The sequence below is a fragment of the Lactuca virosa genome, chromosome 7 (genome assembly GCF_052849685.1).
Source record: "Lactuca virosa cultivar CGN04683 chromosome 7, Lactuca_virosa_CGN04683_v6, whole genome shotgun sequence".
Classification (NCBI taxonomy): Eukaryota; Viridiplantae; Streptophyta; class Magnoliopsida; order Asterales; family Asteraceae; genus Lactuca; species Lactuca virosa.
The window spans coordinates 121523639-121595727 of NC_136432.1; the positions used below are offsets into that span (position 1 = coordinate 121523639).

The window sequence follows — 72089 nt, forward strand, 5'->3', positions numbered from 1 at the left end:
GAACCATATCCTTGTGATAAGTCCAAATCCGAGTATGACCCCATTTTGCACCAAAATAGCCATTTACTTCTAAGAAAAGGGATCTAAGCAACTAGAGATCAAGGTAACGACTTTATACCTCAAGATGGTGGCCAATACAAAATAGATGTCAGGTCTATTTCTTCTCTCCTTGATCCTTCTTCTTCAAGCTCCAAAATCCTTCACAACCACACCAAAATTGCTCACAAAAGATCTCCCTCTCACTCAAGAAGGTGCAAGGTCCAACTAGGGTTTTCTCTGGCGAATAAGGTGGTAAGGGAGGCCACAAGAAGCGGATTATGTTCTTTAAATAGGGTGAAAACCCTAAAAATTAGGGTTTTCCTTTACAGCGCCTACTCGTTGAGTCGGGGTCTTCTGACTCGTCGAGTAGGATTTAAAATCCACGTCTTCATAATAACTTCTACTCGACGAGTTAGAGCTCCCCAACTCACCGAGTCAATGCACAAAACCCTAAAAAAAATTAGATAAATTAAATAATACCCGGAACAGGTGTTACACACACATCGATTTTTATTCAAGAACACACATCGATTTCTTTTCAAGAACTCAAACATGCTTTCAAAATCGAAATTTGGGATGAAGATGTTTAAGAACATATACATCAATTTATGGGAAGAAGATGTTCAATTTAGGGTTTGTTTATTCTTCCTGTTTATGTAATATATAGCGAGAGCAAGGGAAAAAAAACAGGTTTGATTTTCTTTTTCAAATTTGTTCCAGATTCGGACACATATGAGTTTTTTTTTCCAGATGAACACCCAAGAACGATGAAACACAAGAACAAACCCAGATTAGTGGGTTCTTGAATGGCTTCTTCCATTTGTTACAGATTCAAATGTTTGTGTATGTGTGTTCTTCTTCAGTTTGTGTTCTTCATCAGTCCAAGTTCTTTGATTTTGTCACATACTGAAACAATTTATGTGTTTATGCTCTTGAGTTCATCATATTTGTTCTATATTTATTGATTGGAGCATCATGAGTGTGTGTATGTTCTTAAATAGATTAAGTTGAAGAATGGATATGTGTCCGTTCTTGATCTAAAAAATAAAAAATCAAATTGTTTTAGATTTTTGGCCTGAGACTTACCGGAGAACATGTTCGGAGTCTCATTGGAGAAGAAAAGACTGCCAGAAACCGGCTAAACCCACACTAACCGGTCATAAGGGTAAGATATGGATAGAGAAACAAGTTTAACGGGCAAATGTAGATAAAAAAAAACTTCCAGTGACTAAAAATGTACAAACCAAAAAAATATGTTACTCTTTTAGGTCATTATCCCAAATAATTATAAGACAAAGAAATGTCATACGTTTATACAAGAAAAATATCTCAAACTCAAAGTCGGTGTGTCAAAAGGCCATTTCATTGTTCTCGAATGATATCCGTTATCCATTTTCCCCTCACTATGTCTTGGCTTCTGCCGGTCCTATACTTTTCTAAACATGCATTTTCCAGCTGAAGAAAGTGGAGAGTAAAGTAATCCGATAAACCCTTAACGCCAAACACAAAACGAATAACCCCACTAAGCTACACACATCAAAATCCACATTACAATTCTGAATTCTCTTCTACAACACATTCATTTCACCCATTTTAGTTTTCAACCCACCATTTCTTCTGGGCATTTAGGGTTTTATCCGCATCGGTAACTTCTCAAGGAATTATCGTCCCTTCAGTTTACGAATAACAAATAGATGCAAATTTGAGCATTAATAAGAATTTCATTTATGGGTTTTGAAATGTTTCTCTTAATTTTGTGTATAGAGTCAAAAAATAGCTTACTTCGCCATTATATGAGTTTGAAAGATGTGGGGTTATGGTATACATCTCCTTAATGAGCACTTTAATGGTCTTCTGTCATAAAAACTTGTTGTTTTCCAATCAAAGATCCACCAGTCTTAAACCATTATATTTTGATAGTCCTGTTCACGTAATTGGTGTCGGAAGGAGGAGAATCAGAAGGTTAGATTTTATCATAGCCACTTGTGAGATGGTGTCATCATAGTCAATCCCTGGGGTTTGAGTAATTCCCTTTGCTACCAGTCATGCCTTAAATGTGTGCACATTTCCATCCATGTCGGTCTTCTTCTTGAAGATCCATTTATAACCGACTGTCTTTCGACCAGGTTCTTGATCAACAAACTTCCAAACTCTGTTGTCACACATGGACTTGATCTCGTTGTCTATCACCTCTTTCCATTTGATAGTCTCAGGGCCTGCCTTTGCTTCCTTGTAGTTAGCTGACTCATACAAATTTATCAGTGTTTGATCATTGAAAAAAGTATCACCATATGACGTTATATGGAAACCATAGAACGTTGGTGACATGCTAACTCTACTAGAATGATGAAGAGGTAATGAATTGTCAACTGACTCAACCTGAATTTCTTCCTATGGTTGGGTGCTAGTGTCTTCTAAGGCTCCTTTATTGGTTGACTTTTGAATCTCTTCAAGCTCAATTGTGTTCACACTGTCCTCTTTACATATGAGCTCTCTCTTGCGAAAGACTCCTCTTCATGCTATAAAGACCACGGTTTCACTATTTTTGTCGAACAAATATCCAAAAGACTTTTGTGGGTAGCCAATGAAAATACATCTCTCACTTCTGGCTTGTAGTTTGTCATGAGTCTCTCGTATAGTGAAAGCTTCACAACCCCAGACCTTGATATGTGCTAACGAGGGAACTTTTGTTGTCCACATCTCGTGAGGTGTTTTGGCAACCTTTTTAGTAGGGACAAGATTGAGGATATGCCGGCTGTCTCTAAGGCATACCCCCAGAAGGAAATAGGAAGAGTGGCTCGACTCATCATGGAACGAACCATGTATAACAAGGTCCGATTGCACCTCTCAGCCACACCATTAAGTTGTGGTATTCTAGGAGGAGTTAATTGTGAAACTATTCCACATTCCTTGAGTTAGTCGTGGAACTTGATACTAAGATACTCTCCTCCTCTATCAAATCAGATCATCTTTATCTTCATATCCAATTGATTCTCGACTTCATGTTTAAACTCTTTGAACTTTTCAAAGGTTTATGATTTATGTTTGATTAAGTAAATATAGTCATATCTACTACAATCATCTGTAAATGTAACATAAAATCGATTAGCATCTCTAGTGTTAGATCTGAAGGGTCTACACACATCTGTGTGTATGAGGTCCAACAAACCTTCACCTCTTTCACAAGATCCACTGAAAGGTGATTTTGTCATCTTGCCCAAAAGACAAGACTCACATTTATAATTTGGTCTTAGGTCAAATTATTCCAACACTCCATCCTTTTGGAGTTGGGCGATGCGTTTGTTGTTAATGTGCCCAAGACGACGATGCCACAAACATGCCTTGTCTAAACCGTTAGACGGATCAATATGAAATACACTATTGCCTAAGCTATCAACACAAGTCACAGTTTCATACACACCATTACAAGGTAAGGCTTCAAATATAAAAATGCCATTTTTATAAACTAGAATTGAACCATTCAAATCATTAAAAGAGTAACGAAAACCTTGTCCGAAAAATGCATGAAATGAAATAGTGTTTCGTATCATTTTTGACGAATAACAACAATTAATCAAATCTAAACTAACTTCACTACTAAGCACAAGATAATAAGTCCCAATCTTGGTAATAGGAGAAGATCGCCTATTTCCCATGACCAGATTCATCCTCCAATGCTCCACCTCTTCACTTTCTTTTAGTCCTTGCAAATTAGAAAAAATGTGAAAACCATACCCTGTATCAAGGACCCAAGAACGAGTAGATTGTGAGTTATTAGTTTAAATAGTGCATATACATGATGACGATGGCTTCACCTTTCCATCCTTGAGGTCTTGTAGGTACTTGGGGCAACTCCTCTTCCAATGGCTCTTGTCATTACAATAGTAACAAGTGACCTCTTTGGGGTCACTAACAACTAGAATGTCTGAGTTGGGCCTTGTCTTTGATCCATTGCTAGATAACCCAGCCTGGGCCTTATTCTTATAGATAGCTTTGGGATTAGCCTTCCTCTTCTTCCCTTTGCCTTTACCAATGGCGAGAACAAAAGCATTAACATAAGGGGCTGCATTCTTTCCCTTCATTCCTGACTCAACAGTCTGTAGCAAGTTGTAGAGTTAGGCCAATGTGGTTTCTGTGTTGTTCAAATGATAAGCCAATATGAACTTTTCATAACAACTTAGCAAGGAGTTCAAGACCATGTCAATGGCCAACTCCTCATCAAATTTTACATTGAGCCTAACAAGGCATTCAACGTATCTTTTCATTCTCTGCACGTGGTTGCACATAGACTCTCCTTCTTTCATCTTGCAAGCCATGAGGGACTTGACCACTTCATGTTTCTCTTGATGAGCTCTCTTGTGGTACTTTTCCACAAGGTCATTGTTCATCTCATATAGCTAGTAGTTCTCATAGAACCTTTGAAACTAAGGAGAAATTGTAGCGACCATGATGTAAGCAACTTTTTTTTGCATCATCGTAGTGTTTCTTGTAAGAGGCTAGTTGTTCTAGAGTAGCAGTGGCTTCATCGATCTCAACAAGTGTTTCTTCAAGAACATATTTTTTGTCCTCAAATCGAAGAGCCATCTTGATGTTGTGTATCCAATCATTGTAGCTGGTGCCATCAAAGGTCACCTTGGACATGATAGAGAGTAGGGAGAAACCAGAATGGTGGGTAGACGATGAAGGAGCAGAAGCATTAGGAGTAGACATTTATAAAGAAAAAGAAATAGTTTTAGTTAGATGACAATAATCCTTAATATTTTAACCCATAATAAATGATTAAGGCTAGGATCCAAAATAACAATTCACAACTAAGAAGAGGGATATCGTAATTTTATCGCGAATTTATAAAGGTAGGTAAAATCAATTTACCAATTTCGAACTATGGAATTCCTAGATCTTTTGATATTCATTGAATCTATCAATAACATGTTTAATCTCATATTATGCTCTACTATTTGTGACTGGAAAACCGAGGATCACAAACAAGATGTGAATAACCATACAAATATGCTTGGCACTCTTGATGTCATTTATCATCTCATTTTAATGTGTCGGTTAACCACACGCTCCATTAATCAATGATAATTTTCGAGATGCCCATTATTGTTCTTTATAGTCACTATTAGTGTGTCGGTTAACCACACACGCTCCACTAACTACTATAAAGTATAATGTGCAATTTTTTTGGATTAGCATACTTTTCACATTTTTCCTAAAGTAACTAAAAGTGACATTTTTAATAAAAAGGTTTAGTTACTTTTATATCATTATATTTATTAATGAATTTATTTTGCCCTATCAGATCCGTTCTACTAACGACCCTCCACCAAACAAGGAAGTGATAGGTAAGAGTGGACATCCATTCAACCGCCATTTTATAGGAAATTTCCTTATACCCCCCTTATAGTTCAGCTTCGTGAATGAGACATACTAGCGATCCGACTGACTTAATCTTATACATATAGTAATTAACTTTTAATATATTATATATAACGTGTATTTTAAAAACTTTTCAAAATGCTAGGTTTAAATTAATTTTTCGAAATTTAGGAATTAATTTAACATAAACCAATTATATTTTTAATCTTTATCTTTTAATTAATCAAATAATTAAATGTAATTAAAAACATAAGGATAATTCACAATTCAAGATGAGGATATCTAATTACTAAGATAGTTATTCAGTTTTATATACAATTAAAAAACATTATCTAAAGTAGTTATCCTAATAAATTTATGAATTAAGCAAAGCAAAAAGTTTCGCTAATAAGAGGGTCCACCACGTCGTGGCGGACAATCGCCATGTAGCGGCGGAACGGAAAAATATGCGGATTCGAAGATCACCACGTCGTGGCGGAAGAACATCACGTCATGGTGTCGCAACAGAATGTCGATTCTGTTTCCTCCATTCGAGTTTTTATTTAAGTTCAAGCAATGTACATTCAATTGTTAGACAACCATACGCTCTGATATCACTGATGGGTCTTACATGTATTAACGCGAATAAATCCTTAACACTTAAGGGTACATGCAACCTAAAGATCTAAGTTATAACACTATTGATGTAACATTCGATTGAAGAAAAAAGCCCTAAAACCCTAGGTAAATTTCGAAAATCAAAATAGAGTTTAGGGTTTACATACCTTGTTGATTATTGTAGTACACAATCAAGAATCCTTTCTTCTTTGATTTGGAAGCTAGCACCACAAGTGTCGTGCCTCTGATGGTTCACACCCAACCCTAGTAACAAGGAGGCTTTAAGAGAGAGGAGAGGGGAGCTCAAAATTTCAGCCTTGGCTTCTTGGAAAGGAGAGTGGACGAAATTATGAGGCCAAGGAGGTGTTTATATAGCTGAAGGGAACTTGGGGCCAAAGCTAGAGTTTTTGGATAATGGCTAGATTAATTAATATAATAATCAAGTTGCCTTATTTCCTCATCCTTATCCCATGGACTAAAATTCTAGGCTTACCCTAGCCAATTTCCGTCCTCCCCATCCCATGGGGTTCTAGAGCATTCCTGCTTTAACTTTCAATAAATAACCAAACAGTCCCTACACTTTTAATTAATCCCAAAATTAATTCTACTTAATTTTTGATTAATTATTAATTAAATAATACTATTTCTAATTAATATATTATTTTCATGTCATATTAATAAATTCATTTATTGCCATTTATTAATCATATAATAAATCAATAAATCATTCTCTCTCTAAAAGTCATCCTATTCAATTACTAGGTTTGATGGCAACCCAAAAGGACTTTGCTAATAATTCAAGATTATACTAATTTAGTTATTGGCTTAGACACCTAATCCAACAATATATATCCGAACATGTATGTCATGTGCAAGGAGAAGGTGTTATTGATTAACAATTCTTTGTTGTGTTCCTCCTCGCATAATGCTTGTAAAGTCAAACAGTTAGTTTAGGCTCCAAAGTATGCTTAGGGCATATGGTTTTGCAGACAAAAGATTACTTTTAAAATATTAACTTTGAAAAGGATGCATGTGCAACTTCGGAACTTACAGTTCGGATACATTTCTTCTGGATTAAGGTCCCCAGAGTAGAAGACATCTTTGTTTTCCACTATGATTTCCTTACATTCTTCGAATTCTTCGGGGAGGACTTTTCTTCTACTTGGGATTTGGCTTAGCAAGGTAGATGCAAAAGGTAAGCGATGATTCACCGACCTATCAACTATATGAAATATTCTTAACTACTTTATGATAGGTTTTCTTAGCAATGGATTGTGTTGGCTTCTGTTTCTACGTTGGTTTTGTGGTCGGTTCTTTGGGGGTTGCTCTAGCTCATGTGTCCGTCGGGTGTGCGTCGTGGTTGGATTCCGACTATAAAACTTGGGTAACAACAAGAAACAAGATCGTTAAACTTTCCCTAGGGACTGTGCCCTGGGAGCAAGCTCCGACGATCAAGTAAGATCGTTGGTATAAAGAGAGTCGACTTCAGCTAGCGGGATGGAGTCGACTATGCAGAGACCAAGATGTCTCCATGAAAGAGTGAGGTTGAAATGAGCGAGGAACACTTACCTAGAGTGTTTGTGCGGAGCTTCTATTTATATGCAAGGAAGGGAAGACTTCATCTAATATTATATTAAATAGTGTATCAGACTATTAATATAATATTAATATATTATGTTCTTTGCCACAGCTTCTTAGCTGTACAAGATTCTTGAGAATAGTTTTACTTTTCTATCATGTCCTTTCTATCCTTCTCTTCTACTCTTCCATTTGGAATGGCTTTGGCAGGCCGAGTAAATAATTATTTTTATGCCGGACTGCTATTGTGTGTGGGCTAACCCCACACACCATTAGTTTCTCTTAGAGGTCTCTTTAAAAACAACAAGATTTTGATCTGCATACTTGAATTTGTGGACTCCATACAATGTTTACCATTCTCAACCATTTTTGGTTTGTTCTTAATGGTATGAGAAGTGATGGAATTTGATCCATAAGCGTGAGGAGTGTAGTCTTGGAGACAATGATCTTGGAAATGACAACTGTTGGGGCAATGGTTTTTGGGACTACAACTTTGACTATTGGATTAAAAATAACTTGTTGCTTTCTAGGGCTACTTGAGCAGTTCTCAATTCCTATCCTAGGACTCACTGGACTATTCCTAATCATTGGTTTCTTATGAGGATTTTCCTAAATGTCCTTTGTCTTAATGAAAGGACTACAACCTTTGCTTCTGTTTTTGGTGATAAATCATCTAAGCAACTTAATCTAGGTATATTTTCTTTCTACATTTCCTATTTGAAGATTTCTTTTCAAGTGATTATTGTTTAGAGGAAGGAAAACCATCTTTAAATTTTCCTTGAAGACATTTAGTGAAATTCGTTTGATTGAAACTTCATTTTTATGAATGTTTAGTTCAAGGTTCTTCGTGATAGCCTTTGCATACGATATAGGCTTTGAAGGAGGACATGACACAACAATTATATTGAAGGTCAATTTCTCAGGAGAATAAGAAAGAATAATCATTTCTGACTCTTTTTCTGCATCATTAGGAAAGTCTTTAGATTGTATTTCATCAAGATTGGCTCATCCATTTAACCCATAATATTCTTACAATTTCATCTGACATTATGCTATCAGCCACTATATGCATATTTATACAACCTTTCTTTATAGAGTTTGGTCGCTAAAACTGCATTATCTTCTTTATTCTTTATACTTTGTTTTTCTTTACAACAACATGAGTCCATGTACTTTGTGTTTGTAATCTTTAATTTCATGTATGTTTTATTAAATGTTAGCATATAAAAAGATTTTATTTTCAGTTTGTTTCTGTTTTATTTATTTTCATTTTCATTAATAGTTTACTCAAAACACAAATGTATAAAATACTCTTAATAAAAGCAAATAAAACGATAATGAAACAAAATCAACTTACTACAAATAATAATTATTAATATTGATAAATTCAAGTGATAATGTCTTAAAAGGGTAATATATTTTTTGATTTGTACACATTTGGTCATTAAGTTTTTTTTTTTCGTCCATATTTACCCCTTCAACTTGTTTAACTATACACATTTAGTCCTTATGACCGGCTACTTCAGGTAAGCCGGAAAAAATGACTTAAAAGAGTAATATATTTCTCACTTTGTATAGATTTAGTCATTAATATTTTTGCACATTTAGTCCTTAATATTTTTTTTGTTGCAAAATAAGTCATTATTGTTTCTGTACACATTCAGTACTAATGACCGGTTTTTTTAGGGTTTTCTTACGTCATCCTATGCGACACAATCATTAATAAGGTGTTTGGAGCTGTTCATGGTTATTGTCATCGCGACCTCACTTGTTTGGTTGCTTAGTTGTGGTTTGGCTAAAGTATTGTGTTCTAAACGTCGTAACTTCTTCATACGATCACATATTTTAACTATCTTTATATTCATGCGTTTGTATTTGAGTCAACTACAATTTTCGTTTAGATTACTCCGATTAAAAAGTAATATATTTTTACTTAGTATCTTTATATCCACGCGCTCTTTATGAATGTATGTATGAACGTTTTTTTTAATAAAATCATAATTAAAAATATATTGTTTTTTAACGGGAGCAATCTAAAGGAAAATTGTAGCAGACTCAAATACGAACGTATGGATATAAAAATCATTAAAATTTGTGATCGTATAAAGAAGACACGACGTCCAGAACACAAGACCTAAGCAAACCACAAGAACTAAGCAACCAAACAGCCGAAGTCGCGGTGACGGTGACCATAAGCATGAATAATCCCACACACCTTATTAATGATTATCTCGCGTAGGATATCGTGAGAAAAATCTAAAAAAATGATCATAAGTACTGAATGTGTACAAAAACAACAAAGACTTATTTTACAAAAAAAAAAATTAAAAACTAAATGTGTATAGTTAAAAAAGTTGAAGGGTAAATGCGAACGAAAAAGAAAACTTAGTCAACAAATATATACAAATCAAAAAAATACTCGTTATCCCTAAATTCAAATCTACGAATATACAAAAATAATAATAACTAGAAAAGATTTCCCGGTGTTGTCGGGGTCGGAAGGTATTGCTTTGTAAAGTAAAGTAGCATGTTGGTTGCTTTTTGTCCGTTAATGTGAGGGTAATTTGGTCTTTTCAGGTAGTAGGGACTGAATTTGTCACCATGGGTAAACCATATGGACCATTTATGTAATTTTGGCGGTGGTGGTGGTGGTGATGATGGCAGATGGTGGGTGGACCAATCCTGTAATTTTGTCTAACAATAATAATAATAATGATGAGGGACTATTTCTGCCAAAAAACTAAATACTAATAATATGTAATAAAAGGCGAGGGTTATGAAAAATTCAAACCAAAGTGAAAGGGTTGTTTGTGAACAAAAGCATAAAGATGAAGGGTTAATGTTGTAACTTGGAGGACCAAAATTGACAAAAAAATACGACTTTACTGTTAAAAATTTTGACAACTTTAATATATAATAATAATAATAATAATAATTATAAGGCAAAGAAATGTCATACGTTTACACAGGAAAAATATCACAAACTCAAAGCTGGCGTGTCAAAAAGGCCATTTCATTGTTCTCGAATGATATCCGTTATCCGTTCTCCCCCTCACTCTGTCTTGGCTTCTGCTGGTCCTATACTTTTCTAAACAGGCATTTTCGAGCTGAAGAAAGTGGAGAGGAAAGTAATCCGATAAACCCTTAACGCCAAACACAAAACGAATAACCCCAATAAGCTACACCCATCAAAATTCACATTACAATTCTGAATTCTCTTCTACAACACATTTCTTTCACCCATTTCAGTTTTTGACCCACCATTTCTTCTGGGCATTTAGGGTTTTATCCGCAGTGGTAACTTCTCAAGGAGTTATCGTCCATTCAGTTTACGAATAACAAATAGATGCAAAATTGAGCATTAACAGGAATTTCGTTTGTGGGTTTTGAATGGTTTCTCTTAATTTCGTGTATAGAGTCAGAAAATAGCTTACTTCGCCATTATATGAGTTTGAAAGATGTGGGGTTATGGTATACATCTCCTTAATGAGCACTTCAATGGTCTTCTGTCATAACAACTTGTTGTTTTCCAATCAAAGATCCACCAGTCTTAAACCATTATATTTTGATAGTCCTGTTCACGTAATTGGTGTCGGAAGGAGGAGAATCAGAAGGTTAATCCCCAACGCAAAGAAAAAACACAACCGAAATCGCAGTTGGTGGCAGAAATTCTTTTTCGATGAAGATGGCAATTGGTTCGGCTTAAAAGACGATGAAATGCTCGAAGCCGAAGAGGAATTCGGAAAGGATTCTAGCGACGATGAAGAGGTATCCGAGGGTGAGAAATTTGAAGCATGGAAAAGGAGAGCTGAAGCGATAGTGGAATTGAGGGAAGCGCAAGAAGGTGTGCAAAATGAAGAGCAAAAGAGGTGGGAAGATTGGCTTCTTGATGGGACAAATGGTGGAAGTAATGGTTCTTCATGGGTCCAAGAACCTCGTGTTGAAGATGATCAAGAAGATTTAAGCGATATTATCCCTGGAAGAGGTTTGGCTGAATCTGTTAGGGATTTGGTTTTTGGAAGAGAAGATGATGATATATTGTATCAAGATCGTGTTTTTCGCTATGCTTCTGTTAATTCAGTAAGTTTATTCATCTTATCATAATTGTGAATTTGTGATAACATTAAAGGGACAATCTTGTCATTTCCCTCAAAAACTTGTATTCTATATACTATTTACCTCTAAATCCATAACATAACGATCTTCTTTCAGGCTAAGTTTTTGGCAGTGTTGATTATTATACCATGGGCATTGGATTTTCTGGTTCATGATTATGTTCTTATGCCTTTTCTTGATAGGTAACTATTGCTACACAATAACCTCCTATTTTATGTATTTTCTACAACTAAAAAGCAAATTAATTATAGTAGTCAAAATTTACAAAATTTCTTGATTAAAATTATTAAGTGGATATGTTAAACAGGTATGTGAAAACAGTACCACTTGCAGCAGAGATTCTTGATGTAAGAAAGCATCAAAAGCTTGAAATGGTTAAAGAGTTAAAAGTTGAAAAAGAGAGATACAAATTTGAGGTAGAAATTGGGAAATCTCCACCAATTTCTGAAGAAGAGCTTTATTTAGAGTTAAGGCACAAAGCGTAAGTTAAATGATTCTACATTTTTCCATTCATTTGTTTATATATCATCCTACTTTAGTTTCTTTTTATGTTGGAAAATCTCATTATAGCAATATTATCCAAATACAAACAAATTTTCATTGCTATATTTGGATGAATTTTTCAATTTATAATGTGTTAATAAGAAAAAAGTTGAAAGCACAATGCTATAATTTGGTAGATTTTTCAAACTTTGAAAGTACTATGCCTTAAAGAATCTATTCACTTGTATCTATGTCTCCAATTGCTAAGCAATTTTCACTTTATAACTTGGATATATATATATATATATATATATATATATTTGAAAGTAAAATGTCCTAATAACAAAAAAGATTGAAAGTATTCAATGCTATAAGTTATATTGTAATAGAAAGAAATGAAAGTAGGATGCTATAATCTTGCATTTAGCCCTTTCAATAATCAACTTTAATTTAACACAATGATGTTTGTTTTGTTTGTTATTGTCACAGATTAGAATTGAGAGATGAATGGAGATTAATAAACCGTAGTGCATTTGCTAATATATGGTCGGATATGGTATTTGGAATATCATTATTTCTTCTTTTGTATTTCAATCAAAATCAGGTGTCTTCTCTTTTCCTTTTTCCTTTAAAAGAAATCACATTATTGTAATATAATCATGTTTTTCCTTTTTCCTAATATGAGCAATGCACTTCATTTACTACATAAGCAAGTAAGTTGCTATTATCATGATAAAATATATGTATGTTGCTATTATAGGTAAAGAAATGCAAGTACATTGCTATAATGAAAATTGAAAAGAGTAAAATATGTATCTATTTTCTGCAATTGACCCTCATTTCAATTGTTTACAACTTTACATGCATATGAATGGTCTTATTATGATAGCCTACTATTATGTGTACAATGAATCATTAGGAGATGTGTACATGGTGATGTTTATAAATTATAACCAATGAATTTGACTTTCAAAAGTCAAATGTAGACTTAGTTTACTTTGAGGGTTAAAAATGTATTTATGCAACAATGTTTCACATTTTTCTCAGATGATACAACAAAGGTTATGTTTGACGTACTAGCTGAAAAACTAGCTGTTGGCTGAAAAGCTAGTTGTTGGCTAAAAAACTAGCTGATAAAAAATAACGTTTGGTAAAACTAGCTGACAAGCTAGCTGAAAGATATAAAATGACATAAAAGGACATTTAGAAGAATATGTTTTTTGTAATTAATTAAGGAGTATATTTGGAAACTTAAAAAAAAAGCTCCTGAAAAGCTAGTCTAAGTAGCTTTTTAAAAAGCTAGCTTATAAGCTACCTTTTGGTTTGCCAAACATAACAACTTAAAAAAACTCGAAAAATAAACTAGCTTATCAGCAGACTGTGTCGCGCCAAACACAGCCAAAGTGGTTTTTGAACAAAAAAATTCAACCAAATTACATTTTTTGTACAAAATATGCAATAATGTAACTCTTAATCAGTTACCTCATTATATGCCACATGTTAAATGCTTATTTTTGCAACAATGTTTTCACTTTTTTGCCAATTCATGCAATTGAAATGACCAATGCAACCACAACATGTTAAAATATAAAATCTTTTTAGTTCGGAAATAAATTGTTGTATATTTTATATGAAAAGGTGTTGCATTAATGTGTATTTAACCCTTTATTGTAAAAGAAAATGCTTTAAGATTGTGTATTTTTAAAATGTTTGCTTAAAAAAAGTAACGATTTTTTTCTTTTATTTGTAGGTAGCTTTGCTGAAATTTACAGGGTATAAGATAATAAACAACGTGTCAGACACTGGGAAGGCATTCTTAATTATACTTATTACCGATATTTTTCTCGGGTAAAAAAGTCAACATTTTGACCTTTGAAAGTCAAAATTCATTTCTTTAACCTTAAAGATTAATATATATTTTTTTTTGGAAAATTTCAGGTATCATTCAGAATCTGGTTGGCAGACTTTACTAGAAATAATTGTGGAACATTATGGTTTTGATGTTGATCAATCTGCCATTGTTATATTTGTTTGCTTGATTCCTGTCATCCTTGATGCATGTGTGAAGCTTTGGGTATGTTTTTCACTCAAAAAATAGCAATGTACTTTCATTTATTTGTTTTTTCATATTATAGTCTTATAATTTTAAAACTTTTACCTAATTGTATCAATGTTTTCCATATACAAAAAATGGGTTTTATGCACAAAAGTTGTTTTATTTTCGAAAAAAAATGTAAAATGTGAGGGTTTTTTTGAGAAAAACTAAAGAAGTTGAGGGTTTATTTGGAAGCATTTAGAAGGTTGAGGGTATTTTTTCGGAAAAAAAATACAAAGGTGAGGGTTTTTTTCGGAAAAAATGACAAAAAAAAAAATACAAGGTCTTTTTCATTCAAAAAATAAATATGAGGTTTAATCCGAAAAAACACAAAATATAAGGTTTTTTATAGCATCCAAATGTCAATATTGTACTTTGAAAAACCTAGCAATTATAGCAGAGTATTATCCATATAGAAAGATAATTTTAATGTTATAATTGGGTAGATTTTTCAAAGTATTATTTCTTTATAACAAAATAAATTTATTAAGAAAAGAATAGGATGCTATAATACTAAAAAAAAAAAATAGAAGTACATTGCTATTTTTTTCATTTAGTCTTGATTTTATTAAGTCAATGTTTGTGGAGGGTAAAATTGTCAAAAAATATTTATGTTAGCATCTTGTGTTTATGGTTTTTAGATGTTCAAATTTCTTCCAAGATTATCGCCAAAGGTGACAAATATTTTCCAAGAAATGAAGAGGCATTAGAGAGAGAATATTCCATGAGGAGCAATTTGAGCTTCAAGAAATCAAGATATGGCCTTAAAAAGATGCCTGTTTTGATTTCCTTTTTTTTATATATAAAAAAACATACGACATGAATCATATATGTCACATTTGAGATCTTCATTTATCATTTGGTTTTTTATTGATTTGAACTTTATGATCATTTAATCTGGATGTAAAAAAAATGAATATTTGAAATTCATGATGTTTACAATTCATGATGTTTACATCAATAAATGGAATATGAGACTTGAGAAGTGTTTTAATATCGTAGGGTTTTCTTGACCTGATTTTGCATCATTTACTCCTGACTGAAAAATATTGTTACGATGGTTAAAAAGAAAAAAAAAAAAAGAAGGTACAATGGTTTTTATGGAATTTTCTCTTTAATTAATTTCAAATTTTGTTAATTGTTACTTAAATAATTATACTATTTAATTCGTTTAATGTTTTCTTTTCAATTAAAAGTGTTTGATAAAAACTAATTGATAAATGATAAGCTACATAACAACTGTAAAACAAAATAAAAATATATTTACATGTATAATTAAAAACTAACGTTGTATTATATAAAATATCATTAAAATAAATTACAAACTATCAATTAAAATAAATTACAAACTATGAATAGCTTATAAGACGAAAAGTTAATTATTCAGCAAATGTCGAAAACATCTTTAGAATTTGAGATTTACTGTTTCATATTTTATTGGTTTTGTTTAATATGACTATTCTCCCTAGTTTTGAACAAAACAACCACATGGAGCTATAGCATTATCACAACGGGTGTGATCCATATAAATTAAATGAATTTTGGTGTAATATTTTAGGGTGTATCTAGAATTGTTACACAAGAGGGAAAGGCATTGTTACACAAGAGGGAAAGGAAAGAGGTTGACATTTGAATGATTCATATCATAATGATTTAAATGCTCTAAATAAAAACATGCTCCTTGTTTAGATTTACAAATGGTTGTGCTAACGATTAGAATTATCATTTTAACTTTGGAGAAATGATATATTAGCCCAACAAAGTATTTTGAATTTACCTATTCAGTCCCAAATTTTTTTGTGCTGCTTTATGGGAGCATAAAGTAGATGTCCACTTGCTTTTTTGGTCTATGCTACCTGATATAGCAGGTTTTATAAGCCACGTCAGCAAACAAGTTTGCTATTGAACATCCTTCTTGTTCGCTTGTTTCTGCATTTCAGTTAAATCTCTCTCTCTCTCTCTCTCTCTCTCTCTCTCTCTCCGGTAGAGAAAAAAACCCACACACATCTTCTTCTTCCATCGAAGCTCAAATACTATGGTTGCCCCACTGTCTCGATTTTTGTAAGTTTACGGGTATCATCTTCAAGATTTTGGGATTGATCTATTCTCCCTAGTTTTGAACAAAACAACCACATGGAGCTATAGCATTATCACAACGGGTGTGATCCATATAAATTAAATGAATTTTGGTGTAATATTTTAGGGTGTATCTAGAATTGTTACACAAGAGGGAAAGGCATTGTTACACAAGAGGGAAAGGAAAGAGGTTGACATTTGAATGATTCATATCATAATGATTTAATGCTCTAAATAAAAACATGCTCCTTGTTTAGATTTACAAATGGTTGTGCTAACGATTAGAATTATCATTTTAACTTTGGAGAAATGATATATTAGCCCAACAAAGTATTTTGAATTTACCTATTCAGTCCCAAATTTTTTTGTGCTGCTTTATGGGAGCATAAAGTAGATGTCCACTTGCTTTTTTGGTCTATGCTACCTGATATAGCAGGTTTTATAAGCCACGTCAGCAAACAAGTTTGCTATTGAACATCCTTCTTGTTCGCTTGTTTCTGCATTTCAGTTAAATCTCTCTCTCTCTCTCTCTCTCTCTCTCTCTCTCCGGTAGAGAAAAAAACCCACACACATCTTCTTCTTCCATCGAAGCTCAAATACTATGGTTGCCCCACTGTCTCGATTTTTGTAAGTTTACGGGTATCATCTTCAAGATTTTGGGATTGATCTAATCTCCTTCGAAGTCATAAACCAGTCCAGATCTTCAACCACGACAATTGACTTTCTTGTAGTTTGTAATAAAAGAATTTTCAAAAACGCAACCGTCTACTACTTTTGAGAGGTCGACATCATAAACATCATAAGCAAGAATTTGGCCATAGCGGTGATGAAACAGGACTTTCCGGTACCAGATGGTCGTAGAGGAGATAGCCCCGCTTCAAAACACGTCTTGGTCGGTGATAATACTGTTTGGATTTGAGAAAAGCCTCGAAATCGGATTTTACCTTCTTTTTTAGATCTGAATCCATCATTATTGTGTCGAGGGTAGTCGGGATGAGATAATCAAACGGACCTCCACCATGATAGCGTCTTTGAGTTCATGTACAACTTTAGTTCCTTACATCTCAACTCAATATCTTCCGAAGCTCTGTAAAGATGTTGGATATAAGATTGCAAAATCTTTCGCTTATTTTTCTTCTTTAACATGAGCATAAAGGTTTTTTGCGAAGGTTTTTTCTTCAATTTTGTTGAATTTGTTTGTCCAGGAAACCTAGCACTAAGAAAGGTGTATTGAATGGTCTGATTGTCATTGAGACATAGGAGGATGCCGTTTGGTTTCTTCCCTGAGACGAGGTTTGTGAAGTCGGATTATTTAAAGTGGGTTGTGTTACATGAAATCTTAATTTTGACTTTTAAGTTTGATTATTTGGTTGAAACCTGCTGATATAGCAGCACTGGTAGGGACCAAAAAAGCAGGTAGACATCTACTTTATGCCCCCATAAAATCCTAAAAAGCATTTTGGGATTGAATGGGTAAGTTCGAAATAGTTTGTTGGGCTAATGTGTCCCGGTTTGATATAATATCTGAATCAACTTGTTGAATAATTAAAAAAAAATTACAAAGCACCAAAAAAATTCCAAACAATAAACATAAATCCTTTCACATAGAACATTATACTTTGCATACAAGCTTGACTCCAATAAAAAAAAAGTATTAAAGTTGGGGAGTAATCGAGCGGATTCGAGTCGTTTACAGTGTAAAGCTCAAGCTCGACTTGAATAAAAAAAATTGAAGCTTGAAACTCGACTTGGTCAATCTTTAAATTCCAAGGTTAAGCTTAACTCGATTGATCCTTAAATTTCAAGTTCAAACCCAAGCTCAAGAAAGAAACAAATCATTTTACATTTATATTTATATTCCAACATACAAAGTTTCACAGCCCCTTATTTATGATTTTTTTATTACTAATTGGTGATATTCTTTATATTGAAAATACATAGGTATTTACTATTTATATTGACATTGACATGACAAATAAGAATAGTTTTGTATTGAATCAATGGAGGTGACCTAATAAGATGCAAAGTAGAATGGTTCAAACTGTATAAATATCATAACTACGATTACACAATTTATGTTTTGGAAAAAAGATATATACATCAAAAGATTAGATCATAAAAATAAGTTAATTTATTTTCTTAATTTTTGTCACACACCCGGACCAGACGGCGGAAACGTCCGGAGGCAGGTGACTTCATTGTGCAGTATCATAACAATTGAATATAAATGAAACAGAGCAATCCAAACATCATACATTGAGATAACAAACTTACATTGTTTACATATTGTATTTGTTCTTCGAGTTACACAAAAAAGACATAAGCAGAAAAATCCAAGCTACAGCTAAAAGTCTTGCATCCGCGTCCCTTGTTACCTGCTTACTAGATCCCTGAGAATACAAGTCGTTTTGAAAAGCGTCAACTAAAAAGTTGGTGAGTTCATAAGCATTTTTGTATAAAATCGTTTACACTTGTTTAGAATCGTTCGTATTGTACTTTCAGAAAATCCGATATTTTCTATGAAATCGTTTGAAGTCTTGCCTTGAAAATCATGAATATATGTGTGCATGTCATTACTTTTATTCTTCCTTATAAGGAGTGATTTTGAAAAGTAGTGTGATTTGTAAAAGCGAGCTGTGTACGAGAATAGTTCTTTTCAATAGTAATAGTCAACCGTTTCCAGAAAAATCCCTTATTTTCAAAAAGAGAATATGGTTGAAAATCTTGTTCCTCTTATCGAGTAAAATTGAGTGTGCGTTCTAGTTTATCGTTATCGAAATCGTAGAAAATCGTTTTCTCCAGAAAATCCTATGTTTTCTGTTATAAAATATTCGTAAGTTCTAGTTCCAACTATGTACATGTGTGGGTTAGATTATCGTTTTCAAAATCGTATACAAACGTTTTCCATAGAGTCCTACGCTTTTTATTTTGTAAAATAGCAGTATTACGACTCTATACTTGTTAGGAGAAAGAATCAACATGGCAATTGTGGACATTCTACGCTATGAAAAAGGACAGTCAACGCAATAAATGCGGACCATCACTTATCACGTGTAGGACAGTCGACACAACGTGCCAAAATTTATTTATGAGGTTTTCCTTACATAAATTTCTAGTTAATATAACATATTCTAGTGAACCGTTATAACCATACTAATCTGACGGAGTGCCTGTTTTGGCGTTTCTCAGGCGCCCTCGGTTTGGAAAAGACATTTGTCACCCTAGACTGGCCTGTCTAGCTGTAGCGAACAGCGAAGGTGCGGGGGTGTCAACCCCGTATAGATCTATACACAAATTCTCGCTCTCTCCCTTTAGGATACTCTGGCTATAACTCCTTATAGGATTTAGACGTACACTAATATTTTTATATTTAGGTACTTTTGAGATTTGTCTGACTAGAATATTAACAACCTTTTGAGCAATCGTTAGAGATCCATTATTTGTTAGATAAATAATGAAATTCGTACTTATTGAATAAAAATATCGTTCTCGTTCCATATCGTTGATTGTGCTCGTTAACTAGGTGCTCGTGTTCGTTCCTTTTCGTTTATTGAAAAATAAGTCATTTTAGTCAAGAGAAAAAGTGTCAAGTTATAATTTGTATAAATTTATAACTGCCGGTTATGACACGCATTTTCTGTTTTATGACATATAGAACATTACTTATGTTGTTGGAGGTTTTACGACAGCAGTTTATGACATGCAAATATTTCTGTCATAAAGGCTCCATTTGTGTATTTTCTTGACGCAAACTTTTATATTGAATATTTATAAAATACTCCCTGACAGTTTGCAAAATAGTCACAAAGTTCCCATTTTTGAAAATCACTAGAAATAGTGTCAACTTATCAAGGTTACTTTTTATAAGTTTTATTTCTAGACATGAAAGCATAGATAAAGGGCTTAAGTTGGACACATCCAATAGTTGGGAGGCTCTTTTGTACACAAAGTATCTTCTGTTTCTTATGAAGTTGTGAAATCTTACGTTCATGAGGATATTACTAAAATATTAATTTAATAATATTTCACACACACATACAAACATACGTACACATGCAATTATTCAAGTATTTAGGCAAGATTTGACTTGTACTCTCCCCCAAAAACATTAAAACATTGAAAAGGTGGGGTATGAAGCTCACCTTGAGTTAGTTGAGGAGTTGTTTGGAGTGATGGAGTGGAGATTACAAGTCTAAACTTTGGCTGAGATGAGGAACTTCCCTGGGAGGGATGTTTTCCTAAGGATGATCATCACATATTATTATGAATAAAATAATATGGATTCATCTTGAAATATTATAAAATATTAGATGGGTGGAGGAATTTACCTTACAACTCCAGGGAGAAATCGAGAATTTTGTTTTCAGCAAGATCTTGTTCTTGCTCTTGAAGTGAATTTTTTAGAGAAAATGAGAGGAGTGAGAGAAAATGTGAAGTCTGAACTCCTTACTGACGTTGCTTTGAGGATGAAAAAGGGAGGGAATCTTTGGTGCATGGGGATCTGGTGGTCCATGTATGGATATTTGGTGGGTAAAGCATGGAATACTGTGATTTACATGGGAAATGAGAACTTCATCAAATCACAAAGTCAAACTTCCTTGTCCTTTTCTTGATTTAGGATAAGGTTTTCCTACATCCTAAACCTTTTATTCTTATGTAAATATAATTTAAATAATTAAATTTGGTATAAAATAGAGGTTTTAGGGGTCTTAGTTAAGAAAACACGAGTTTGGTGGGATTCCCGACCCCAAAATACCCCAAAATGGAGAAAAGGTCCGAAATAGTCCAAAATCCGGAGCTAAAGGATGAATTCCGGAGGCATTATGTGAATTCCGAAGCTGTATTACAATTTCCGGAGGTGCTGGGCGAGTTCCGAAGCTCTTCTCCAAATTCCGGAGTCACAGCCAAGTTCCGAAGCCCATGCGAAGTCTGGTGTCCGGACCGAAGATGCGAAGGTTGGCTAAGGATTCCGAAGGAGTCTTAGGCGAGGTCATCCGAAGCTTGCACCTTCCAGAGCAATAAGGAGGTCCGAAGCAGGGGTGTTCCGAAGGTGAGAACCTTCTCGGTTCCTTAGAAGGTGTCCGGACTAAGAGGGTTCCGGACTATGAGAGTTCCGGAGCAAGAGGGTTCAGGAGCAAGAGGGTTTAGGAGCAAGAGGATTCCGGACGAGAGGTTCAGGTCCAAGAGGATTCCGGACGAGAGGTTCAGGTCCAAGAGGATTCCGGACGAGAGGTTCAGGTCCAAGAGGGTTCCGGCCAAGAGGTTCAGGACCAAGAGGGTTCCGGACGAAGAGGGTCCTTTTGGGTTTCCTCTTCCGGTTTTGAGCTGATTTCGACTAAGGAAGGTGCTTGATGAGATTTGGGTGAGATTCCACATAGTTGGAGAGATTTGGGAGAGATTTCACATACTTGGAGAGACTTCACATATGGGAGAGATTTGGGAGAGATTTCACATACTTGGAGAGACTTCACATATGGGAGAGATTTGGGAGAGATTTCACATACTTGGAGAGATTTGGGAGAGATTTCACATACTTGGAGAGATTTCACATATTTTGAGAGATTTCACATATGGGTGAGATTTGGGAGAGATTTCACATACTTGGAGAGAATTGGGAGAGATTTCACATACTTGGAGAGATTTGGGAGAGATTTCACATACTTGGAGAGAATTCATTCTAACACTTCATGGCTCATTAGGAACTCATATTGTACACTTAGAAGTGTTAGCCAAGTCTCACAATAGTCCTTGCTTACTTGAGGACGGAATTTCCTAGCCAAAAAGGCTAGTTGTGACAATTTTGCAAAACCATATTTAAAGAACTACAATAAATCGTAATTGTAGACCAATAATAAACATTGACTTATATAAAATATGACTTATACAAACCTATAGTATATCATAATTGTAGACCATTTTTGTAGATCAAGTGATTCATGAAATAAGAATCACAAATTAGTAATTACAAAATGTATAAAAAGGAATTACAAAATGTTATAAAAGAGTACAAAAGTCCTGTTACTATAACATTTCTTGGTTGCCTGTTGCCAATTTGATATATAAATTCTAAATTAAAAGAGAGCCTTAATTTTTTAATTTTGGATTGTCATAGGATGCATGGTATAATATTGTTAAAGGTCTCAAGGGTTTATGTGACACACTTTGTGATTTGATAAAGAATGTCATTTTTCTCCGACACTTTTATCCCAACAAAAATGGTAAATTTATGGGTTATACTAATATTTAATATGCCCAAAATGCCCTTCATCTAATAAACTCCCACAATTACAGCAAAGCTTTCTAGAAGAGTTGGAGAGAGCTTGCCTTGCTGGCATTTGAAGATGTGAAGAATAGCCATGTTGTAGATCTTTTAGACATGTATCAAAGTCTAAAAACTGCAATCCTTACAAGTCAAAGCAGTTATGACTTAAAATGAAAGTAGATCACAAAGTTTATGTTTAATGGAAGTGGGATGCTATTCAAGTAACATACACACATCAATATTGTCCCACATATCCAAAATGACCATATTGCCCCTGACTACTATCATATTAGCAGTTTTAAATGACTATTCTGCCCTTTTAACAAAAAAAGAATGCAGTGAACAACATTTTAAAAACTCAGATCTTGTTATTACATTGAGTTGCATTAAAACCTATAGTATAGTAGTGAAAATAACAGGATTAAACCATTTACAATGCATAGTATAAAGATTTATATTTGGTAATCGCTTGATTAGTCGGGAATGGATAATATAATAAATATTAATTGTATTATTATATTTATTGATCATATATTTTAATATATTATTTAATATATTAAATATTAATTATATTATTATTTAATCAGGTAAAACAAAATTCTTTAGACTAAAAAAAGCTTTATAGATCGTATATTTATATGATCCGATTTAATAACGATTCCTCGTCTTCTTCTTGGACCTCTGTAGGCTCACCGTGTTTTCGTCGTCATCGTCGTCCCCAAAAAGAAAAAGTTCACTCACAAACATCGTTAACTCCATCGATTCTGCAAAATCATCCATTCACAGCTCTTGATCATCTTTCAATCTCCGAATGAAGAAAGGAGAAAAGTCTTGCTGATAACGTGGAACTTCCTCAATCAGACAATCCTTCACCTGCGCTTTTGGTAATACATGCTTCGTATGATTGTATATCTTCATGAATCATCGTTCAATTTGAAACTTTTTCTTGTATTTTTCCTAAACTTTCATTACGTTGACTGTAAAATGGAGGATTTTGATCGATTTTTCATCTGTTTAAAAGTCTTCGTTTTGTCTTTCCGTACGACTGGTGTGTGAAACCAAGATTTTTATATTTTTCCTTTCCTTTTCTGAACCGATGATTTGTTCCTTTCACTAAATTTCACACGAAATTGATTGATTTTAGGTCTGATTGATCCAAAAGAAGCTGATAATGAAGGAGGATAAAAAAATTACAGGCTTCATCGGCCTAAACAACAATTTCCAAGACATGACACAAGAATTCCACCTCAAGCTCAATGAAAACATGTCAATGGAAAGCTTCATTAGCTTGAACATGAGCAACAATGGAGGTTCAATAGCATTTTCCATCGACAACAGCAGTGTGGGATCAAATAACTCCTCTAATGGTTCCAACACTCGAATGTTCCTTTTACCTAACCATGGTTCAAATCCATATACTAATAGCGTTGGCCATAGTGTTGTTAACAACAGAGGAAGAACAAGAATCCCAAATGGGTCAACCTCAACCCCTGATGCATTGGCTCAAGCCTTACTAGATCCTCGTTTCCCTACAAAAGGTCTACAAAACTATGAAAAATGGACCATTGAGCTTAAGAAACTCAACATGGGTCCCGCTTTTGCTCAAGGTGCTTTCGGGAAGCTTTATAAAGGGATCTACAATGGCGAAGATGTTGCGATAAAGCTTTTGGAAAAACCAGAAGAGAATTTAGATGTAACAAATGCAAGCCTCATGGAGAAACAATTGGCAAATGCAAACGTCATGGAGAAACAATTTCAACAGGAAGTGAAGATGCTTGCAGGATTAAACCATCCGAATATTGTTAGATTCATCGGAGGGTGTCATAAACCGATGGTGTGGTGTATTGTGACGGAGTATGCGAGGGGTGGTTCGGTTCGGCAGTTTTTGAACAGGCGGCAGAATAGGGCGGTGCCGCTCAGATTGGCGGTGAAACAGGCGGCGGATGTGGCTAAAGGGATGGAGTATGTTCATGGGGTTGGAGTGATTCATCGGGATTTGAAATCGGATAATCTTTTGATTTCAAAAGATCAATCGATTAAGATTGCGGATTTTGGTATTGCGAGGATTGAGGTGAGGACCGAAGGTATGACACCCGAAATGGGGACATATCGGTGGATGGCTCCGTAAGTTTACTTAAACTTTCAATTTTAAAATTAAAAAAAAAAAAATGTATTTTTTTAGTAATGATAATTTCTAGAAATGGTATTGCTTTAATTTGGTAATTATTTTATGTAGGGAGATGATTCAGCATAGGCCTTATACCCAAAAAGTGGATGTGTATAGCTTTGCGATTGTGTTATGGGAACTTATAACAGGGAAGGTACCATATCATAATCTTACAGATATACAAGCTGCATTTGCTGTTGTGAATAAAGGTATTCGTCCGGCTATTCCGGATGATTGTCTTCCGGTTCTTTGTGAAATAATGACACGTTGTTGGGATGTGGACCCACGTGTGAGGCCAGATTTCAGTGAAGTTGTTAAAATGTTGGAAAAGGCTGAAATTGAGGTTGTGACATCTGTTAGGAAGGCTCGGTTTAGAAGCTGTTGTGTACCCATGACAATTGATTGATATGTAATGTAAGACTTTTTAAAGATAAAGAAGATAGAAGTGGTTTTATTTTATATATTGTATTTAAAGGATGATTTCTTTCTATATATACGTTGATAAAAAGAAAGGAAATTGTGATATGAAGCATGATGATCTTCTTGTTTTGTGGGAGCTATGTTTACATTTCAAAGTAATAGTTTCAACAAGTTTATTGAATTTTTTTAAAATTCTCTTAACTATATTTTTTTATTAATTATAAAAAACTCAATCTTCTGTATCCCTTTTTATATGATTTTATATATTTCATTCTTTTTATCAAACGTCATTTTTTATTAATAAAAAGTTAGTTTTCATCTATAGTTATTTTATCGATTAGTCTTTCAAACATTGGCCAAATGACATGCTTAAAAATAGCCTTAAGGCTTTTGTTTCAAAATACCCAATCAAGATATTAGTTTTTTTGTTCATTTGTTTTGGAGTTTTGAAATTTAGAAAGGTGTAAATTGAATCTCTAATGGAGGGTTGGTTTGAGAGTTTTAGTCCATATGATTTAAAATATATAGTGAATTCTTCTCCTAAGAAATCTGTGATTTTTTTCTTTGGTTTTGGAGTTTTCTATGTACATTCGTGTTCTAATTTTTCTATTATTTTGTATCGAACAAGTTGTTAAAAAACTTTAATACCATTTTGTTAATGAAGACAACTTACACCAGACTCATCATAGATTAAACAGATAAGAAAACTGTTAGATAACCATTTTGATCGTTTCCTTTAACCGATAATGTTACACTTGTTTGGGTAGCAACTCAACAACCACCCTGTCATAACTACTCAAATTACAATGGAATTGGCTTCAACCACCTCTAATCACAACCACCACCACCTCCTACCGCTAGAAATATAACAAAGGGTTGAAGAACCAAAAGGTTTTGACAAAAGTCAAAATAAAAGTAGGAAAGGCCTTCAAACTAGTGAAAAGGGTTAGTTTAAGATTTAGTAACCTCATTGTGCTTTTCTAATTGGAGAGAGTTAGCAACTCTATCAGAAAGGTGATTTATTGAAGCATCATCAATGGTGTTTTTGGTAGAAAAAACTTGTTCCTTAGTTCTCTTTTCTTGCAAAGACTTCTCACGTTCATCGTAAAAATTAAAATCATCCAAGATTGATGTATCCGCATCATGTTCTTTAAAGATTTTCAACATTGTGTTACCCTCTTCAAGATTCACCTACACAAAGTGATCAAAAAACTTTAAAACCTTCCAAGATCAAACATTGATTATAATAAAGTCTTATACTGTGTTTAACATGCATTAAACTGTGAACTATCAATAAGAAAAAAAAATGTCCCACAAAAAAAGTGCGACAATAACTCGACTCTTGATCTCATCTGTGCAAAAGACGTAAATGTCCTCACCATTGGACCGATGTCAATGGGACAAAAATTAAAATCTCTTGTCTGACTCAAAACAATGAACAAGATGGGATTGTGACCCGACTCTCAATATCTCGTTTGTGCAAAAGACAAAAATGCCCTTCTCGTCCCAAAAAAGGAGGACACAGACTCATTGTCTAAAGGACAAAAATTGCAAACTTTGTCCCACCCAAAAAGTTGGAACAAGATGGGAGGACAAAGACATGACCCCTTTTCGATCTTTTGTTTGTGCAAAAGACATAAATGCCCTTCATCATCAAAATCAAAATACCTCTTGTGAGTCTCGGCTATGAGTGACAGGCTTATTATCATTATTTTCAAGAAGAATATGTCTAAATCGACTATTTGGGACATCTTTAATAATATGCCATTTAACCCGAAACTGCCCACTCCATCTATCCTGCTGCCAATAATCCGCATCTTTCTCAAAATCCACACCTCCAATCATCTCAGCAACCCCACAAAACTGTCCACTCGCATTCACCTACAACAATTTCAATCATAAAATAATCTACAAAAACAAATTATCCAAGAATTAACACAAAAACTAAAAACCCACCGAAAAAAAGAGAAAAACCCCAGAAGCGTACTCCTTTGCTTCTTTAAATGCAGCATCTAGCTTTCGATTCCCAAGTGGGGTACTTGCCCAAACACCATACTTTATACTTCTATGAACATTATCTTCACTAAAAGATTTAATCACAAAAAATTTCGCCTTTTCATAAGTTGTAACAAAATCTTCATTTGACATATGCTCACCCGTTGTTCTTCCCTTCGGTTTCAATGCCCTTGGTCCTCGGTTCCTATCACTTGTAGTCGCGCTCAAGCTAACCGAGTTAACCGAGTCGACTCGGTCCCTATTTTTGTCGACCCGGCTCGCTTCATAAGAACCATGATATGGGCCAAGTATGCCCACTGGGGTCGACTGGGTTGATACGGGTTCACATTGGGTGATTTCGTTAGGGAATTTGTAGAATCCAAGATTGTTATTTCCGGGGTATTGTAGATAATAATCGGTTGGTGAAATTGGTTGCGAGTAGTATGATGGAGAAATTGGGAGTTGATGTGGTGAATAGAGTTGACCATCGATCATTATTGGTGATAGTTGACTTGCGATTTGTGGGAATTGAGCGTATGCGATTTGGGTGTCGCATGTGAAAGCGGGATGATATAGAAGAGAGGAATTATCGTTGTAGATTGCCTGAATTAGGTCAACAAAAAGGTGGAGAAAATACGGTTAGTTTTATGAATCGAAAAGAAAAGGGTTAAATGTGTAATTATGCAATAAAGTGGTTTTTAATATGAAATATGGTTGTATAATTCGTGTCACTTGCATAAAATAGTAAGAGATTGAAACATTATAGCATAAATCACTAAAAAGTGAAATATTGTCGCATAAATAAGTTTTTTGTGGAGTGAAAAGTGGTTACATATTTAGGACAGAAAATACACAATATTTCACTCATAACTTGTTAACTAGTTATGGTTGCATAATTCATGTTAGTGGCATAAATTGGTAAAACATTGAAACATTATTGCATAAATCGGTAAAAAAAAAAAGTGAAACATTATTGCATAAATGTGTCCTAGTTACAATGTTGCATATTTTGATCTGAAAATGAAACATGGATGCATATTTTGTTTAAAGAACCATTTTGTTGCATAAATTTATAAAAAGACATGTGAAACATTTTCTTCATATGTGCATTTAACTTTAACCTAAAGAAAAATGTAAATGCTTTATAATGACAAATGGACTCTTACCGGGGACATAATTTGCAAATTGTTAGTATGAACATAATTCGAACCTTCTCCCCAATTAATCAATCCATCATCATAACCTGATTAAATTTACAAGATAATTAAGTCAAAATTTTAAAATCCCCAAAGTAAAACTGATTTTTTTTTTCTTTTTTTTTTTTTGTAAACTGACCTCCATAATAGTATGTTTGTTCTGGAGCAATGTAAGTGTTTGATGAGATCACAGGGGTATGAGCTCGACTCATATTCCAGGCTTCTGATTGGTTGGCTGCATCAACAGAAGGATTCAAAGAAACAGTTGTTTCATTTTTCCGCTGAAAATAAAAATAATGTATTAATATAACATGTTATTTAAGCTAAGAAAAAAAAAGAAATTTTAAAAAGATCATGAATAAAAGCTTTAAAGTTGAAAAAAAAAAAAACCTTATTTAGTCGGTTATCAGCCGAAGGACCATCACCTGTTTCAAGTGTCAGAATTTGTCAGAGAGTTAGCAGTTCAGAGATAGAACATGTTGTAATGTGTTAGATGTAATGGACAAGAGAGTTAGCAGTTCAGAGATAGAACTTGTAATGTGTTAGATGTAATGTCAAGAACAGATGTCAATGAAACAAAAACTGCAGCTGTTAGTCTCATCCAAAAAGGTAGAACAATGATTATCAGAGTCTGTGATTTCTGACACTTAAACAAAAAGACTCTTTCTTTGAATGGTCTGAATGAAAATAAATGACCATTTTACCCTTGTGTTTAGATATGTTCTTGAATGAAAATAAATGACCATTTTACCCTTGTGTTTAGATATGTTCTTGTACCGTACTGTTTATTTAAGAACAGTTATATTTTGAACTTAGAAATCACTATTTATTTGTTATTAGAGTAAATGACTATTTTACCCTTGTGTTTGGATATAATTTTAATTATATTTAATCACATCACGAGTTAGCAACTTAAATTGATCACCGAGTGAAAAAGGAATACCACTTAAGAAACTTTACATGAAAACACACCACTATAATCTTGAATTCTTGAGTAAAGACATAAAGCATCCATTCCCCATGATTGCAGTATTTCTAATTGATGATATCACTTAATGAAGTTTAAAAATCTAATTCAGGGTTTACACAGAAACTTATAACTTAAAATCAACCATCTTCAGAAAAGAAAAAAAAATATAGATACATATAAATGTAACTTAGGGTGAATTCTAGGGTTTGCACTAAAACAGACATAAGATCCGAACCCAAAACAAAAGTCAATTCAAAACCCACATTTTAACTACAATTGAAAATGCGAACCCAGATCAATCTCAACCCCAATTCACAAAAAAGAAAACCTTAAATCATGCTAAATTTGTAAGTGATAACACCAGATTCCCAAATCGTACAACCGCAATAACGAACAAGAGGAATTGACATAAACTAAGTTAAATTCGTGAGAAAAAAGAACAAATCAAATCAACTTATCATCCCTGTGTCAAAATCGACATTAAAAATTCAAATTTCAAATTACCAACAACTAAAAGATCGAGAATTCAGTAATGAGAAAGAAAAACATACCACCATGTAAGGGGAGAGTTGGAATTGAAGCAGAAGAACTTCGATCTTGTCCCTGTTGACTTGATTCGTCCATGATTTCCCCAATTGGTTGAGATTAAATCAAACCAGAAACCTTTTTCTCTTGTAAAAGAATTCAGAGAACATAAAAGAATCTCAAGATTGAAGCATCGAACTCAAATCGTCATCATCACTAGGAGAATAAATTAATCAGAAGAAAGAAAGCAAGAAATTTTTAAAAAGGGTTTTAGGTCATACATATATATACATATATAGATACAAAATTTATGTATATAACATACAAATTTACAGATGCATCGGTAAAAGCGTGATATAGTCAAGCAAGAAAGAAAGGGTATCGTCTTTTTCCAGAACTTAAATAGAAATTCCTAAATAATGTACAAGCTTCAATGAAGCTTGTACAATCCACCGATGCGTATTTGATCTGGATTTAATTATTACCTTTTTAATTTAGTTTTTACCATGAATATAGGCGGTTCGATTTCCTTTTAAATTCAGAGGATCTCGTGTGAATGGACATTGGGCTTTTGGCTTTTGTAGAATCTGGCAGTTTAAGCTCTCTTGATTTGATGGCGAGTGAGCGACACGCAATTCGTTTTGTGTGTTCTTTTTGATGAGCGTGGGATTCACGCGATGGGGATAGCGTCGGTAGATAAATATATGCGTCAGCGCTTTTGGAGTAAAAAATCGATAAAAGATATTACTGTCTGGCATGTAAAACTTACATAGCAAAATGTAAATTTAGATTTTTTTTTTTTTTTTTTACGAGAAACATTCAAACCGAATTGAAACCTGAACTGAACCCAATGAGCAATTCGGTTCGGTTCTTAGGTATTTATATAGGTTTATTCGGTTTTCGGGTTATTCGATTCGAGTTACCCAAATAACGGTTTATTCGGTTCTAAATATCCGGCCCGAATTTGAAAAGTCATTTTTTTAATCGTATCTTTATTGCTACACCAAATAGGGGTGGCAAAAGTCGACACGACACGACAAAAATACACGACACGAAACGAAATTTGGACGAAATCGAAATTCGAATTCGTGTTCGTGTCGTGTTCGTGTTGTTTAAAAAAAACGACGTCGTGGCGTGTCGTATTCGTGTTTGAAATTAGAAACGATAACAACACGACTAAAACACGATATATACACGACAATAACACGGTATTAAAACGAAATGAAACACGACTATAAAACGATACTAAAACGATAATAGCACGATAATTTCATTTTACACTATTGAATAATAGGTATTTAATAAAAAAATAATAATAGGTATTTAAATTTATGCATTAAACTAATTAAACAATAAAGGATTAAAGACCTAGGCTAGGCCTTTCCATCGGCTTCTTTGAAAACCCAACAGACTCTTAGAAGTTTTAATCGGCGTTTTCCATTTCCCAATTCTCAATACTCAGTAGAACCATAAACCATTGATGGCGGTGTTATTTGCAAACCATACTCAATTGATTCGATTAAAGGATTCTCCAGTTCATTATTGGTTTTTAAACTACCATCTCTCAACCACAAGTCAACAATCGGCAATCGCAAAACCCAAATGCTCTAGCCGTTTCCTGTTCTTGCTTCTCAAACACAACCGCTTACTAAACAAATTTCGCTTCTGGTTCAGCCGTTCAGACAATCGCAATCGACTCATATACTTGCTTTATTGGTTCTCAAATCTCAACCACAATCTACGCAAGAAAGGTAATTTTTTTTCATGTGGCGTTAATTTCTTGATTGTTGGATTGATAATTCTTGATTGATTTTGCGATAAGGAGAAACTGTATACATCTTTTCTCTTGATTACTTCTTATGTTACTCCATATTTGCTTATGAGATACCTGATTTTACTTATACTTCTAGTCTTCTTGATAAGAAATTGACATGAAGAGGGCAAAGCTTGATAAAACACATAATAAGACAAAGGCAAAGCTTGATAAAACAGATACACATTCTGCTGTTGTAGCTCCTCAGGTATTTCATTATTTTTTTTAACTTTTCCCCATCTTAATTATATAATTTCTGAAAACAAACCCTCCTTTTTTATTTCAGGATGTTGAACTTGAAGAAGAAGCTGATGACATTGATGTTGTGGAGGTAGATGTTAAAGTAGAGGGTGAAGAAGATCATGTAAAAATGGAAAGGGAAAGGTGGTCTGAGGTATGGAAGTATTATACCAGACTTCCAATTGGTACAGATGGTAGGGAAAGGGCTGAATGTGATAGGTGCAAAAAAAGATACATTTGTGAAACAATAAATGGGACAGGTAGCTTGAGAAATCACATTCCAAAGTGTCCAAGAATGGACAATAGTGACATAACACAATTCATTTTTGCAAAATCAGGTGGTTCCATTTCAATAAATTCCACAGTTTTTAAACCCGAAAGATTTCGTGAACTTATTAGTGAAGCTATTGTCAAGCACGACCTTCCCTTTAAGTTTGTAGAGTATGAGGGAATTAGAGAAATCTTTAGTTACTTAAATGAAAAAGTTACCACAATTACTAGAAACACTGCTAAAGAAGATGTGTTGAATTTGTTTAAAAGAGAAAAAGGAAAACTCAAGAAATTGTTTGAGTTACTTCCTGGTCGGATTTCATTAACTGCTGATTTGTGGTCTTCTATTAACACATACGGTTTCTTGTGTGTTACTTCTCACTTTATTGATGAGGAGTGGAAGTTGCAAAAAAGAATTTTGAACTTTCAATATATGCCACCTCCACATAATGGCGTATGTTTAACTGAAACAATATCTACTTTATTGACCAATTGGGGATTGATAAAAAGTTGTTTACAATCACGTTAGATAATGCTGCAAGTAATGATACTTTTGTCAATCTCCTAAAAGGTCAATTATGTAATGAAGGTGCACTTCATAGTAACGGGGATTATTTTCATGTCCGATGTTGTGCTCACGTGTTGAATTTAGTTGTGCAAGATGGCTTGAAGGCTATTGATGAAGGGATTGTCAAAATTAGAGAATTTATCAAGTACGTGAAGGGATCCTCAATAAGGAAAAGAAACTTTCTGAATTGTGTGAAACAGGTTAATTTGAATCCAAAAAAAGGCTTACGACAAGATGTTCCAACTAGATGGAATGCTACTTTTCTTATGATTGAAAGTGCTCTTTTTTATCGTCGTGCTTTTTTCCGTTTAGCACTAAGTGATTCTAATTACTTAGATTGTCCAAGTAATGAAGAATGGGGTAAATTAGAAAAGATTTTCAAATTTTTGGAAGTATTTTATGAAGTCACATGCATTTTTTCTGGAAATAAGTATTGCACAGCAAACTTATATTTTCCTTCGGTTTCCACGGTTGAAAGAACTTTAAAAGAAGAAATAGAAAGTTCGGATACGTTTATGAAGATAATGGCTTGCAAAATGTATGAGAAGTTCTCTAAATATTGGTCCGAGTATAGTCCAATTTTGGCCATGGCTGCAGTTTTGGATCCACGTTATAAAATGCAATATGTTGAGTTTACTTACAAAAAACTCTATGGAAGCAGTTTTCGTGAGCATAGTGATTGTATTCGGGAGAAGTTACATTATCTATTTGGTGAATACGTTATTGAATCACCCATGTCTTATAGAGCATCAACCGTTTCAACAAGTGATTCAAGTAACAGTGTTTACAAAAAGAAAGATGACACGACACTTAGTAAAAGCACGAGAGAAATGCTACAAGTAAGAAGTTGTTTTTAGTAATTAATTGTTTTTTATAATTAGTTTATTTCATAAGTTTTTTAATTTATACTAATTAATTTTCTGTTTTTATAGGAGTTCACAGTGTATGAAACTAAGGAGTTTGCTTTGTCTCAAAAATCGCAATTAGAGATGTATCTGGATGAACCAAGAAGTGACATAACTGAAGATATAAATGTACTTTCTTTTTGGAAAGCTCATCAATATCGTTATCCGGAACTTGCTTCCATGGCTCGAGATATTTTGAGCATCCCCGTCTCCACGGTTGCATCCGAATCAGCATTTAGTAATGGTGGTTGTGTTCTTGATCAATATCGGAGTTCGTTGAAACATGAAAATGTTGAAACTCTAATTTGTGCAAAAGATTGGTTGTTTGGGATTAAAGGTAATTTGTATTCTTCTTGAAACATTTGTATAAAGTATTTAATATTTTTTAATATGTTTTTAATATTGTTTGTAGGTGATGAAGAGTTATGTTTACAAGATCTTACAGAAGATGTTATGAAGTTGGATAGCAATGCCAATGATACACATGAAGAAATGGAGTCACAAGCTTGAAGACATTTAGCAATATTTTATGACGTTTTATGTTATTTTCTGTCACTAAATGCGTATTTATTATGTTTAATTTAACTTTTTTGCAAGAACTATGAATGACATTATGGAATTGTTTTTTTTTTGGTAAATTATTTCGTGTTATCGGTTTTTTCGTGTTCGTGTTTTTTATTTTTTTCGTGTTCGTGTTAACGAAAACAAACACGACATCGTTTCGTGTCGTGTTCGGGTTGAGGGAAAACAATTCGTGTCGTGTCGTGTTAGATAAAAACACGGAACGACTGCCCGATTTGCCACCCCTAACACCAAATGACCTACATTCAATCGATTCGATCATGTTTTTCCTTGTCCCTCCTTATGTGATCGAGTCGTACGTTCAAAACAGAAAAAAAAAACCTATTGCATCATATCACCGAAGTCGCCTTCCTACTCAATCCTACTACACAAATCTAACATTTTTTTGCACCATTGAAACAATTATGTATACTTTACATCATTTTTTAATAACAAATTTGTTTCTTTAAAAGATTTCTTATGGAATCATAAGCTACAAAAGTCATAAAATACAATGTTTATAATCATATTGTAAATGTTATTCGAGCTATTCGGGTTATAGAATCCTAATACAGTTTTTTCGATTCTTTTCGACTATATTAGGTCATTAGTCATCTTCTACATGTTACTCGGGTAATAACCAAACCAGACTGATTAATACCCGAACCGAGCCAAACCCGTATTGGTTATTTGGTCCGGTTTTCGGTTCATGCAATTACCCTTATTCGGATTTCGGGTTATTCGGGTTCGAGTCGGTTCGATCCAGTTCCGACCCGAATAACATCCATATATAGGTCTACCCACCTTTTATTGTATTGTCGTTCGAAAACTTCTGATAAAATTTGTACTATACCTTTGAACTTCATTTCGAAGATTCGACATACATGTTTTTTTCTTTCGAAAGATATACTTATAAAGGTTAAGGGATGAATTTGGTTTTGGAACCGAAACCGAAAAACGGGACATGATACAAACAATAACTAAACTGAATAAGAGGGGTACAGTTCTGGTTCCGACACTAAGTTTTAAGTTCCAAAACCGAACGGAACCAAATTTGAAAGTATATTCCCTTTTTTCACACATTTCCTTTATTGTTGCTTGGAATGGTTTTTAAAGGAACAAAAAAACGGATTTGTATGGATGTTGATGAGAATGACTTTATTTTTTGTCATCTAAACGTGGTTTTTGTTAATATTTAGGGGCCAATTCCTATGTAACTGATGAGTTTTGAGCATATCTACATTCCTATGTGATAATGCAACCCTAATTGCTTTGGATCTTAGTTTTTCTCTATTGAACATACAAATATGAACACCAAAGCAATAACCCTATATACTAGCATACAATTTCGAAATTCACATATGAAATAGGATTAGAAGATTACCTCACTTGTTATACTGTAATAACAAGAACAATCCTTGCTTGATCTTGACTTCTGAAAGCGTAGTGCCCCAAGTGTTGCACCTCTAATGGAGTCACAAACACTCAATGCAAAGGATGAGAAGGAGACACACTAGAAATCGGCCAGCGTTTCTTTATTTCAAGCATAGGCCGATTTCCTCATGTATTCGGGGGTTTATAAAGCTGTGGTTGCTAGGGTTTTCAGGTGGAAACCCTAATACCTTGCTTAGGCACCAAGCAGCCCATGGACTCCTCCTTATGAGCCTTGGACGAAATTTATAGGGCCTCCCTATAGGATTTCGTCCACTCCTAATTAAGGAGTCCAATAACCCAGTTCTGCAACTATCAATGATTTGCAAAACAGCCCCTCCATTATTAGTCAGTTCCTTTAATCCCAAAATTAATCCTAGATTAATTTCTGATTAATTAATAATTAATAATATGATTTCCAAATAATATATTAATCTTATAATATATTAATAAAATCATTCTGAGTACCAATTTATTATTCATATAATAAATCCTACTCTCTCTCTACTAGTCATCCTATCAAGTTGCATGAGTGAAGGCAACCCAAAAGGATCATGCTCATAATCAAATCAAGTACATACCAATTATAGTTATGGGCTTAGACACCTAATCCAACAGTCTCCCATTTGGATAAGTCTAATAACTATTATTGCAAGTATGACTTCAGAATCTGATAAGCAATCATAGCTTTCAAAAGTCGCTGTCGAACTCTGATCTTATCAGTAACGCGTCCTTTAGATAAGTGATCAAATATTCCTCCATTCTACAAGATATCCTATGGACATGAGACACGGATTATAATCATTCTCTCTGTCCAAGTTCTGTTTCCCGATTTCCGATTTATGACGACTGACTAATTGAACAAATCAAATCAGTCCAGGCTTGGCCAAGCGCTTAGGGTGTCATCACTAAATCATCGAGGGGCCCACATATATCGCTTTTATCCCCTTTTAGGGTAAAAGAAACGGATAAACTTTGACTCATATGCTTGTACTATTTACTCATCAAATCACATACAACAATACGTTTTATAACATCAAGTTACTGGCGCGTTCACGTATTATCAATGCGCAACCGACTTGTAAAAAACAACTATATGTCTCCGTTTCAATAATATAAGATATTATCGTCTCACAATCACTCGTGATAAAATCCATGAAGTGATTCAAATGAGTGTGGGTTTAATCCAATACTCAAGTTCGTATTTCAGGAGTACTCACGAACACTACGGCAAACATTTGCTATGTCTAAGCACTTAGACAATTTACAATCGGATTCATGACAGTCTTACCTCATTACTTACTTCCAAAGTATGATCGACTGTGGATGCTCGAACAATCTTATTATTCGGGAAGTAAAACATGCGAAGTGAAACACAAGAGTAACCTAATCCAATATGGTCTCAAAACTTTTGAATATAAATAAAAGCAATTTTATTTAATCACCATATTAATTAGAGTTTACTCATTGTATAATGTTTCGACTAATCAAATATACACTTGAATTAAAACATTAGTCATTCCATGCTCCAAGCACACATACTATGTTTATCTATGGTCCTTTCTTTGTGAAATAGATCAACTAGACAAATTTCCAATGATGCTCTTTTCACAATCCCAAATCCTTATCACAAGTGTAAGAATACCAAATTCTTACCACTTACTAGAATGTGTTAGAGTCTAAACTTACATGCAATGATCCTTTTGTACTGTCAAGGCACCAAAGTCACAGAGACTTGGCCAATGATATTACAAAGCATTCCATTGGAGATTTGTTACCAAACAGTTCCATGGAAATGAAGTCTTACATTCAAGGTACATTCCTTGAACATCCTTCTTGCATAAAAATTACTAACTCACACATATATTCTTAACATCCAACTCCCATTATGGAAACATTTCCATAATTGTCATATGACAATCCATTCTTAATAGAATCCTATCTATTCTGAATTATATTAGTATGGTCCATCCATTACTACACTTCCAACTGTCCATAAGCAACCAATCTTCGGTAAACCTTAGATTGTCCTTGACAGTTGTTTAACAACCTTAGTCATATCTGGTTCCAGTCCTTTTTCCCTCTTAATGCGCTAGGCATTTGGAAAAATCAGAACAGGCGAATATGATAGCATATGCAATCGATCCTATACCCGAAGCATATGAGATTCGATTCATAATGTCTTACATAAAGACATGATACTTGGCCAGTCTCTTGCTATAATATTTCCATATATAGAATTTCCTATGTTGAATTACTTCAACACAATATTCATATATGTTCATGACTAAGTTCTATTAAAATTTCAATCTAAGCTTTTAGATTCGAAATGAAGTATAAATTCCTTCTCCCTTAAGCCTTACCATAGCGAAACAATTTTCAAATTCTGCAACTTTGCAAATTTATAACTTTGTTTCCTATAAATAGCATTGCTAACTTGCAACACCTTACATAATAATCATGATCCCACTAGCACAACAATTATGTTCTTACCAGCATAACAATTATGCTCCCACTAGCTTTGACATGTACTCAGAAATCAGCTGGACTTGTAGAAATCAATACCTATTGACTTTCTTACCACAGTTTAGATTTCTGATACGTGGTGCTTCGACAAGTCTTTATCTAGACTTCTCAAGCCTATACACCTTTCATTAGATAGCTTATGTGTGTGTCTAAACTTTTTCAGAACTTATAGCATTAAGTCCCGAATTTTCAAACTAATTTCCATTTCTCACAATTCGAACTATGAAGAGGGATGTCATAATCATACTCGAATTTGAGAATGCAAATATCACAACTGCTAACTTTAATCCTTTAAAATCTACTAGTGAAAACGTTTCCTCACAATCATTTTCATGAAGTAGAGAGAAACCTCTTGCCACTTAGATTTTATAGTGTATCTGTTCCTATCCATGTGAACTTGTCATTTCGAACCACTATCATAAGACAAGGTTTATGACAAATTCAAACTCATATGGACTGAACCTGCTTATTCTTAATTTCTTGCCATCCGGCAGCACAAAGGCCTACAAGTGCTTCCAAGTTATTGAGCAACTCACCCATACAAATCAATGTACTTTCATTGATCAAGGTGCTTTACCTTATACAGTCAAATGAGAACTCATAGAACTCACATGCATAGTCAACTCAACTGGAATAGGCACAAAAACAAGAATATGTCAACACGGTAGGTTGTTAACTTCAGGTCGTGTGCTAGTGATTACCAAAAGGTTTATTCTTGATTAGTTCTTGAAACTATTCAAGACCATTTAGACTCCCACTAACCTCTTGACATATAAGATTCTCTGTCAAGGAACATCTCTCGAAAAACAAATATTCAAGAGTTAGTACGGATTATTTTCAATAAAACACTTCATATAATTGGTCTTAGTTGGTCTTTGTTTTAACCAAAACATCACAACTACCAATTTCAAATGTGCAAGAGTAAGAAAACATTTATGCTCCACATTTTATGAGGTGTTATAAACCTACTTAGAACATGTTACTCAATGTAGAACTTGGAGTAACTAGATCATATCTTTAAAAATCGATTTTGGAACGAAGTACGATTCATCCTTTTGATTTAACCATTTAAACAATTCCTGACTCCTCTTCTTAGTCGTATAAATGCACTAAGGTGTCCTTAGAGGATCAATTGTGACATGGTTCCACAATCATTAGGATGATCATAAAACATGATACTAAAGTACTCTCCTTTCCTTTCAGATTGGAGAAACATTTATCTTTCTGCCTAATTGATTCTTCTTGTTCGTTATGCTATACTTTGAAACTTTTCAAGGTATTAGAATTACACTTAATCTTGTAAGCATAACCATATTTGCTGAACCATCAATAAATCGTGACTAATAGACTTATCATCCTTTGTGGTGGATCTGACTAGTCCACATTAATGTGCACTAGATCCTTCAGTCTTTCACTTGACTCACATACATATGTGAACAAGGAATCAGTCCCAATTTCCCAAGGATCAAACTTCTCATACATCACACAATTCAAATTGCATGATTCCAAGTTTCTGTCCAATTGAAACTTGGGTGATGAGAATCCTTCCTCACTTGGTAAATTATGACACTACTACAAGTGATATTATTAAGAATCAAAACCATTTTCAACATTTCTAACAATAGAAATATAAACACCAATTTTCATAAAAGTCATTGCAAGGAAACGTAAAATAAGATAAAATCAAATTTTATTTTATTGATAAAATGCGGAAAACTTGTCCTTACAACGCAAGTACAAATGAAAACTATGTTACTAAATATTTCTAAGCAATCTATCATAACTCCTAAGTAGCTGCTCAAAAATATGATCATCGAACCATGCGACCGAAATCCACTTCTTCATGATCAGACTCAACTTACTTTTCTTTTAAGCTTCCTTCTTTCTGAAACATCCCAAAAATAAAGTCCAAAAATTTCGTTTTTAAATCATTAGTAAAACCATAAATATCCTCATCGTATAAAAGTCATAAGTCATGTATCATAATCACATGTCAAATATATCAGAGTATAAACATCCCAGGCTAAACAAATGGTGTGTGCACTGTAATCATCCTGAGCTCCTCTTTTGAAACCGAAGTACCTGAAACCAAAACTGAAAACTGTAAGCACGAAGCTTAGTAAGTCTCCCCAAACTACCACATACCATACACTCAATCACATAACTTGGGCCTAGCCCACTCCATCGGGCCCCGCCCGACATCGGACTGAGATCCGGTATACATATAAACATATCAACAATGCTCATAACATAAACACATAAAATAAACATAACTTGGGACTCCGCCCAGCTGCATCGGGACGAATCCCGACATCAGCTTACCTAGCATCGGGCCCCGCCCGACATCAGACCACGTCCGGCATCGGGCTTCCCCAACATACAACATCTCATATACATAGCATATAACATAAGCATGTGAGCATAAGCATATAAACATAAGCACATAAACATAAGCATAAAAACATTCATCGGGTTTGCCCCGACATCGGACCGGAGTCCGGAACATATAACACATAACATATAAGCTAAACATGCATCGGGCTTGCCCCGACATCAGACCGAAGCCCGGGACACATAACACATATAATACAAGCTATACATGCATCGGCCTTGCCCTGGCATCAGACTGAAGCCCAGAACACATAACACATAACATGCATGAATCACAAAGACATCAAGCATACATAAACGTCCCTCGGGACGCCCCGACATCGGATCGTAATCTGGAAAGCATATAACCTATATCGGGCCCTGCCCAGCATCGGACCATAGCCCAGAACTACTAACATCTAAACGGGTCGGCATTGTGGCCGTAGACCCGTTCCTACTGGAGAAAACTCACCTCGTACTGCTGAAGTCCCGCAGACAAAACCCCAGCTGTTGGATGAAAGATTCCCGAATCTATTAACATCAAAATAACACCCAATTAATAATTGGGTCCCCCAATACATATCCATAAGTCCATGCTTGGGGTAAAAGACTACTTTACCCCTAACTTAGCTTGACTCAAGCCCAAGGCCCAATCCAAAGGCCCAAAAGTCTAATAATGAACCAAGGCCCAACTATGGCCCAATTTTCCAAATTGGGCCCAAACCTCTACATGGTCTTGCCTTAAGGCCCAACCATTTATTCTTGGTCCAACACTTGACATTCTGATGGTCCACTATCTCATAATCACCAAGGCCCAAAATATGGCCCATGTATGGCCTAATTTTCCAAATTGGGCCCAAACCTTTCCAATGAGCCTTATCCTTAAGCCCAATCCAAGCGTTCTAGTCCATTTACTTGTTAATAGTTAGCCCATCAAGAGTCCAGACATCTAGGCCCAACCGAAAGGCCCAAATCTAAACCCAACACAATTAGGGTTTTCACATGAAATGACGATTAGGGTTAAGTGTTTCCCACTTAACCCATTAAGGACTTACTCCATTAAGTCCATCAATCTGTTGGGTCAATCATGTAGTGTGGTCGGCTTAATCCATAATCCCAATCCGGTCATCTAAAAATGCGGGTCCCGACAACCCATAATCCATATATCTAAAATTAGGGTTTTCTAAACCCTAATTAGGGTTTCTAACCCCTCACAACCCAATTAGGCCCAAAATCTAGGTCCTTAGGCCCATTAAGGTTTCATTAGGACAATTAAGGTTTTCCTAAGTCGGCCACCACCCACTACCACCTCGGGTAGTGGTGGTCAACGGCGGCTCTCGGCGGCGGCCACCACCTCACGGTGGTGGTTATGGTTCTAGTCCCATTATGTCTAAGCATCACAAAAACAAACTAACACAAGCTAAAGCACACTGACACCCAACACGTTGACTGGTGGCGGCAGCCACCACCTCACGGTGGTGGTTATGAGTTTTCTTTATTATACTAGCCACTAATTACAATTACATAATACAATAACTCGAAATAATCCACACACAATAAGATAAACACACCCAAACAGCCACCCTTGTGGTGGCCGACGATGGTAGATGGCGGCGTGAGGTGGCAGCCACCACCTCACGGTGGTGGTAGCGGGGGTTTTCTTCGAATCTACGGCCAAGAAACACTCCTACGTCCCTTATAAGTAAAACACACGCACACAAACCCTATATCGCACCCATAGCCACCTATACACGGCGGTTGAGGGTGGCTGAAAAGAAACAAGCGGCGGTATCCACCATGGTTGGCAGCCATGGTGGTTTCCTCGGGTTTTCCGACCAACTAGCACACACCAATAGTACTGAAACACGTACCCACCCACAGACAGAACACCCACCGTGCAGAAGTACATCGAACATGGAGGAGGAAGACGACGATGGAGGAACTCGCTACAGCGGCGCCGTGGATGACGGCGAAACTGAAGGAGGAGGAGGAACGTTCGAGATCGATAGAAACATTGCCCAGACGTCGGTCTTCATCATGTCCTAGTTTCGTCGGCAATTATCGAGTAGACGTCGCTGGTGGCTCACGACTTCGATGACGGAGGTGTGGCGGCGCCTGCTGGAGGGGTCATAAGGGTGGCGGCTGGTGAAGAGCTAGGGTTAGGGTTTGGGGGTAACGTCCTTAAGACGGGAATGATAGGTCACCGAGTTCAAATCCCGTGTTAATGCAAACTTTCACCCATTTATTCATTATTAGTCCCTCCCCACAATATCTTCTTCAACTTAAATCCAACATTTACCCTTAAGTCCATGATCCCATAAATTCCTTTCATAATAGGTCCCTAAATTACCAATCAACCCCCTAAGCCTTCACATCTTTTCAATTTAAATCCATTAATTACCAAACGCACCCTGACTTCTGAAATCCTTTTCAAATTAAATCCAGAACTTACACTTTTAACCCCCAACTTCTAAAATTGTAACAATTAACCCTTGAGACCAACACCTTGCTATATTATTAATGATTTTAGGGCTACTATTATTCATGAATTTGTCTATTTATTTATTTAATAAAAGGGGCGTTACAACTCTCCCCCAATTAAATTAGATTCTGTCCTTGAAATCATTCCTTAACATTCCTTACATGCCAAACCACTCAAGTAACATGGCCATAATCCTAGGCACACCCTAGCCTTCCCCAGGGTAACAGTGACCATCCTTCGCAAGGCCCTAAAATCCGCAGATGAGTGAGTTCCTTGCAACAAGATCACATCTACTCCGTCTGAAATCTGCAGTCTCGAGGTTCCCACTAGAAAATAGAATCACTGACCCAATTATCCCTGCAGATCACTTATACTTGGCCAAGGCTCAGATAATCCCGCTGTGAGTGACTTAGCATAACCCATGCTATCTGTGACTCTAACCATACATGAAATCCTAAAATACCATATTATTGCTTGAGACACTGACATTGTCGGAAGCACTGAACTGCTTGAACCACTGAACTGTCTGAAACAGTATGTTGCGCCCTGGCTGTTTGCTAAAATCCACTGAGACCTCCCTGGTCTCCATTTGTTTGTCAGTCATCTGAAATACTGGGTTCCGGCCCGGTTGCGGAGCCAAAGGACTCCCATGTGGTCGTTCCATATGATTTCCGAACGAAACCCTTGTCTGTCAATAGTTGCCATTAGTTATCTTGCCACTATGGCTCTAACACCCTCCTGATCCAACCGATCGGGTCCATACGTCGATTCCCGATGTTACCAAATCCAAGGCTAAAAGTGATTGCTACATGGCCAAGGGTAGCCTTATATCACAAACGACCTTGAACGGTCCATCGCTTCCTTGATCCCCTGACTACAGTGATGTTCCTATGGTCTTATCACTGGCTCAAACAGGTCCAAGTCATCTAGGGAAATCCATAAGCCAATCCGTGGATTTTCCATGCCCTCACTGCTACACCCGAAATGGGGGTACTAATATTCCTTCCGCGTTCCAACACACTCCCATGCTATCTACTAACCTAGTGAATGCTACAGCTACACCCGCAGGCTTACAACACTCTAGCACTATCTGCTAACCTTGTGAACGCTACGGCTACACCCGCAGACTTACAACACTTCTAACACTATCTGCTAACCTTCTGATTGCTATGGCTACACCCGCAAACTTACAACACTTCCCATACTATCTGCTAACCTTGTGAATGCTACGGCTACACCCGCAGACTTACAACACTTCCCACACTATCTGCTAACCTTGTGAATGCTACGGCTACAACCGCAGACTTACAACACTTCCCACACTATCTGCTAACCTTGTGAATGCTATGGCTATAACCGCAGACTTACAACACTTCCCACACTATCTGCTAACCTTGTGAATGCTACAATGTGACAATCCGAAATTTCTAGCTTGTACAACATTTCAACTCAATAAAAGTCAGACTCGTTTCTGCTATCTTCTAGCATTGTTTAGAGTCAAATTGACTGTTCTAATCATAGTACATTCAAGGATCGGGTATTAGGAAGTATCTGCTTAAGTCCATTGTGCACTAGTCAAGCCTTAAAACTTCATCATGTAGAGTTTACGTCCACATCACATGAGTTTACGGCCGTAAACTCAAGGTGGCCGTGAACTCATGGGCATATACATGATATTCCCTCACTTTTTCTCATTATTCACCATTTCAAGTCAAGAACTCATTCTCTCTCAACTATCATCCGATTTTTCTTCTTAGATCTTCAAGATTGTAAGTATTTCTTCCCTTGATTTGTTGGTTCCTTTCACTATCTTGTAAAGATCATTGATTTCATCCATGAAATCACGTCATTTTGATAGATCTTCAAGTGTTCTTCATTTTTACCAAGAACACCAAGAACACCTACTAGTTCTTGGACCGTGAACCCCCTCCCAAGCTTCAAAAACATGAGTACACCTCCTATATCTTAGTTAGGCTTGTTAAACTCTTAATTTCCTAGCCTTGAATCATCATAATGCATAAACTCCAAGAGTTTACGGCCATGACCATCTCCCTTGGCCGTAAACCCTTGTTAAGGCTACTAGTTTGGCCATAAACCCTTCTTAAGGCTAGGAATGGGTCTAGAACACTTCCTTGATGCTTGAAAGCCCTTTTAAACACTCTTTGGCACAAGACTTCATGAGTTTACGACCGCAAACACCTATGGCCATAAACCCTATGGTCGTAAACACTATGGCCGTAAACACTTAGGGCCGTGAACACAGTGGCTGTGAACACAATGGCCGTGAACACAAGGGCCGTGAACACCTTGGCCGTAAACACACTTGTGTGGCAGTACACCCATTATATGCAACCCTTTGTACTTCTAGCACTTCAATCTAAGTGTTTCCTAAGTCCTAGGGTGTTTTCCTTACATGATTAGTTGTATAAACACTAATTGTATACATATATGTATCATTATATGCTTATTAGGATCCGTTGTGCTCAAGTCTTCACTTGACACCTAGCATCCTACAAACCGATCTTCCATTCGTATCACTCACTACAGGTGAGTTCATACCTCTTAATTTATCTTTTAAATTATTTTAAATGCTTTTATGGGGGGGGGGGGATACAAGTACAAACATAATAGTTATTATATCAATCACATGTGATTAATAACTATCAAACAAATGGATTTCTTATACTTCAAACTGTGCTTTCAAACAAATTGCTTCAAATCGTTTTACAAACCCTTTTATATGTAAAACTCTTTATCAAACTCTTTTAAACTTAGATTTAGTCAAAAGCATATCTATATAGATATAGTTATATAAGTAGGATTGAGAGGACTTAGGACTGATAGCTCGCCTTACTTCATGTTCCTTGTTTGGTTGTGGACTTAGGGTATTGGTTGTCTGTCCGAAGGTCGTTTGAATCTTAGTTATATATTATGTGTATGTATATAGATATAAAAGTTCTTCCTTTAGTTCAATACCTTTGGGTAGCAAAGGTGTACAAACATGTTCATTTATACAAACAATATTTCTAGTAAACTATAATAGGTATAGTTTAGGAAGTCACTAATACTATTACTAGAACAATGAAACACACAAAGAGTCAGTTCATACGTGAGTCAGTACATACTATAAAGAGAAACAGATAGAGAATACTATAACGAGAGACAATACTCACTATAAAGAGAAACATATAGAGAATACTATAACGAGAGACAATACTCACTATAAAGAGAAACAGTACATACTATAACGAGAAACAATACATACTACACACTATACACTAGAGAACATACTACATACCAGACAGAGAGAACATACACAACACTAGTACATACTATACAAATACAAGAATACTATAACATTAATGTGAGATACTACTTCATGGTTCGGCAAGATACTGATGCGTCACGTTTTGTACCCAGAGTCTCCTGGAGGGAGAGCGTAAATTTGTGTATAGATCTATACGGGACTGACCCTCCTACACATTGTTGCTAGCTACAGTGGGACCTGTAGGTCTACGGGTGACGAATGTCATATCATTTCGACGTCTCGAACGTTGTGTTATACTAGTCAATCAAGTATGGTTACAATCATATCACATTTTACCTTAATTAACTAACAAGTTTAAAGGTAGTTAGTACATTAGTAGTTACCTAGATAAACTACGATACATCTTTATTTTTCCCATTTCATTCACATTGTGATCTTCTCACATAAACGGTAATGAGAAACTATATTTTGGTAATGATAGTCATACTTTGGGAAAACGCACACTTTTACAAAAGAACAAACATAGAGAACAGTTGAGTCTTGGTAGGAGACTACTTTAGTAGAAAATATAGGATATTCTAGGAAGTTTACAAACATTTACATCAATCACTGACAAACTTTTACATCAAACATTTACAACTACTATCTTCAAACTTATACAAACATTGACACTAAAATACTTATGAACTCACCAGCTTTAATGTTGATCTACGCTTTCAAAATAACTTGTATTCTCAGGTCATCAGTAGACAGGTACCGATGATCAGGTTTTGAGAAGATGGAGCATATTCAAGACTCATCTCTTCTTTTGATTATTCATTTTTGGTGTCTTATAAACTTCAGAACACACTTGTATTAAAATATTACTATTAATGCAATGGATGATGTTTTTGCTTGTTTACTATTATGCATTGTTGTGATAGTGTACATGACGTCCTCCGCCCCCGAACATTTCTGCCGTTCAGGTTTTGGGGTGTGACAGATTGGTATCAGAGCATTGTTTATAGAGAATTTAGTATATCAACCCATAAAAGATATACAACTATAAACACAACGGGATTAAAATATTCTGACCAAGAGTTTATACATTTAAATAATAAAATATTTAACCAAAGTATACATACCTGCATTCATACTAAAATCAATGTCACTAGGACAGAACAAAAGTATTACGATTGTTGAAAAACAGAATTAGGCTTGGGAACATATAATCAGATCTGGGAGTGATATAGCCTGATCAACTATATCTATCCGAGAAGTTATTAGCATGTGCCCATGAATGGTTGTGGTGTTGCAGCAAGTCTAAAAACTTACCAACACTACTACAATGAAAACATTAGAACATAACATAAACTTAAAATACTATAGGAGTATTTTGTGTTACTATAATTACTGATGTGCAAACTAAAAGGTCTTTATTATTATGTCAATAGTTGCTGAGTGGATACGCTAAGGTTATATGTGACTAGGGTGTCATAGACTTAGAATCTGTGATATTTGCTTTACTTCCTATTCCTTGTTTGGTTGTGGACTTAGAGTTAGGGTCACTTATTCGAAGGTCTATCCTATTTTTGGTTACATATGACTAGTATGCACTACGCAAATGTTGGAGTAACTAGTAAGGATCATCTTATAATTATCTTAATTAGTACGTCTATTAATTATTTCTTTTACCCCATTTATCGCGTAGATAACATGGTTGGATTCCATCCCCATGGCGACCCATACTTCCCCAACCACGACAATGATGGATGGCTCGGTGATGAGCCAGAGGAGAATCACGCGATTCCGTTAGACGATGAATTTGCAGAGAACTTCTCGGAGGATTCTGACTCTGAGCCCGAAGTCAACAATCAACCACTGGTAGCTCCAAACCCAAATCCTAACCCTCGTTCAGCTTTTCAAGGCCCGACGCCTCTGTGGGTGGAAAGTTTGGAGACATGGAGTCAAGAACAGGGTCAACCCATTCCATACAACGGAGACCGAAGCTTCTACAATGTGAGCGAAGGAGGCTCAACGGAAAGAGTCCTGCCTATTCTGGTCCGCAGGATTGCTCGTAACGAAATTCGGGGTAGGACAGCCCTCAACCGAATTACAGAACTTGATGCCAATGCTAGGATCAATAATATCTGCATTCGTCGTCTGGAGGATGCTCGCGATAGAACTGCGAGAGACCATGAGTCTCTTTTGCAAGAGCTAGCTGTGACTCGAGCTGAAGTCATAGAACATCGCGTGCGCCAGCGAGTGTACGAGCGACGCCTGCTTGACATGGAGCGTCAGCTAGCCGACTTAAGGGTTCACCCCAGGGGTTCCCGTCGCCTGTAGGGAATGCTCTGCTCAAATTTCCTTCTTATCTAAGGATTAGCCTTCTTATCTATGCTCTAAGTAGCACTTTTCCCTGTAATTTCCTGTTATCTTAAGACTTTGAACTTTCGGTCAATAGGTCTTTATTCTGTCAAAATTTTCTTATCTTGGTGTGATGTAAGACCTACTTCTAGGTCATTTTCCCGAACTTATTACATATTTAATACTAGTATTATTGACAAATATCTAATCTAATGGAAATTAATATCCAAATTCTTTCATCTTTCCAGTATTAGATTTCTATTCAATCAGACTTTCATCTGTGTTGTTGGGCTATGGAGAGTTAGTCCATGAGTCACTCTCATCATACTCTCTATTAAATTCTTACCAATATCTTCATCTTCGTGATATTATAGCTTCAAGATGCCTCCGCGTAGATCGAACAGGCGCGCTACTCCGAGAACTTCGAATCAAACTCCACCTCCTCCTCCTCCTCAATATAACCCAACAATTATCCAAGCTGCTGTGAATGCAACTGTTACGACAGCCCTAGCACAATTCAACTCAACCGGTACCAGTGGGAGTGGAACTAATGGGCCTCCCCCTATTCTCGAAACCCCAGTGTGCTCTAGGGAGTGCTCGTACAAGGACTTCACCAGCTGTAAACCCAGGGCCTTCAACGGTACTGGCGGAATCATTTCCCTCTCGTAATGGTTCGAGAAGACGGAGTCGATCTTTGAGATCTGCTCCTGTCCGGAAGGGAGCAAGGTAAAATTTGCCGCCTGCACCTTTGCGGACCGAGCACTGACGTGGTGGAACAGCCATGTCAAGTCACTATCTCTAATAGTGGCAAATGCTATTGGCTGGGAAGCTCTAAAGGAGCTCATGATCGAGGAATACTGCCCGAGGGGCGAAGTTCAGAAGTTGGAGCAGGAGCTCTGGAGCCTAACCATGAAGGGCTCAGACATAGTCTCCTACACTGCCAGATTCAGCGATCTGGTAGCACTATGTCCGGGAATGATCTCTTCTGAAGCAAAGAAGGTGGAAAGGTACATTTGGGGGCTGGTGCCTCCATTTCAGTGGAATGTCCTAGCTTCAAACCCCGCTACCTTCGATAGTGCCAAGCGATTGGCACAAAGGCTCATTGACCATGGGGTCCGAACCCTGTCAACAACAACAACCCCAGCCATCTCAGAACCCTCCAAAGCTGCTGACAACAAGCGGAAGTTCTGGGATGACAAGAAGAAGAAAGCTGCAAAAAACCAGCAGGTCGTAGCTGTTCATGCTGCGATAGCACCTACCGTTGTTGCACCGGTAAAGCGGTATGCTGGAAGCTTGCCGAAGTGCAACAAATGCAGCTTCCACCACAATGGACCCTGCCAGGAAATTCAGTTCTCTAACTGTAACAGGAAGGGGCACACTGCCCGTTTCTGCAAAGCTCCGGCAAAGCCAATTACCCAAGTCCCCGGCGCTGGCGTGGGCCAGGCTTGCTACGGTAGTGGTGAGGTAGGCCACTACAAGAGGAACTGCCCTAAGGCAGGGAATGCCGACATAGTGGGAAGAGTTTTGGCTATAGGCCACGAGGAAGCAATTGCCGACCCCACAGTGGTCACTGGTACGTTTCTCCTCGATAAATCTTATGCATGCATTCTGTTTGATAGTGGAGCAGAGAGGAGTTTCGTGAACCATAAATTTGCTCACTTGCTTAAACATACATCGCATGCACTTAAAGAACCGTTCACCATAGAAATGGCTAACGGAAAGACAGAGAGCACTAGCATCATATACATAGGATGTACACTAACAATAGATAGCCATTCATTTCCAATCGACCTCATGCCGGTCTCATTTAAAAGTTTCGACGTCATAATCGGCATGGATTGGTTGAGTTCTCATCGTGCCGACATCACGTGTTACGAAAAGGCTATTCGCCTTAATCTGCCATCTAGCGGAACCCTAGTGATCTACGGCGACAAACCCGGCACGAACCTTCACATCATCTCGAGCATACAAGCCCATAAGTACCTACGAAAGGAATGTCGCGCATTCCTTGCTCATATTGTCGATGTGAGCCGAGAGACGAAGGACCTAAAGAACATTCAAGTAGTACTCAATTTTCCTGACATCTTTCCAGAAGAATTCCCAGGATTACCTCCGCAACGTCAAGTCGAGTTCAGAATCGACTTAGTTCCAGGGGCTACCCCAGTAGCCAAATCGCCCTATTGTCTAGCACCAGCTGAGATGCAGGAGCTATCCAGTCAACTTAACGAATTTCTCAGCAAGGGCTTCATCAGACCAAGCTTCTCACCCTGGGGAGCACCGGTCTTGTTCATCAAGAAGAAAGACGGATCGTTCCGTATGTGCATTGACTACAGAGAACTTAACAAACTAACCGTCAAAAAACGTTACCCTCTGCCTCGCATTAACGATTTGTTTGACCAACTTCAAGGGGCGAACTTCTTTTCAAAGATAGACCTGAGGTCCGGGTATCACCAGTTACGAGTGCTTGGGGAGGATGTTCCGAAGACAGCCTTCCGAACTCGTTATGGACACTACGAGTTTGTAGTGATGCTGTTCGGATTGACCAATGCGCCCGCAATATTCATGGACTTAATGAATAGGGTGTGCCGTCCTTACTTGGATCAGTTTGTCATTGTCTTCATCGATGCTCTCGTAGTAAGGAGGAGCATAGTCAACATCTACGTCAGGTCTTGGAAACGCTGCGATCAGAGAAGCTTTATGCGAAGTTCTCGAAATGCAAATTTTGGATCCGAAGAGTCGAATTCTTGGGGCACGTGGTTAGCGAAGAGGGAATACACATGGACCCTTCCAAAATCAAAGCCATTGAGAACTGGTCAGCACCAAAGACGCCTACAGAAATTTGACAATTTCTAGGCCTCGCTGGCTACTATCGCAGGTTCATTCAGAACTTCTCACGGATTGCGAAACCGCTTACAACATTGACCCAGAAGGGCGTGGCCTTTGACTGGGAAGAGAGACAAGAGAAAGCGTTCCAAACGCTAAAGCGAGCCTTATGCACCGCACCGATAATGTCCCTCCCCGAAGGGATAGAAGACTTCGTGGTCTATTGCTATGCCTCCAATCAAGGGCTCAACTGTGTTCTGATGCAATGAGGTAAGGTCATCGCCTATGCCTCAAGACAACTGAAGACACACAAGGTTAACTACACCACACATGATCTTGAGTTAGGAACAGTAGTTTTTGCTGTGAAGATCTGGAGACACTACCTGTACGGTACAAAAAGCACTATCTTTACAAAGCACAAAAGCCTACAACATATATTCGACCAGAAGGAGATTAACATGAGATAACAATGGTGGGTCGAGCTACTAAGTGATTACGAATGCGAAATTCGTTATCATCCCAGCAAGGCCAACGTAGTAGATGACGCCCTAAGTCGGAAAGAATACTCTGGTCGTAGAGTCAAATCATTGACTATGACTATCCATTCACACTTGTCCACGCAAATTAAGGAGGCTCAGCTCAAAGCCTTGAAACCTAAAAATGTGGCGGGTGAATCCCTGAGAGGGATGGATAAGAACTTGGAAGTCAAGGGTGGCGGAGCCTTTTATCTTATGGATCAAATCTGGACACCGAAGCACGGTGGTTTCAGAGACTTAGTCATGACCGAAGCGCACAACACTCGGTATTCCGTCCACCCAGGTTCAGATAAGATGTATCTGGATCTTAAAAAGTTATACTGGTGGCCTAACATGAAAGCAGAGATTGCTACCTTCGTAAGTAAATGCCTTACTTGCGCCAAGGTTAAGGTCGAATACCAGAAACCATCAGGTTTACTTCAGCAATCGGAGATACTTGAATGGAAGTGGGAGCGGATCACGATGGACTTCATAACCAAATTGCCCAAGACAACGGGTGGTCTCGATACCATATGGGTGATCGTAGACAGGTTAACAAAGTCCGCACACTTCCTGCCTATCAGAGAGACTGACAAGATGGAGAAACTAACAAGAACATACATTATGGAGATCGTACGACTGCATGGTGTTCCCATATCCATTATCTCTGATAGAGATAGTAGATTCACTTTGAGGTTCTGGCAGTCGGTACAAAGTTCCCTAGGAACTAGGCTGGACATGAGTATAACCTACCATCCGCAAACCGACGGACAAAGTGAGAGGACTATTCAAACTTTGGAAGATATGTTACGAGCATGCGTGATAGACTTTGGGAAGGCATGGGATACTCATTTACCCCTTGTCGAGTTTTCCTACAACAATAGTTATCACACGAGCATAAAGGCTGCTCCATTTGAAGCCCTCTATGGCCGTAAGTGCAGATCCCCTCTGTGCTGGGCTGAGGTGGGCGACACTCAGTTAGCTAAAGTACGAGTTCCTGACAACACTCTCACAGGTCCAGAGATCATTCAGGAAACGACAGAGAAGATCGTTCAGATTCGTGAACGATTGAAAGGCTCTAGAGACCGACAGAAAAGCTACGCAGACAAGAGAAAGAAACCGTTGGAATTCCAGGTGGGCGACCGTGTTCTATTGAAGGTCTCACCCTGGAAGGGCTTGGTAAGCTTCGGAAAGCGTGGAAAGCTAAATCCAAGATACGTAGGGCCTTTCGAGATTATCGCTAGAATCGGCCCAGTAGCTTACAAACTCAAACTACCTCGCGAACTTAGTAACGTACATTCTACTTTCCACGTCTCAAACTTGAAAAAGTGCCTGTCCGAAGAGACTCTTGTAATCCCACTCGACGAGATCGAGATCAACGAGAGCCTTAACTTCGTGGAAGAACCAGTAGAGATCATGGACCGGGAGGTCAAGCAAACGAAGCAAAGCCGTATCCCGATAGTGAAGGTTCGCTGGAATGCCAAGCGAGGACCTAAATTCACTTGGGAGCGCGAGGATCAAATGAAACGGAATTTCGGGACGAAATTCTCTCTAACGGGGGGATGCTATGACAATCCAAAATTTCTATCTTGTACAACATTTCAACTCAATAAAAGACATACTCGTTTCTGCTATTTTCTAGCATTGTTTAGAGTCAAATTGAGTGTTCTAAACATAGTACATTCAAGGATCGGGTATTAGGAAGTATCTGCTTAAGTCCATTGTGCACTAGTCAAGCCTTAAAACTTCATCATGTGGAGTTTACAGCCACATCACATGAGTTTATGGTCGTAAACTCAAGGTGGTCGTGAACTCATGGGCATATACATGATATTCCCTCACTTTTTCTCATTATTCACCATTTCAAGTCAAGAACTCATTCTCTCTCAACTATCATCCGATTTTTCTTCTTAGATCTTCAAGATTGTAAGTATTTCTTCCTTTGATTTGTTGGTTCCTTTCACTATCTTGTAAAGATCATTGATTTCATCCATGAAATCACGTCATTTTGATAGATCTTCAAGTGTTCTTCATTTTTACCAAGAACACCAAGAACACCTACTAGTTCTTGGACCGTGAACCTCCTCCCAAGCTTCAAAAACATGAGTATACCTCCTATCTCTTAGTTAGGCTTGTTAAACTCTTAATTTCCTAGCCTTGAATCATCATAATGCATGAGCTCCAAGAGTTTACGGCCATGACCATCTCCCTTGGCCGTAAACCCTTGTTAAGGCTACTAGTTTGGCCATAAACCCTTCTTAAGGCTAGGAATGGGTCTAGAACACTTCCTTGATGCTTGAAAGCCCTTTTAAACACTCTTTGGCACAAGACTTCATGAGTTTACGACCGCAAACACCTATGGCCGTAAATACTATGGCCGTAAACACTTAGGGCCGTGAACACAATGGCCGTGAACACAATGGCCGTGAACACAAGGGTCGTGAACACCTTGGCCGTAAACACACTTGTGTGGCCGTACACCCATTATATGCAACCCTTTGTACTTCTAGCACTTCAGTATATGTGTTTCCTAAGTCCTAGGGTGTTTTCCTTAGATGATTAGTTGTATAAACACTAATTGTATACATATATGTATCATTATATGCTTATTAGGATCCGTTGTGCTCAAGTCTTCACTTGACACCTAGCATCCTACAAACCGATCTTCCATTCGTATCACTCACTACAGGTGAGTTCATACCTCTTAATTTATCTTTTAAATTATTTTAAATGCTTTTATGGGGGGGGGGGATACAAGTACAAACATAATAGTTATTATATCAATCACATGTGATTAATAACTATCAAACAAATGGATTTCTTATACTTCAAACTGTGCTTTCAAACAAATTGCTTCAAATCGTTTTACAAACCCTTTTATATGTAAAACTCTTTATCAAACTCTTTTAAACTTATATTTAGTCAAAAGCATATCTATATAGATATAGTTATATAAGTAGGATTGAGAGGACTTAGGACTGATAGCTCGCCTTACTTCCTGTTCCTTGTTTGGTTGTGGACTTAGGGTATTGGTTGTCTGTCCGATGGTCGTTTGAATCTTAGTTATATATTATGTGTATGTATATAGATATAAAAGTTCTTCCTTTAGTTCAATACCTTTGGGTAGCAAAGGTGTACAAACATGTTCATTTATACAAACAATATTGCTAGTAAACTATAATAGGTATAGTTTAGGAAGTCACTAATACTATTACTAGAACAATGAAACACACAAAGAGTCAGTTCATACATGAGTCAGTACATACTATAAAGAGAAACATATAGAGAATACTATAATGAGAGACAATACTCACTATAAAGAGAAACATATAGAGAATACTATAACGAGAGACAATACTCACTATAAAGAGAAACAATACATACTATAACAAGAAACAATACATACTACACACTATACACTAGAGAACATACTACATACTAGACAGAGAGAACATACACTACACTAGTACATACTATACAAATACAAGAATACTATAACATTAATGTGAGATACTACTTCATGGTTCAGCAAGATACTGATGCGTCACGTTTTGTACCCAGAGTCTCCTGGAGGGATAGCGTAAATTTGTGTATAGATCTATACGGGACTGACCCTCCTACACCTTGCTGCTAGCTACAGTGGGACCTACAGGTCTACGGGTGACGAATGTCATATCATTTCGACGTCTCGAACGTCGTGTTATACTAGTCAATCAAGTATGGTTACAATCATATCACATTTTACCTTAATTAACTAACAAGTTTAAAGGTAGTTAGTACATTAGTAGTTACCTAGATAAACTACGGTACATCTTTATTTTTCCCATTTCATTCACATTGTGATCTTCTCACATAAACGGTAATGAGAAACTATATTTTGGTAATGATAGTCATACTTTGGGAAAACGCACACTTTTACAAAAGAACAAACATAGAGAACAGTTGAGTCTTGGTAGGAGACTACTTTTGTAGAAAATATAGGATATTCTAGGAAGTTTACAAACATTTACATCAATCACTTACAAACTTTTACATCAAACATTTACAACTACTATCTTCAAACTTATACAAACATTGACACTAAAATACTTATGAACTCACCAGCTTTAATGTTGATCTACGCTTTCAAAATAACTTGTATTCTCAGGTCATCAGTAGACAGGTAAAGATGATCAGGTTTTGAGAAGATGGAGCACATTCAAGACTCATCTCTTATTTTGATTATTCATTTTTTGTGTCTTATAAACTTCAGAACACACTTGTATTAAAATATTACTATTAATGCAATGGATGATGTTGTTGCTTGTTTACTATTATGCATTGTTGTGATACTGTACATGAAGTCCTCCGCCCCAGAACTTTTCCGCCATTCAGGTTTTGGGATGTGACATAAAACTACACCCACAGACTTACAACAATTCCCACACTATCTGCTAACCTTGTGAATGCTACGGCTACACCCGCGGACTTACAACACTTCCTACACTATTTGCTAACCTTGTGAATGCTACGACTACAACCGCAGACTTACAACACTTCCCACACTATATGCTAACCTTGTGAATGCTACGAATACTATCACACCCCCAAACCAAGGATGACGGAAACGTCCGGGGGTGGAGGACTTCATGTATAGTATCACAACAACGAATATAATAGTGCTCAAAGTAAATACAACCATCAAAAATATAATTGAAAAGGTTACACCATGGAATAAGTTTACATGTTTCAAAATCAATTATATTATGATGACAAAATGAACTGTTTGACGATTTATCGTCCCATCCTCAAAATGCTGTTGGTTTTCCTGTTTCACTGATTTCCTGAGAATACAAGTAGTTTTGAAAAAGTGTCAACAATTAAGTTGGTGAGTTCATAAGAGTTTTGTTTGAGAAAGAACTCGTTTTCCTTGAAAAAGCGACAGAGTATGTTTCCAGAAAATCCAATATTTTCTTTATTAAGTGTGAAATGAATGCTTCTATGTTATACGATAATGTACCCTAGAAGGACCCATAGATTCCCTCTATAATCGCCCAACATATATAAGTTATATAAAATTTAAGTTAAATAAACCGTTGGATATAATGGGTTTGCCCTAGGTCCACAACCAAACAAGGAACATGAGATAAGGCGGGCCCACCAATTCTAAGTCGATTGTGACTAGATTCTTATATAACCCTAGCATATACACTTAGCGATTATAGCTGAAGTCTAACAATTCTAGATGAAATGAAGTTTAACAGAAATATGTTTCCAAAGAAAATCCAATATTTTCCTTATAAAAGTTATGTAGCCTTAGATGTCCAGACCGAAATATACAAGTATTTTTCCATACTTAAAGTAATTCATGTGAGTTAAATTGACATAACTCGCTAATTTAAAAGTAAAACCCGTAAATCTTATGATTTGTTAATACCACATGTGAGCTATTATAACCATGCTAAGACTCAGACGGCCTCATAATACGACGTTCTTCAGGCGTCGCAAGTTAAATGACACTTGTCACCTCAGACCTGCCGGTCTAGCTGTTGCATGCAGCTCAGGTGCGGGCTTGTCAGACCCAATATAGATCTATACACAACTATCACGCTCTCCCTACAAGAGACTCTGGTTACAATTTACAGGACTTTTGACTTTGTTACTATGAAGGTAACACGAAGCGAATGTCTCACAAATTTATTCATTAACAGATTTACGTGAACTGAACTGAAAACCTTTGGTAAATGAGTTTGAAATGTAAATGATACATAAACTATACCTATTATAGTTTATCCAAAACGTTTGTAATGTAAAAGAACCCCTTTTATGAAAATACATTAGTGCTATGAGTCCATAAACTATTACTATTATGTAGTATATGAAAAACCCATTTGTTTTGAGAGTAAAACCTTTCTCATGTAGTAAAAATCCATAAACTATGCTTATTATAGCTTATTATATGTGTTCGAAATGAATGAAGAATCCTTATCATGAATGACTAAATTTCAGTTTATGATGATAAACTAACAAGAAAATACATTCAATATTTAGAACTTACTGTTATACACTTTGCTCAACATAATACAAAGTGTTATGAAGTTATAAGTTGTTAACTAGTTTTTAACCGTTCTGCGCTATTTTAGAAAAATCATAGAAAAATCATACGAAGTTGAAAACTACATCCGTAAGTTCTGAGAGTTCACAAAATGTGTCTAGTTTATTCATCATTTTTATTGTGATTTTTAGAAGTCTTTAACTTGTGTTAAATTGTTCATATTCACAGACTGGTCCGAATTCGTTTCTGAAATGGTATGTAGTTTTGTAAAAATCACCATAAATCGTAGACAAATCGTATGGAGATGTGCAAGTAGTCATTTTAAAGGTATGAACCTGAATTATTTTCATATTAAACAGTTTTGAAAGATATTAAGTTTAAGATAGTCAAAATAGTCCGTGAATAAGACTCAACTTTTCTGATGAAAGCTGTTGTTTGAGTTTAGTTAAGTTTTTGGTGTTTTAACTTGTATTCCCCCCCCTAAAACTTGAAGAAAACATGAAAATGTAGGGGTATGAACTCACCTTGAGTGATTTCAGTAGATGGATGATGAAGAAAAGAAGTGTTCAACTCAAGAACACTTAGAAGATTGCTTGAAGATTCGAAGTTCTAACACAAAGATGATAAAGTTTGTGTAAGAAACCTATGATTTAAGTAGAAAGGAGTGAAATAATCATATGGAGGATGATAATACTTACCAAAAGTAGAAGAAAAGCTTGGAGAATAACCTTGAATCTCGAAATTTAGAGAGAGAAAGTGAGAGAGAATGAAGTTTGTTCTTTGGTGGAAAATGAGAGAAAATAGAGGAGAGAGGAGAGTTTTTGTCACACCCCGAAACCGATGGCGGAAACGTTCCGGGGTGGAGGACGTTATGTGTAGTATCACAACAGTTATATCATAGTAAGCGAAGTAAACACAACCATTACATTATAATAAGAATATTTACATTATTTAAAAACATGGTTTATACATAACATATATAACAAAAGTAAAAGACGTGACTCCAAAATGCTCCGTCTTCTCCAAAAGTTGGCAAGAGTACCTGTCTATTATTAACCTGAGAATACAAGTAGTTTTAAAATATCAGCATAAAGCTGGTGAGTTCATAAGCGTTTAATTCTCGTGAAAGAAATGTTTCTTTGATCCTTTTGAAAAGTGTTTCCCAAGAAAATCCTATATTTTCTTATGAAAGAGGTTTGATTATCCATTCGTTATGGGCTTAACAGCCTGTTTATGTGAGGTTGAGTTATCCTAGGAAAATCCTATATTTTCCTAAAAAGTTGATAGCTGGTTATCTGGTCTGGAATGAGGTGTACAAGTATCTACCATACTTGTATCGTTAGATGTAGTTTCCTTGAAAAACCCTGTTTACTCTCAGTGAGAGGTAATAGCCTTATTACATAAATAAAACTAATAAATAAGTAGTGAACTAAATCCTAAGGGTATTACTAATGCCCTCTAGTAATCAAATCAGTTATTACTTTGAGGTTAGTTCACTTGTTTCATTATTACAAAAGTAAATTTTCGCTACCTAAGTTGTGAGTGTCATAACCGTACTTAGACTGGATAAGGCACGTAACGGGGCCAATATCTTTTTATGACCTTGTCACCTCTGAACCTAACGGTCCCACTGTATCTAGCAGCGAAGGTGCGGGATAGTCAGTCCCATATAGATCTATACACAATAGTCATGCTCTCCCTCCAAGAGATTCTGGTTACAAGGGTTAGTCCTACACTCTCGTATCCGGTAGAGTGTTACCAAGGACGTGTCTCAAAACTTAGCCTAACAAATTTACAAGTAATAATACTTAAATTCCTGTTTATGTTTTGTATGAATCCTTTGCAAAATATCACATTTTATGACAAGATTCACAAGTTCCTTGCTTTAGTTTTGAAAACTGTTTCTACGAGTTGATTTCTTAATCGTTTGGTAAAACTGTTTTCTGTGTTAAAAGCATACTGAACATATAATTATTTTAAACAAAATAATATACTTGAGCACAAGTTTCCTTGTACTTTTGCTTGTATTCCCCCCCCCCCTGAAAACATGAAAAACTTGGAAAAAATGTAGGGGTATGAACTCACTGTTTGACGTGGGATTCGAGTGTAAGTTGCTAGGAATTGCTGAGTGTCAAATAAAGCCCCGAACACAAACGGATCCTATTTAGCATGTAAAAGTACATATATACATTAGGTGAGGGCATAACACTATTTGTTATGGAAGGAAACCATCTTAGGGACTAGGAAACACTTAAAACTAAGTGTTAGAATCACATGTGTTTGAAGAGGGGAGTTTGCGGCCGTAATCAGGAGTTTACGGTCCATGGGTTTACAGTCCAGGTGTTTACGGTCCCTGGGTTTACGGTTCAGGTGTTTACGGTCCCTGGGTTTACGGTCCAGGTGTTTACGGCCGTAAACACTTGGCGAAAAGTGCGATTTTCGATGTTTCAAGGTCCTTTCTAGCCTTCTGGAAGTGTTCTAAGCCTCGTTTCTAAGCTTAGGAGGGTGTTGTGGAAACTTTGCACCCTATAAATAGAGTTTACGGTCAAGGGAGATTGCCTTGACCGTAAACACCCTTCTGGTCATGATTTCTAGATGTTTAACAAGTGATTCTTGTATCCAACAAGCTAGGGGTAGTGTACTTACGTAGTAGAAGCTTGAAATGAGGTTTTTAGCCACCAAGAACTAGTGTGTGTTCTTGGTGAGAGAGAAAATCTAGAAAAAGATGAGATTCATGAGATAGGAACATGGATTTACCACTAGAAATGGATTTGAAACAACATTTAAGGTGGAAAAACACTTACTTCTTGAAGATCTAGAGCAATTTCGAAGTTTGTAGAAAGAGAAAGAGAGAGAGTAGAGAGAAAGCTTTTGGAGTGTGAAAAGTGAGAAATGAAGGCCACTCATCCCTTATATAGGGGTGAGTTTACGGCCAAGGGGGTAGGGTGGAGGGTTTACGACCGTAAATAGGGTTTACGGTCGTAAACAGAGTTTATGGCCGTAAGCTATGTTTGCGGCCGTGAACTCATCTCGAAGGGTCGTTCGGTCCGGATGCTATGCGTTGACTTGGAAAAACTCATTTTTGGACCCAAACTTGGATTGTACTAAGGTTAGAATATTCCGTTAGACCAAAATAGTGCTAACATGAACGGAATTAAATAAATAAAAATCTAAATTTTATTAACGGAAACTAGGTAAGGATAACGGAAAAGTTTCGGGTTGTCACATCATCCCCCCGTTAGAGGGAATTTCGTCCCGAAATTCGAACATAGGATACAAATCATGGTTTAGAAAAGAGATGCGGATACTTCTGTTTCGTCTGATCTTTGCGCTCCCAAGTGAATTCAGGTCCCCGCTTGGCATTCCAGCGAACCTTCACTATCGGGATGCGACTTTGTTTCGTTCGTTTGATCTCTCTATCCATGACTTCGACTGGTTCTTCCACAAAGTTCAGGTTCTCGTTGATCTCAATCTCGTCGAGAGGAATCGTAAGGGTTTCGTCAGATACGAATTTCTTAAGATTCGAAACGTGGAAGGCAGGATGAATGTTGTTAAGTTCTTGCGGTAAATGAAGTTTGTAGGCTACGGGACCGATCCTAGCGAGGATCTTGAAGAGTCCTATGTATCTTGGATTTAGCTTTCCACGCTTTCCGAAGCGTATCATGCCTTTCCTGGGCGAGACCTTCAACAGAACACGGTCTCCAACCTGGAACTCCAAGGGTTTTCGTCGTTTATCGGCGTAGCTCTTTTGTCTATCTCGTGAGGCCTTAAGTCGTTCTCGGATTTGTACGATCTTTTCTGCGGTTTCGCGGATGATTTCTGGGCCAGTGAGAGTGCTGTCAGGGACTTGCCCCTTGGCTAGCTGCGTGTCGCCTACCTCAGCCCAGCACAGAGGGGATCTGCACTTGCGGCCATAGAGAGCTTTGAACGGCGCAGCCTTGATGCTAGATAGGTCGTCGTTCGTTGCGAGAAGGTTCAACTAAGAGTATTTGAGTGTCCATGACGTATTTCCAATTGTACAGATAACCCTCTTAATTTGTCCATGTACTTGTGGGTGGCACCCTTTGTATGAATACTTTCGGGTTCTTCGAAGAGTGGTGAATTTTTTTGAAGCTCGCATCTAATTTGTCGTTACGAGTGACGAGAGTTTTGCGATAACACGATTTAAGAAAACAGGGTTTGGTATAACATAGACTCAGTCGGACCAAACAAGATGCCCCTAGGTGAATGTCTATTGTGTTTTCTGTGTTTGGCTCAAAGTTAACAGGTACTACTAACACGAGGGTCCTGATGTTTCGAAGTTATGAACTTTCATGAAATGGTTCTTACTAGATCTCCCTATGATTGTTCGGTGTACGCAAGTCGTGTATAATTACAACTGACCCTGGTGTATTCACTAAGCTATCATAATTTGCTCATTAGGGCTTTAAACCTTAAAAAGATTTCGTGATTTAATCCGGACGAGAAAGTAATCACAATTATGAACAATTTTCAGGGTTTTCGAAAACGTACCAAAATGTGCCAGGGTCCTTAGATGCTTCCTCACTCTTGGAGGTTAGGCTCCTCCTGTTTCCTCGTTGTTCTTCTCTGTTGGGCAATCTCTTTTGAGATGTCCCATTTCGCCACATACGCAGCACACTTGGACTATGCTAGCATCAGTAGTGGAAGTGATGTGTTGGGTTGGGGTCTGTACGAAACAAGTTTCCTGGCCATCCTTAATCCTTGGACAATTTCTTTTGTAATGTCCGGGTTCGCCACAATTGTAGCAAACTTGGTTCATCCTTACACCAGAAATCGAGGTGTTTGGCTGTGCAGGTGTCCTGCAGTATCGTGTGGTGTGTCCTTGCCTGTTGCAGTTCTTACATCGAAGTTTACGACACTTTCCTACGTGGTGGAAGTTGCATTTCTCGCAAATTGGAAGTTTTCCAGCATATTGCCGCACTGGAGTTGGCACTGGTTGGGTGGATGTGGCGGTTGTAGAAGTTATCTCGAGTTGTCGTTTCTTGGCAAGTTTCTGAGACGACTTGTTCTTCCTCTCGGACCAAAATTTCCGTTTGGCGCTCTTAGGTTTGGGAGCTGGAATGTTCTCTTGGATAGGCCCTTGTTGATTTCCTGGTGTGTTGTTACAGCTTGAGGTGTGGGAGTCGTTCCCATTCCCATTTAGGTCGTTAGCATTAAGAACAGCTAGAGCGGCTGCTACGGCTGCTGTAACAGTAGCTTGGAACGTAGTTGAGTCCATCTGGAGGATTGGTGCCTTACTGGTGGATTGGTTCTGTTTCTTCGGAGGCATGATCTGCTATATGTCAAGAAAAGAGTTTGTGAGTAACAATGGTTGCCTCTGGAGGTATCCTAAATGTTTGTCTATGCATTGATATTTCCCGTTTTGCTACTGACTCTCTTTAATTCGACCCACGTCCCCATGATGTGGTCTTAGCAAGGATAGAAAAGATTTGAGCACACAAATTTCACATAAAATAATATTAAAAAATCTTGTTTGCTCAGCCCATCGGGCTGGCGGAGTAACTCTCCCATTCCTTCGGCTCCATATGAGATGAAGGGTTAGCTATAAGAGTAGCTATGGGTATTAAGTCGATACGGTATTCAACTTGACGCTCGGGAGAAATCCCTGGAATGTCTTTGGGGAAGACATCGAGAAAGTTGCGGACTTCGGAAATTCTCTCGAGGTCTTTAACTTTTTGCGTCTCATTGACAACACGAGCCAAGAATGCATAACATTCCTTTCGTAGATGCTCCTAGGCTTTGACGCAGGAATTGATACGATGGTTCGAACGATCTTATCACTGAAACCAGTGAGGACTCCGTCAAAGGGACGATTGAGACGAATCGCTTTCTCGAAGCAAAGGACATTGGCACGGTGTGAGGCTCATTCGTCCTATGCCGATTAGGACATTGAAGCTTTTCATGGATACTGATATGAAATCGATTGGGGAAAAGGAATGATTGTCTAAGGTAAGAGCACATCCTATGATATATGCTTTAACTGAAATACGATTGTTGTCATCATAACTAAAACTGAGATTTCATATTTCGGAACTCAGGACCTAACAATAGGTCTAAGTCTTGATATCAAAGAGAAAATCTAGGCAATATGGAAGACCGAGAGGTTTACGGAAAAGGGCTACTCAGAACATAAACATGAAAGTTATTCCTTAGGCCAGAAAGGAAGAACGAGTAGAGTGGTCCTCTATTGACGACGGACACTCCTCAAGTGAAACCCTAATTCGGCCAGCTGTCGCTTTACGTCAAGCAGGCGTCCTTCATACTCTGACTGGCGGGCTCGAAGCTCTATTACCTCGGCTCGGGTTGTAGCTAACTCTCGCTGCAGAGCTTCGTTGTCCCTCATAGTTCTCCCATGTGCAACTTCAAGATTACAAATGTGGTTTGTGTTGGCATCCGAGTCTGCTTCAAGTTCCATAGTTCGCTGAAGGGTTGCCACACCTAGCTTCACATTGCGAGCCACTCGGCGTATCAGAATTGGAAGGGCCCTGTCTGTAGGACCTCCTCCATCCAGATTGTAGAAGTTACGGTTACCGTTGTATGGGAGGGGTTGGTCTTGCTCATGGCTCCACCTATTCGAGCTCCCGACCCACATGGGCGTTGGACCTTGGAATCCAACTTGAGGGCTAGGATTTGGCACTGAGGTCACTTGGGGTAGGTTCTCGACTTCGGGTTCCGAGTCAGTCTCTTCAGGAAATGGTTCGACAAAGCCATCGTCCAAACGAATTTCATGGTTTCCTTATGGTTCGATCCATCCCCCATCTCCTTGGTTGGGAAAGTACGGGTCGCCAGGAAGATGGAATCCAGTCATGCTATCTACGCGAGGTGATGGTAATGGATAGTTAATAGGCATTAAATCTAATAATACTTCCAATGTATTATAGCTACATGATTGATCCTTGAGGAATGGATCCTTGGGTAAGTTTCTAGTTTGGTCGTTATAACCTCCTAAAATACTCCTATAGTATTTTAATCTTCATGTTTGGTTCTATAACTTTTCTGGTATCTAGGTAAGTTTTAGGCTTGCTGCAACAACACAGTCACTCCCAAGCACATGTTGGTCATGTCTCGAATGAATATACTTGATCAGGCTATATTGACCCTAGACATGATTACATAACTGCCCAGGTTTAACCGCGATGTCCAACACTCAAATACTTTTATTTTGTTCTACTTATGACATGGATTCTGGTACTCGGGTATACTTGTATACTTTGCTATAAAAATACTTATATTTTGGAAAGTATCCTTTTAGTTTAGAGCACTTAGGCCCCTTAATGTTTATAGTTGCATACCATGTAAGGTTCGGTATACTTAGTTCACTATAAACAATAGCTCTGATACCAATCTGCCACACCCCGAAACCGATGGCGGAAACGTTCCGGGGCGGAGGACGTCATGTGTAGTATCACAACAGTTGTATCATAGTAAGCGAAGTAAACACAACCATTACATTATAATAAGAATATTTACATTGTTTAAAAACATGGTTTATACATAACAACATATAACAAAAGTAAAAGACGTGACTCCAAAATGTTCCGTCTTCTCCAAAAGTTGGCAGGAGTACCTGTCAATTATTGCCCTGAGAATACAAGCAGTTTTAAAATATCAGCATAAAGCTGGTGAGTTCATAAGCGTTTAATTCTGGTGAAAGAAATGTTTCTTTGATCATTTTGAAAAGTGTTTCCCAAGAAAATCCTATATTTTCTTATGAAAGAGGTTTGATTATCCATTTGTTATGGGCTTAACAGCCTGTTTATGTAAGGTTGAGTTATCCCAGGAAAATCCTATATTTTCCTAAAATCCTATATCTACCATACTTGTATCGTTAGATGTAGTTTCCTTGAAAAACCTTGTTTACTCTCAGTGAGAGGTAATAGCCTTATTACATAAATAAAACTAATAAATAAGTAGTGAACTAGATCCTAAGGGTATTACTAATTCCCTCTAGTAATCAAATCAATTATTACTTTGAGGTTAGTTCACTTGTTTCATTATTACAAAAGTAAATTTTCGCTACCTAAGTTGTGAGTGTCATAACCGTACTTAGACTGGATAAGGCACGTAACGGGGCCAGTATCTTTTTATGACTTTGTCACCTCTGAACCTAACAGTCCCGCTGTAGCTAGCAGCGAAGGTGCGGGATAGTCAGTCCCATATAGATCTATACACAATAGTCATGCTCTCCCTCCAAGAGATTCTGGTTACAAGGGTTAGTCCTACACTCTCGTTTCCGGTGGAGTGTTACCAAGGACGTGTCTCAAAACTTAGCCTAACAAATTTACAAGTAATAATACTGAAAATCCTGTTTATGTTTTGTATGAATCCTTTGCAAAATATCACATTTTATGACAAGATTCACAAGTTCCTTGCTTTAGTTTTGAAAACTGTTTCTACGAGTTGATTTCTTAATCGTTTGGTAAAACTGTTTTCTGTGTTAAAAGCATACTGAACATATAATTATTTTAAACAAAATAATATACTTGAGCACAAGTTTCCTTGTACTTTTGCTTGTATTCCCCTCCTGAAAACATGAAAAACTCGGAAAAAGTGTAGGGGTATGAACTCACTGTTTGACGTGGGATTCGAGTGTAAGTTGCTAGGAATTGTTGAGTGTCAAATAAAGCCTCGGACACAAACGGATCCAATTTAGCATGTAAAAGTACATATATACATTAGGTGAGGGCATAACACTATTTGTTATGGAAGGAAACCATCTTAGGGACTAGGAAACACTTAAAACTAAGTGTTAGAATCACATGTGTTTGAAGAGGGGAGTTTGCGGCCGTAATCAGGAGTTTACGGTCCATGGGTTTACGGTCCAGGTGTTTACGGTCCCTGGGTTTACGGTTCAGGTGTTTACGGTCCCTGGGTTTACGGTCCAGGTGTTTACGGCCGTAAACACTTGGCGAAAAGTGCGATTTTCGATGTTTCAAGGTCCTTTGTAGCCTTCTGGAAGTGTTCTAAGCCTCGTTTCTAAGCTTAGGAGGGTGTTGTGGCAACTTTGCACCCTATAAATAGAGTTTACGGTCAAGGGAGATTGCCTTGACCGTAAACACCCTTCTGGTCACGATTTCTAGATGTTTAACAAGTGATTCTTGTATCCAACAAGCTAGGGGTAGTGTACTTACGTAGTAGAAGCTTGGAATGAGGTTTTTAGCCACCAAGAACTAGTGTGTGTTCTTGGTGTTCTTGGTGAGAGAGAAAATCTAGAAAAAGATGAGATTCATAAGATAGGAACATGGATTTACCACTAGAAATGGATTGGAAACAACATTTAAGGTGGAAAAACACTTACTTCTTGAAGATCTAGAGCAATTTCGAAGTTTGTAGAGAGAGAAAGAGAGAGAGTAGAGAGAGAAATCTTCTGGAGTGTGAAAAGTGAGAAATGAAGGCTACTCATCCCTTATATAGGGGTGAGTTTACGGCTAAGGGGGTAGGGTGGAGGGTTTACAGCTGTAAATAGGGTTTACGGTCGTAAACAGAGTTTACGACCATAAGCTATGTTTGCGGCCGTGAACTCATCTCGAAGGGCCGTTCGGTCCGGATGCTATGCGTTGACTTGGAAAAACTCATTTTTGGACCCAAACTTGGATTGTACTAAGCTTAGAATATTCCGTTAGACCAAAATAGTGCTAACATGAACGGAATTAAATAAATAAAAATCTAAATTTTATTAACGGAAACTAGGTAAGGATAACGGAAAAGTTTCGGGTTGTCATAGTTTTCCAGCTCTTGACCAAGTGTGTGGCTGAAAAATGGTGGGAAAAGTACTATGGAATGACTAGGTATGGTGGAAGGACAAGGGTGGTTCATGGAATGGGCATGGGGTGGTTGCTTGTGTCATACACTAAAGCAAGGTCAACACTCCACCTCTAAGCCATACCCATTAGATTTTTATTCCTAAGTAAGGATTTTCTTAAAAATATAATTAAATATGAATATTTAGGGTTTATTATGTTAAAATACGAGTTTGGGTGAAAATCTCATGTTAAAATCTCGAAAAACGGGCTCAAAACGCTAAAAATATTGGAAACCGGGCAAAAACTGCCAATTTCCGAAGTTCAGGGCCGGAGGTTCGGTCCTAGCCCTTAGAACCGAAAGTAGAAGAGAAACCGAGAGTAGGGTTCGGCTGCGCAGGGTCGCCTCTCGGACCGAAGGTGCAGTCCTCTCAGACCGAAGGTAGGAAGGGGAGAGCCGAAGGTCAGGTCTCGGTTCGGAATGGTCAGGGGACCGAAAGTGGAGTAGGAGCCGAAAGTAGCAATCTAGGACCGAAGGTCAAGATCTCGGACCGAAGGTGGCCTCTCGGTCCCTTAGCAGGTTCGGTTCTCAGGAGGTGGTTTTGGTTCTTAGGAGGTTTCGGTTCATTAAGGGAGGTTTGGCTCCTTGAGAGGGTTCGGCTCCTTAGAAGGGTTCGACTCCTTGAGAGGGTTCGGCTCCTTAGAAGGGTTCGGCTCCTTAAGGCTGTTTTTCGCGTAGACTTCCGTTTTCGAGCGGTTTTCGAGTAAATCGAGGGTCGGGATGCCCCAAGTGATTATAAGAAGTTGAGAGAGATTTCGAGAGAGATTTGGGAGAGATTTGACATACTTGGAGAGATTTGGGAGAGATTTCACATACTTGGAGAGATTTCTCGTATAGAGAGAGATTTGGGAAAGATTTCACATTCTTGGAGAGATTTCTCATATAGAGAGAGATTTGGGAGACATTTCTCATACAGAGAGAGATTTGGGAGAGATTTCACACACTTGGAGAGATTTCTCATTCAGAGAGAGATTTGGGAGAGATTTCACATACTTGGAGAGATTTCTCATTCAGAGAGAGATTTGGGAGAGATTTCACATACTTGGAGAGATTTGGGAGAGATTTCACACACATGGAGAGATTTCTCATTCAGAGAGAGATTTGGGAGAGATTTCACATACTTGGAGAGATTTCTCCTAGTTAGAGCGTTTTGGGAGAGTCATAGTGAAAGAGATTGGGAGAGACTTCTTTTGTGACCTTTTTGAGTGTTTGGCTTCGCAACGCAAGGTTCTTACACTCTGTTAAGCCTTGTTATGAATGTTATACGCTCTCGAGGGGTATGGAATAATGTTTTATCGAGTAGATTCATCACTTACTGTGATTAGGGTTTAGAATTTCCGAACACGTGAAAACTCTAAGTGATACTTTATATTAAGATTGCGAGTAGTACAATAAGAATCATAATGGAAACCCCAATATACAAGGGTTAGATGAGTTGACCGGTTTGACTTGTTGACTTTAGTTGACTTTGACTTGGCAAAAAATTGACGGTTGTCCATCATCCCCCCGTTAGAAAGAATTTCGTCCCGAAATTAGTGTTTCGACTGGGAATTCAAGAATTTGGAGGAAAGATGGGGGAACTTTTCGTGGTACAAGAAATTGATTATGGCGGGGAACAACCCGCCTGATGTTAAATGACGACCTTGGAATTTCTTATTGTAACTTGAGCTGAGTCGATTTAAAAGGAGTTATTGTTTTGGAATGATAGTGTATTCTACGTGTGCCTTTATGCTTTCCGCTTTATACTTGATATTACCACTATGAATATTTTATAATGTAATTTGTGAGTACCAGTATTACGAATGTTTCAACAAACTGTGACGAAATGTGCATTATAAGTCCTACCAGTTCTTTTATAATCGCTTGGTGTAAACTAGTCGTATATCATTAAGATTGCAAGGGCATTCGGATGGGTGACCCCGCCTTAAGCCCACAACCAAACAAGGAACAGGAAATGAGGCAGAATCACACATTCTAAGTCCATAGAATCTTAATGATATATGACCATAATGTTTACACTAGCCATCATAGATTCACCAGTAAAAACCCTGCGTTTTTATATAGATGATAAGACTTATTCAGGTTTCGCCGTGTTCCCGAGATGCTTTCAACCTTTCTCGAATTTGTACTAAGTCATAAGTGATAACTTCTCCTCAGAGCGCTGCATAGGGTTTTCTTTAGTGTTTCTCGTTTGATTAGATGGGTAGGGAACATATGGGTTCGGTTTACACGATTAGACTTATTCGGGTGGTAGAACGTTCACTCGCACTCCTGGGTAGCCTTGTCCCGCAGTTCATGGTAGGACTCGTACCTGGTCCATCCATCATCAACTTGCGTATATAGGTCGTATGTACTTAAGGTTGGCAAGACAGTTGGATGGGTGACTGTGCCCCAAGTCCACAACCAGACAAGGAACAGGAAATAGGGCGGAAACACACATCCAATGTCCGTAGAATCTTAATTATACATTATCCTCGCGTATACACTTAGTGGTGATAGACTAACTGTATTCGTCCCAAGCTTCTGTGCTTGAACCATATCTGCTGCATGCATGACATTCCCGAAGGGTCTTCTGGAAATACTTGTGGTAAGGTTTCGGAAGGTATAATACTCCTCTGGTGAGTGTTTTGGGGTTTCGCAGCGAGAGATGACCCGAAGGTCTGTGTCGGATTTGTGTTTATGAGAGACGAAGGTTCCGCTATTCAGTGGGTTAGGTGAAGGGTCCTTTCGTAGCCGTTTAATCGGGAAGGTGAGGACTATACCAATCGAAATCGAATGATGACAACAATATCTCTTTAGGTAAAACATGTGTTAAGCTGTATTCGCACGAAATGTTCATTGGAGTGATAGAGTATCTTGTGTTTCTTTTCAGTGTGTTCCGTTTTGATCGATGTTATTGTTACTGCAATTGTTTCGTATTGATGTTACTAGTACTGATGGTGAGTGTGTTCTGATAGCTAGTAATGCTACTTTATATCATGATCCCCGACCGGTCACTCTATGATCGAGTGGTATATGCAAGTCGCTTGTAATTTGGTATTGGTGAAATCGTCGAGTGAGTGGCTCTACCCTAATCCCACTACTAGACCTGGAACAGGAGTCAAGACGAAATTATTCGCTTTAAGTCTTTAGTATTTTGATTGTAGTTAACCCCGATGTAGGCACAAAGTCGTCACAGCTCACCGGTAATGATCCTAAGGTCATATATGAGTGTTTTTGATTTGATTTGAACGAGAGAGTATTTTAACTACTTTTTGAAAGACGGTAATTTTAGCAAGCATACCAAATTCATTACAAACATATGGTACTCAGACGTTTTTGTCGTTGGAAACATTACAAAAGTCCTAATAAGGTTCCCTTGTTGCTCCTGTTGGTTTGTTCATCACACTCCTCCTGTTCCCCCATCATTCTTCTCAGTTGGACATTCTCTCTTGAAGTGTCCCGTTTCACCGCATAGGTAGCATCCTGGGCCTACCCTGGTGTTGGTGGTTGAAGCGAGGTGCTGGGTCTGGTTCCTGCAGAAACGGGGAGTATGTCCGTTCTTGTTGCAGTTTTCACAGTGCATCACCCAGCAAGCCCCATTGTGATGGAAGTTACACTTGTTACATTTTGGGAGTGCTCCCTTATATGGTCTGGCCGGTGCTTGGGTGACAGACCGTGTGGCTAGTGTCGAGGCATGTGTCGTGACTGGTGTTGTAATGGCAGGTGCAGCCACGGATTGCTGTCTTCCAGCGAATTTTTGAGGTAGGTTACACTTTTTTTCGTCCCAAAACTTTCGCTTCTTGTTCGTAGGTTTGTGGCCTGAGGCGCCTTTATTGGCAGACACCCGCCGGTGTTCCTGATTGTTACAACGATTTGTATTGTCGGTACCGCTTCCATCTCTGCTGGCATTGTTAGCATTGAGTTGCTCCATGACGGCTGTCACTGCTGCCGTGACTGCAGCTTGAAAGGTAGCAGGGTCTATCTGCAGGATTGCTGCCTTGCTTGTTGGCTGGTTACCTTCTTGTGAAGACATAATCTATTCTCGGTGTTTCTGCTAACGTTCCTGAGACGGAGTTATGGTAGTGGGTAGAAGTAGGTTTCATACGGGCGTTAAGCTTTACTCATCTTGGGATCATGTTTGTCTAAACACACTTGGCTGATGAGTTTTGATGGGACCCGATGCATTAGTGCTGGTATGATCGCACCCTCATAGGTCTACGAAAAGGGCACCT

At 37.2% G+C, this 72089-nt stretch overlaps 3 protein-coding genes across 3 annotated transcripts; 2 read left to right on the forward strand and 1 right to left on the reverse strand.

Annotated features, from left to right (window-relative positions):
• Positions 1-10601: 10601 nt before the first annotated feature.
• On the forward strand, positions 10602-15186 carry LOC145125632 (CemA-like proton extrusion protein-like protein). Its single transcript, XM_079061067.1, has 7 exons — positions 10602-11676; positions 11809-11894; positions 12020-12193; positions 12685-12799; positions 13946-14043; positions 14134-14269; positions 14932-15186. The coding sequence occupies exons 1-7, from the start codon at positions 11065-11067 to the stop codon at positions 14998-15000; spliced, it is 1290 nt and encodes a 429-aa protein (XP_078917193.1). The 5' UTR covers positions 10602-11064; the 3' UTR covers positions 15001-15186.
• Positions 15187-23274: 8088 nt separating this feature from the next.
• LOC145125501 (serine/threonine-protein kinase STY13-like) lies at positions 23275-25320 on the forward strand. Its single transcript, XM_079060954.1, has 3 exons — positions 23275-23512; positions 23773-24752; positions 24865-25320. The coding sequence occupies exons 2-3, from the start codon at positions 23800-23802 to the stop codon at positions 25199-25201; spliced, it is 1290 nt and encodes a 429-aa protein (XP_078917080.1). The 5' UTR covers positions 23275-23512; positions 23773-23799; the 3' UTR covers positions 25202-25320.
• Positions 25321-25905: 585 nt separating this feature from the next.
• Positions 25906-30194, reverse strand: LOC145125028 (uncharacterized). Its single transcript, XM_079060519.1, has 7 exons — positions 29928-30194; positions 28797-28831; positions 28546-28687; positions 28377-28453; positions 27172-27813; positions 26884-27096; positions 25906-26406 (listed from the first exon to the last, which is right to left on the reverse strand). The coding sequence occupies exons 1-7, from the start codon at positions 29998-30000 to the stop codon at positions 26167-26169; spliced, it is 1422 nt and encodes a 473-aa protein (XP_078916645.1). The 5' UTR covers positions 30001-30194; the 3' UTR covers positions 25906-26166.
• Positions 30195-72089: the final 41895 nt, after the last annotated feature.

Bases quoted from the DNA above. Each gene is read 5' to 3' on its own strand.
- LOC145125632 (XM_079061067.1), top strand. From the start codon at position 11,065: ATGGTATACATCTCCTTAATGAGCACTTCAATGGTCTTCTGTCATAAC. The intron at 12,800-13,945 runs GTGTCTTCTCTT...TTTTATTTGTAG, and splicing joins TGTATTTCAATCAAAATCAG to GTAGCTTTGCTGAAATTTAC. The intron at 14,044-14,133 runs GTAAAAAAGTCA...GGAAAATTTCAG, and splicing joins ATTACCGATATTTTTCTCGG to GTATCATTCAGAATCTGGTT.
- LOC145125501 (XM_079060954.1), top strand. From the start codon at position 23,800: ATGAAGGAGGATAAAAAAATTACAGGCTTCATCGGCCTAAACAACAAT. The intron at 24,753-24,864 runs GTAAGTTTACTT...TATTTTATGTAG, and splicing joins ACATATCGGTGGATGGCTCC to GGAGATGATTCAGCATAGGC.
- LOC145125028 (XM_079060519.1), bottom strand. From the start codon at position 30,000: ATGGACGAATCAAGTCAACAGGGACAAGATCGAAGTTCTTCTGCTTCA. The intron at 28,454-28,545 runs GTCAGTTTACAA...AAATTTAATCAG, and splicing joins ACAAACATACTATTATGGAG to GTTATGATGATGGATTGATT. The intron at 27,814-28,376 runs GTAAGAGTCCAT...GACCTAATTCAG, and splicing joins ATTTGCAAATTATGTCCCCG to GCAATCTACAACGATAATTC.